This window comes from Zosterops lateralis, assembly GCF_965231275.1.
Source record: "Zosterops lateralis genome assembly, chromosome: 6".
NCBI classification, from domain to species: Eukaryota; Metazoa; Chordata; class Aves; order Passeriformes; family Zosteropidae; genus Zosterops; species Zosterops lateralis.
Genome location: NC_139761.1, coordinates 1,978,561 through 2,047,638, shown reverse-complemented (window position 1 = coordinate 2,047,638; position 69,078 = coordinate 1,978,561). Strand labels below are relative to the sequence as shown.

General features: G+C 43.7%; 4 protein-coding genes across 4 annotated transcripts in view; 3 read left to right on the top strand and 1 right to left on the bottom strand.

Annotated features, from left to right (window-relative positions):
• The window catches only part of DMAC2L (distal membrane arm assembly component 2 like), a 4,925-nt gene extending 1,315 nt beyond the window's left edge, over positions 1-3,610 (bottom strand). The window contains exons 1-2 of the mRNA XM_083864075.1: positions 3,347-3,610; positions 1,486-1,694 (exon numbers count right to left, since the gene is read on the bottom strand). Coding sequence (XP_083720201.1) covers positions 1,486-1,694; positions 3,347-3,438 — 301 coding nt within the window. The 5' untranslated portion in view covers positions 3,439-3,610. The remainder of the gene's footprint in view (positions 1-1,485; positions 1,695-3,346) is intronic.
• Positions 3,611-3,711: 101 nt separating this feature from the next.
• Positions 3,712-15,471, top strand: L2HGDH (L-2-hydroxyglutarate dehydrogenase). The gene is made up of 10 exons (XM_083864074.1): positions 3,712-3,803; positions 5,696-5,811; positions 7,050-7,201; positions 8,703-8,834; positions 9,408-9,570; positions 10,084-10,118; positions 11,070-11,237; positions 12,547-12,704; positions 13,543-13,674; positions 14,387-15,471. Exons 1-10 carry the CDS (start codon positions 3,727-3,729, stop codon positions 14,580-14,582), a joined length of 1,329 nt encoding a protein of 442 aa, XP_083720200.1. The 5' UTR covers positions 3,712-3,726; the 3' UTR covers positions 14,583-15,471.
• Positions 15,472-19,070: 3,599 nt separating this feature from the next.
• On the top strand, positions 19,071-61,151 carry SOS2 (SOS Ras/Rho guanine nucleotide exchange factor 2). The gene is made up of 23 exons (XM_083863794.1): positions 19,071-19,160; positions 31,642-31,767; positions 33,845-33,976; positions 35,323-35,487; positions 36,161-36,364; positions 37,639-37,782; positions 42,976-43,086; positions 43,571-43,669; positions 45,684-45,811; positions 46,111-46,766; positions 47,949-48,030; positions 49,007-49,129; positions 51,367-51,470; positions 52,805-53,024; positions 53,719-53,838; positions 54,103-54,265; positions 54,728-54,845; positions 54,943-55,115; positions 55,377-55,493; positions 57,185-57,446; positions 57,748-57,789; positions 58,654-58,763; positions 59,359-61,151. The coding sequence occupies exons 1-23, from the start codon at positions 19,074-19,076 to the stop codon at positions 59,869-59,871; spliced, it is 3,999 nt and encodes a 1,332-aa protein (XP_083719920.1). The 5' UTR covers positions 19,071-19,073; the 3' UTR covers positions 59,872-61,151.
• Positions 61,152-64,052: 2,901 nt separating this feature from the next.
• On the top strand, positions 64,053-67,830 carry VCPKMT (valosin containing protein lysine methyltransferase). Its single transcript, XM_083864006.1, has 6 exons — positions 64,053-64,279; positions 64,403-64,513; positions 64,946-65,018; positions 65,956-66,075; positions 66,913-67,017; positions 67,611-67,830. Exons 1-6 carry the CDS (start codon positions 64,068-64,070, stop codon positions 67,623-67,625), a joined length of 636 nt encoding a protein of 211 aa, XP_083720132.1. The 5' UTR covers positions 64,053-64,067; the 3' UTR covers positions 67,626-67,830.
• The last annotated feature ends 1,248 nt before the right edge of the window (positions 67,831-69,078 follow it).

The following is a 69,078-nucleotide window of genomic DNA, read 5'->3' as shown; positions in this document are numbered from 1 at the left end:
AACCACCAGCCTGTGCTGCTTGTTCTGTTTTCAGTTTAATAACTGCCCCTAAAAACAGCCAGCAACACATTCCTTTATACAGTAACACACACCTCTGAATCTCCAAAGTGCCTCTGTGGTACTTCAGATTTAGGAAAAACTCAGGATTTGAATCATTTTGGTAAGATTTCAAGAGCTTTGAAATGGGCAAGTAATAAAAAACCTACACAATTTTGGGAAATGAACAATGACTCTGACATTTAAAAGTGCTAATGCCAGAAATTCAGGGTCCCTTGCTATGAAAAAATAAAACAACCTGTTCCCATTTTGGTTTCTGTTATTTAAAGATCACCTAAACCACTTATTTAATCTCTTAAAAATAAGATATTTAAGAAAGTTTTTTATTTATCTTTTTAAAGACATCACAAATGCCTGGAGAATGAGCAGAATAACGACTTCAGAGACACCAAAATCATCCCTTGGTGCAGAAGAATAATAATATTTAGAGTGCTTTTTGTAACAAACTCATTGAAATTTGTGACACCTCCTTAGTGCTGCAGCCACTTCAGGTAAAAGCTGAAGTTCCCAAAGTCTTAGGGACTGATAAATATTTGTAAAGGAGGAGAAAAACCACAAATGATTTATGAGTATCTTGCTAAGGAAGGAGAAAATGGCACCATTTTTCATATTTTTGTGAGAAATGAGCTTTACTTTTTTTTTTTTTAAGTTTAGTTTTAACCATAGCCAGCTGTACACTGATTTATGTGATTTTCTTATAATGTATATATTATTTCTTTATAATGTGTATGTTATTTTTTTACAACAGCAAATGGGGATTTATTGATAGGCAAAGGGTCAGTGGCAAAAATCCTCTTTATATATTTTTTAATGTTATTTGTGTGGTTTCTTTAATGTTACTTATATAGATAGTATAGGCAGTGATATATAGATAGTAATGTTACATAACATTGTACATAAGGTATGCAGTGTTAGAGCATTGGCTACCAAAGCTGACAAGTTACACTGTATCAAAAATAGTTTAAAGTGATTACAAATCACTCATTATAGTTAAAAATTATTACAAATAGTTAGAAGTGTGATGCTTTAGTTAACCACAATGACACAAAGATTCCAACTTGAGAAGGCTGAAAATGACTCCTTTATTTTTGGGATGTGTCTCCCTTTTATACAATTCTACACAGATCAGTTTGGTTGGTGACACAAAGACAAACCTCTTCACTCACATTGGTCAGAGCAGAGGGACAGCAAGGAGAAGTCCCTCCTAGGGAAAAAAATGTAAACAAATTTGCCCTTACAAAAACACATCTCTTGTTTACAAAAAATTCCCTGGGAAAGGAATTTCAGAAACCAAAACATGTCAGGCATGAAACGAGGGCTACAAAAGTGATTACGAATTATATCAAAATTGTCACGATTCATTTGCAAAAGTGAATACATAATATTTTGAGACAATTAAAACCACGAACCATCCCTGTGTGTACATACCCAGGTAGTCAAAGCCCCTGTACATGATGCAGGCGTCGGTGGCGTTGATGGCCTCGATCTTGTACCTGCCCAGGGGCCCCGTGGGGAGCCCGTTGTAGTCCTGCTGCCACTTGGGCGAGCCCTGGAAGCGCACCAGGGCCCCGCAGCGCAGCAGCCACTCCGAGGCCGCGCGGTCGGGACCCACCGCCTGGATCCGCTCGTGGTCCACCCTGTGGGACACAGAGAGAGAGAGAGAGAGCCCTCAGGGGTGTTTGTAACACAGCTACACACACCCAGAGCAGCTAAGAGCTGTCTGTAAAGAGCTTATTCCATTTTCAGTCTCATTACAAGTGTAAAACTTAACACCATTCTGTTGATGCCTTCGGTTTGAGCTTTGGTGTATTTGATGTGTCTGTGGTGGCCAGGGGGGCAGCTCTGAGCTCACAGTCAGTGTCACTCAGCTCTGCACACAGCAGGGACACAAAACAAATCCTTTTCCTGCTGCACACCAAGGACAACTGGGACAAGTGTTCAGGCCCAAGAGCACAACCAAGGCTGGGCTGGAGGGAGAAAACAAGAAGGATGGGACTGCACCACCTGGGCTGGGATTGGACAATTCAACCCCAAGGTGCAAATGGACCCAAACTTATAAAAATGTAAGATTTCGTGACCGTTTGTCCATTTTGTGTCCATTTTGTGACTATTTTGGGTCCACCTTGGGTGTAGCCCTGGCCAGGCTCTTATCCTGTCCAAGGTGTATTTTAAGAGGCCTTTTAATAAATATCTCCTTTATCCTCCAGCTCTGTCCAGTCTCTGTTTCAGGTCTCCCTTCCCAAGGCATCACTATCATCAATCTATTTCTTTGTTACAAAACTTTATAAATGTTTTTCAGCCTATTAGCTTTTGCCACACCTGCTGCTAATACTTCTACCTGCTGCTAATACTTCTACCACCAATCACTGATTTTTTTACCCCATGTAAATTGTAAATTATTTCACCCCATGTCTTGCTACAATCCATCTTTCACAGTTCTAGCTCTCCAAAATACCTGCTCTGTTTGCAAGGCCATCCTTTGAAACTCGTTCCCAGTTCAATTTCTCTCTCAATGTCTTCTCTATTCCTCCATGGCCTTTCCAAGTCTGCACACCTTATCCCAGAGTTTGCAGACAGATGTATGTGAGCTTTCAGTCAGGCTTGGAGAATCCTCTACAAATCCATTTCTCACAGGAGTGTGAAAGGAAATCCCAACCTTCTCCCCCTTTCTCCCTCATTTCTGCATTCTGGCTAGACCTGGATGTGACTCACTGCAGGTGCTCCCCTGCTTTTATTTCATGGGGAAAATAAAGCCAGAGGCTGAAGGAGCAATAATAATGGGTAATAATAATAACATTTCACAGCAAATACCTGGTTTTGTGCACAGTCAGAGAAGGAAGGATATGATTTATTAGAAATGGTTGACGGGTAATTTCTGGATTGTGCAACGCTCAGTCTGGCATGAGGCTTTTTAACTCAAGTGGGAGATGCTTTTTGGCAAAAAAAAAAGAATACAAATACAAGTGGATTTAACTGTTTCCTTCCATGTCTATAAGGAAAGACAACTGAGCTACTGATTGAGTCTGGGGGTGAAATAAGCCCAGGATTTAGGGCTGGGATCCATTTGGGCAGCTTGCCTTGGCCATTGCAGGGAAGGTCACGGCTTTGCAATGGGAACGGACACGGAATAACCCTTAACAACAACCAACACACAGTCTGGGGTGAAAGAGGAGCATTAATGACACAAAACGTTTTCTGCAGCGTAGGGACTCGGCTGTTCTGCTTCACGTACCGCGCAGAGAATTTGAAGGATCTGAAAGTTAATTATTAACCAGCGACTCACTCTTACTTGTTGAACACGGCATTCAGCCATCCCCAGAAGGATCTACAACTGCCCGGCGGCAGCGGCGGCTTCCTCAGGAGCGTTCCCAGCGCCATCATCACCTTCTCGCGGGCGGGAGAGGGGAAAGGAGCTGTTATTTGGAGCAGAGGCAGGAGCAGGAACAGGGGAAGGCCGTGCGGGGCCTTCCCGGCAAGGCCTGAGCGGGGCTGTCGGCCCGGCGGGGAGCCGGCACCGCCCCCGGCACCCAGCGGCACAACCTCGCCCGGCGGAGCGCGGCAGGAGGGGCAGGGGCAGCAGGAGGACAGGAGGAGGGGAGAACAGGAGGAGGAGGAAAGCAGGATGAGGAGGAGAGGAGGAGGTGGCCCGGCGCTCCCCCCGCCCCCAAGATGGCGGCGGCGCTGGCGGCCCGCGCGGGCCCGGGCGGGTTCGGGGCGCTGTGGCGGCTCCAGGCCCGGAGACACAGGTGGGGCCGGAGACACAGCTGGGGCCCCGGAGCGCCCGAACCTCGCCTCGCTCTGTCTGTTCCCCTCGTCTGGTCCCCAGCTGTAACCTTATTCCTGTCCGCTGTCCCTTCCCCTCAGCCCTTCCCCTCTCTCCTTACCCCTGCTCATCCACCTCCCCTCTCTCTTTCTGGGTCGTTTTTCCCTGTCTTTTTCCTTTTCCCCTGTTCCTCTTTCCTATATCCTCTATGTTTGCTATATCACCTTTCCCCATCCCCTTCTCCTCTCTCCCATATCCCCTATATTCTGTATAATCACTTATCCTATATTCTCTATAGCCACTTCCCTATATCCTTTATGTGCTGTCCCAATCCTTTTCCCCTTTACATTATTAATCACTGCCATCTCCTTTTCCTCTCTGCTATATCTCCTGTATTGCCTATAATCACTTCTGTATTCTCTATAATCACTTCCCCTGCATCCTCTATCTGCTGTCCCAATCCTTTTCCCCTTTACATTATCAATCACCCCCATCCCTTTTCCTCTCTGCTGTATCCCCTATATTCTCTATAGTCACTTCTATATTCTCTATAGTCACTTCCACTACATCCCCTATCTAGCTATCCCAGTCCTCTTCCCCTTTACATTATTAATCACCCCATCCCCATTTCCTCTCTGCTATATCCCCCATATTCTCTATAATCGCTTCTATATTCTCTATAGCCACTTTCCCTATATCCTTTATGTTCTTTCCCTATCCTTTCCCCCTTTACATTATTAATCACCGCTACTGCCTTTTCCTCTCTCCTATATCCCCCACATTCTGTATAATCACTTCTCCTATATTCTCTATAGTCACTTCTATATTCTCTATATGGTCACTTCCCCTACATCCTCTATCTGCTATCCCAATCCTTTTTCCCTTTACATTATTAATCACCCCTATCCCCTTTTCCTCTCTGCTATATCTCCTATAATCTCTATAGTCACTTCTATATTCTCTATAGTCACTTCCCCTGTATCCTTTATCTGTTATACCAATCCTTTCCCGCTTTACGCTATTAATCACCCCTATCCCCTTTTCCTCTCTCCTATATCCCCCATATTCTCTATAATCACTTCTGTATTCTCTATAGCCACTTCCCCTATATCCTTTATCTGCTATACCAATCATTTTCCCCTTTACATTATTAATTATCCCTGTCCCCCTTTCCTCTCTCCTATATTCCCTGTATTCTCTATAATCACTTCTGTATTCTCTATAGCCACTTCTGCTATATCCTTTGTGCTATCCCCATCCTTTCCCCCTTTACGTTATTGATCACCCCATCCCCTTTCCCTCTCTCCTGTATCCCCTGTATTCTCTATAATCACTTCTGTATTCTCTATAGCCACTTCCCCTATATCCTTTATGTACTGTCCCCATCCTTTTCCCCTTTACATTATTAATTATCCCTATCCCCTTTTCCTCTCTGCTATATCCCCTGTATTCTCTATAATCACTTCTGTATTCTCTATAACCACTTCCCCTATATCCTTTATGTGCTGTCTCAATCTTTTTCCCCTTTACATTATTAATTACTGCTATCCCTTTTTCCTCTCTCCTATATCCCCTATATTCTGTATAATCATTTCTCCTATATTCTCTATAATCACTTTTGTATTCTCTATAGCCACTTCCCCTATATCCTTTATGTGTTTTCCCCATCCTTTCCCCCTTTACATTATTAATCACCCCCATCCCCTTTCCTCTATCCCGTTTCCCTCTCCCTTTATTCCTTATATCCCCTTCCTTTATATCCCCTCTCCCCGCTATTCCCTACATCCCCTATCCCTACCCTTTCCCCTTTTCCCCTATCCCTGACCCCCTATGCGGTTCCCAGGCCTCACTCAGTGCCGTGTTGTGTCCCCGCAGGTCCTTTGACGTGGCCGTGGTGGGCGCGGGGATCGTGGGGCTGGCGGCGGCCCGGGAGCTCATCCTGCGCCATCCCTCGCTGGCCTTCGCCGTGCTGGAGAAGGAGCAGGAGCCGGGTACGGGCCGGGACAGCCACAGGGACACCGGGGGGAGCTGCCAGAGCCTCGGAGATGGAGATCCGTGTGCGGGGAGCAGCCTTTGGGGGAGTGCCTGCACTTGGTGTTGGGGTGGGTGGTGAATTTCCCATCCTGGATGTGTTTCCAGGCTGGCTTGGAGCAGCCTGGGATAGTGGAATGGAGTGATCTGTAAAGTCCCTTCTTCCGTCCCAAACCATCCTGGGATATCCTGTGATGACTCTCCCCCACCAGGGAATTTCTTCCATCCTTCTCCCGTGTCCTTCAGCAGAGAAACAGAGTTGTCGTCAGTCTGGGCTTCTCTGCTGGGACTTCAGATTGGGGAGTTTTATGTTAAAAAAGCCCAAGTGTTGCTGCTGAGCTGTGTGGGACTCACCACTCCCATGGGAATGTCAGCAGAGAGGAGCAGGAGGGTGAATAACCTGGATAAGGAGTAGTGGAAGGGGACAGGCAGGTCCTGCATGGAGCTGGAGGAATCCCAAGGGATAGACAGCAGTGATTAACTCCAAACAGGACCTGTGAGCCCAAAATCTCTTAAATATCTCAATCAGCCAGGCTGTAAATTGCTCTTGAGATGTTCCATGACTGATAAAAAATGACTTTTCATCCCCAAGACCCACACAAAGTCCTTTACAGCTGGGTGAGTGCCAAGCAGGGATGACCTTTGGGCATCCACACCTTAAGAGGGAGAAGGACCTGACCAAATTACTTCAGTAAAAATGTTTGTGGTGTTTTTTCACCTCTGTTTTATCTGTTTGCAAAGAGGAAATAGCAACCTAATCCACAAATACTCAAAAATCCTCCCAGGCCTGCTGGCATGTCCAAAGGAATTGTGGATGGCACAGATACTGTTAGATGAGGCCTTAAGAGATGCATTTCATTGTAAAAATTGCATTTTTTTAAGACTAATTCTAGCCTGTAAAACATTTTCATTGATTGGCTTGTTCTTGAAGGAAAAACTTTTGGTTTTAAGGGTTTTTTTTCACTGTTGATCCAACACAATGCAGGCTGGGATGGATTATCATTAACCAGGGCTGGCTGTGTCAGTGTTTCTCTAACCTTTTGAGTCCAGGGGAGGAATTAATTTTGCAGTTCTCTCCCTTGATCATCTCTCACTATGCAGATTTAAGGCAGGACCTCAATTAACTCATTTTTCTGACAGCTGAAGTGATTAAGTGGGAACAAATGTGTTCTAACAGTGTATTTTTCTTTCCTTTCAGCCCATCACCAGAGTGGACACAACAGTGGAGTGATCCACAGTGGGATTTACTACACCCCAGGCTCCCTGAAGGCCAAGCTCTGTGTGCAGGGGGCAGCTCTCTGCTACAAATACTGTGACCAGAAGGGAATTCCCTACAAGCAGTGTGGGAAGGTACAGGAATTCCTCATTCCCTGCATTTTACCCTTGGAAACTGAAGCTGTGGAATGTGGGTTACAACACGTGGCATAAGCCTGGTCATGGATTTTCTCCACACTCTCCCAAGTTACACATGATTTTATACAGAAATGGGGATAATGTACATAATCCCCTCCTGCCCCCAAATCATCCCTTCCTGCTGATGAGTCTCAGGTTGAGAGGAGGTTTTTCATGACTCTCCCCACCCATTTTTAATTCAATGTATCTTTGGTGCAAGGTGAGAACCAGGACTGGGCAAAGCATTCCAGGTGTGGTCAGACCCAGTGAAACAGAGTTCTGTATCCATTTCCCAGTTATTCCTAACACTCCATTCAGGTTTTCCAGCTCCTACTGGGCATTGAGCTGCTGTTCCTACAGATCTCTTTATCCTAACCCCGAGGTTTTAGCCCTGAGGGATAAATTTGAATTTCTGTCTGGTCTGTTGCTCCCTGTGCTGCCAGGCTGGGCACAGGGTGGCACTGTGGATCCGTGCAGCAGCACACCAAGGGGACAGCCTGCTCCAAGCTCCTGTCCTGGAGGGATCAGCTGGAGCCTGGGGGACTCTGAATTTGTGTGTTTTGTACCAACAGCAGGCTGGCAGCAGGAGCAGGACACTGCCTGTCCCCCGTGCTGGCACTGCTGGGCCACCTCCAGTCCTGGGGACAGCTCTGGACTCCTCACAGCAAAGCCACATGGAGGGGCTGGAGTGTGTCCCCAGAAGGGAACAGAGCTGGGGGAAGGGTCTGGAGCACCAGGAGAGGCTGAGGGAGCTGGAAAGGGGCTGAGCCTGGAGAAAAGGAGACTCAGGGGGGACCTTGTGGCTCTGCCCAAGTCCTTGACAGGAGGGGACAGCCAGGGGAGACTCTGCTCCCAGGGAACAGGGACAGGAGGAGAGGGAACGGCCTCAGGCTGGGCCAGGGGAGGTTTAGATTGGACATGATGGAAAATTCCTTCCTGGAAAGGTTTGTCCAGCCCTGGTAGAGCTGCCCAGGGTTGGAATCCCCATCCCTGGAGGGATTTAAAAGCTCTGTGGATGTGACACTTGGGGACTTGTGGTCACTGTGAACAGACTCCTTGTTTAAATGTAGTGACACTGGTACAATTCCACTCAGACCATGTCCTTACTCTCTTATCAAGACTGTTTGAGGTTTGTATATCTTGGGTTGAGTTCAGTTTTACATCTAAAAGCATCCCAGTGGTTCTGTAAATTCATATTCTCTTCTTTCACATGCAGACTTGGAGTCTCAGGGTGCTTCTGGCAAATATTGTCAATTGATAGCAACTCAAACTACAGTTTAACATTTATTTTTTAATTCTCTATGATATGTTAGTGCTTCCTCAGCAACAGAATTTTGTGCAATTAATGGCACCAACCATTTCTCACCATTGTTCACTCATCACTACTGCTTGAGCTTGATGCCACACCTGCCCTGGCTCTGTTTTGCTCACTGCTGTGCCTTTTTTTCCTTTCCCAAAGCTGATTGTGGCTGTGGAACAGGATGAAATTCCAAGGCTCAAAGCTCTGTATGAGAGGGGGCTGCAGAACAACGTCCCAGGGCTGAAACTCATTGGAGCCAAGGAAATCCAGGAGAAGGAGCCCTTCTGCAGGGTAAGGCCTTGCCACCCTTCTAATTATCTTGTAGGAGCTGTTTCCTCAGGTGAAAACATTAATTGAACACAAAGATTTATTTTTCTGGCCTTGAGGTTCAAGTTCAGAAGAGGCTTGAAAATTCCTTCCCATCCATAAAATGGATTTGGATCAAACCAATTTCAGTGCAGTTTGGAGTAGTTGTTATTTAGCACTTCTCAGCCTGTTTATTTTCCCAGCAGGAGGAATGTGTGGGGTTCATGGGACACAGATTTGTTATTGATTAGTTTGTCTTTGTTTGAAAGGAAAACCTGGGTGTGAATTCCCTGTGCTGTTTCATTGGCAGCTTGCTCTGGTGTAAATTAGGAGTAGTTGTAGGTACAGACAGAAACTTTCTGGAAAAAAATCTTTTTAAATCTTTTTTTATTTTCCCTGTAAACATTTTGGATCTGCTCCCCAAAACATCCTTGGCATGTTCCAGATCCAGCTGAGCCTGTGGGGAGACAGCAGCACTCCCTTCTCATGGCACAGCAGATATTCCAGATGAAATATTCCAACCTTCTCTCTTCCTCTGTGTCTTTAAAACCTTTCCAGGGACTGATGGCCCTTGATTCTCCCTACACTGGGATTGTGGATTACAAACAAGTGGCCCAGTCCTATGCCAGAGACTTCCAGGAGGCAGGTGGGACAATCTTGACTGATTTTGAAGTCACAAACATGGAGATGGCCAAAGAAAGTTCTCCAGGAAGTGAAGATGGTAAGGCTGGAATTTTTTTTTTTTGTTCAAAACACAATTGTTTTAACTGAAATTTCTGAATTTTTCTGTCTCCTAGGGATGAGAAAAAAGGCAAAATTATCTTAGTGAGAGTATTCAGCAAACTCACTTGGGGTTTTTTTTGCAGGCAGGTCAGCCTTCAGCTGAAACATGTAAAACTGATGGAAGAAAATGAGAGTAAAATGGAGAAATGAAGTTGTTCTCTCCTCTTAACATCAGATTTATCTGAATCTTACATGTTTATTCTTGTGATAGTGATTTTCCTTGTCCTGAAGGGAGGTTGGATTTTGCTGGCACACACACAGAGAAGAATAAAAACCCCATTAATTAATAAATACATTAATGTCCAACAATATTAATTATGACAACAGTAGTTCTTCCATAGCTTGGAAGATATTCCAGAGGAAAATTCCTCCCTGGTAAACAAGCTGCTTGTTCTGTCAGTTCCCTGTTACTTGTTCTAGTAATTCCTTCTCTTGTCTAATTCCATTTCAGGTCTGAAATACCCAGTTGTTGTTAGGAGCAAAAAGGTAAGAGTGAAAAAGAAATTTTAATTCCTTCCAGGAAGCTGCTTCTCTTCTTTTTTTCAGATGGATTAATAATCTCCAAAAAAATAAAAAAATAAAGGTTAAAAAGCTGCTGTTCAGCAACATGATCAGTTTGATAAAACAACTGCAATCAGCTCTTAACAATGAGGATGCTCAAATTAATTAATAATAATAATAATAATGTAAAATAATAAACTATAACTTTCTGCTGCCTAATATTTAACATCCCTTATCTGCTCTATTTGCACAATCTGATGCTTGTGTTTCCAAGAATTCCTTTTATGACTCGTTCATTTGGTGACAAACACCAATTTTCATGTTTACTTTTGGCCTCTGGCATCCATAAAGTGATAAGGAGGCTTTTGAGCATCATTTTATTATCATTTTATCATCAGAACTTCTTCAATAAAACAGGTGCATGACAGGAACTGTGCTTGTAACCCCTTCACCTTCAGGAGTGAATATCTGCAACAAAAACAACCTCAAAACTCTCTGGTAGTTTTAAAATTTAGTTCTGCTGCTTTTTTTTTTTTTTTTTTTTTTTTTTCTCCTATTTTTTTCTCTTTCCTTAAAACGTAACTTCCAAAATCTGTTTAAGATTTTTCCACCAAATACCGGTATTTTTATTCAAAATATTTTTCAGTTGAAGAAAAAAAAAAAAACAAACTATAGTTGCGGAGGCCCTTGAAAAGTATTTAAAAACAGCTACTGTGAGCTAAATAAATAGATAATAGTTTTTAATTTTTTAAAAATTATTTATTTAGATGGCAAAGTGTTTAATATTTAGCAGTGCTAAATATCTGCGCGCCGTCAATTCGTGCAGCCCGTGGGGTCAAAATCATCCAACAGCCTTATGTAACTCACCTAAATAAACACCTGTGGGGTGTTTTTAGTAGATACGTTAAATTTTGATGTGCTTTTTGTTCCCCACAGGGTGAGGAAATCTCCTGTGGGCACATTTTGACCTGTGCAGGGCTTCACTCCGACCGCGTGTCCGAGATCAGCGGCTGCAGCCCCGAGCCCCGCATCGTCCCCTTCCGGGGGGATTACCTGGTCCTCAAACCAGAGAAGTCCTACTTGGTGAAAGGAAACATTTATCCAGTATGTACCCCCTGGTTTGTGTCCCACACTGTGTCCTGAGAGCTGCTGGAAAGGCAGGAAAAAGGGGAAAATTCCGTCTGTCAGACAGCGATGCGCAGACGTGGCTGGAGATGCAGTTGGTTTGTGACAGGGCAGTTTGGGTTTTGTTAATTTATGAGTGAGACATGGAAGTGGGAAATTATTGCCAGTTGGTTTGGTTTGTTTATCATTTTAGTTTTGTTTTTGTTTTTCTTAATAGAGAAAAGATGGAATATCACATTGCCACATATGCAGAAAACTCGAAATTATTTCTGTATGTTTTAAAATTAATCTGTAAGCAGGATTCAAAAGTCAGGGAGTGATGACAGCAAATTATTATTTATTATTTAAATAATTATAACAGTCCTGTTTAATCTCTTTAGTGATAATCTGGACAAAGGGGTTGGCTGTACCCTCAGGAAATTCACAGGTGACACTGGGGGACTTTCCCCACCTCAGTGATTCTGGGATTCTGTGATGAATTATTGATTAATTATTGTGCTAACACCCCACACTCAGATTTAGATGTTTTCCTCTCGACCTTATTTTTGAATTTGCTGGTTTGGTCATAAAAAATAGATGTGGGAGAAAAAGGGACAACCTTTCTACCACCTAATATAGGTAAATAATGGGATGAGGAGGAGCAATCCCAGACAGAAAATGTAATTATAGAACAAGTGGAGAGAATTCCTAGGGCAGCATTTTAGCTAATTCTCTACATTTAAATACTGATTTTCTGAATATGAGTTTAGCTTTGCCTGCTAAATGCTGAATCTTTGGGAAAATTGGAATGCTGGGCATTGCTCATCTCACCTGGGAATCATTCAGGGTCCTGTCTTGGGATGGGAGAGAGGAACAACAGAAGAACGTGCAGATATTTATTATTAATATTAACCAGCCCTGCAAAATTCAGGCTGTTTTGTACACACAGTGAGGGTTCCTGATATTTTATATTCTGTTTTATTGCAGTATAATTGCTGCTGGTGAGTAACATCAGAGTGTCACTGGTTTTGTTGTGGGTTGATTTATATCATGAGAAACCATGTGGACTTTTTTTTCCTCTGTTATTTGTTTTCCTTTTCCCTAAAAAATTCAGCTTCACCTGGCCCTGCTCTGTTCTCCAGTGCTTTAATTAATGACATGCCACGACTGCACAATTAACAAACAGCAAAACCAGCTCAGAGCCAATTCTGAGGCTCTGTGACTCGGAGCTTTATGGCTGTGGTTGGAAATAAAAAGGCAAAATTTGCTGTTTGTAAAGAGCTCTGATCCCTCCTGTGCCCCATTCCAGGTTCCCAACCCTCGGTTCCCTTTCCTGGGGTTCCATTTCACGCCCAGGATGGATGGCAGCATCTGGCTTGGCCCTAATGCAGTGCTGGCCTTTAAGAGAGAGGGCTACAAACTCTTGGACTTCAGCCCTGGAGACTTTTTAGATGCTGTAACCTACAGGTAAGGCCTCTTTTTGTATCTGCTGGGTGCTCTTGTTGAAATAGAAGCCAATTCCTGCCCCAAATCCTGCTTTTCCCACGTTTTTGGGGTGTTTAAAGACAGTTGTGCTGGTGTCTTGGGCCTCCCCAAGACATTTGACTTGGTGTGGTCTCATATTTGAATTTTCTACCAGGACATGTCTCAGCCAGTCTGGGAATGTGGCTGTTCATTGGAAGGTGCTGGTGGAGCCATTCCAGGCTTGGTTTTGGTCCAGTGCACTGTGATAACTTAATCATTAAATACCTGCAGAGGGTGCTGGGAGAGCTGGGAATGTTCCCCTGGAGAGGAGAAGCTCCAGGGAGAGCTCAGAGCCCCTGGCAGGGCCTGAAGGGGCTCCAGGAGAGCTGGAGAGGGACTGGGGACAAGGGATGGAGGGACAGGACACAGGGAATGGCTTCCCACTGCCAGAGGGCAGGGATGGATGGGAGATTGGGAAGGAATTCCTGTCTGGGCTGGAATTCCCAGATTTGCTGTGGCTGCCCCTGGATCCCTGGAAATGTCCAAGGCCAGGCTGGACATTGAGGCTTGGAGCAGCCTGGGACAGTGGGAGGTGTCCCTGCCCAGGAACATTTCCAGGACTGGAATTCAGAGTTAATTCAATGCCACAGCTCCATGAACAAGGTTTGCTGAAGCAGAGAAGGGCAAACATTCATTTCTCCAATACAAAGCATCATGTAATTCCTGATTTTGGGAATGGGAGCTCGTGCCTTGCAGTTGCATTTGCTGCCTCATTCAGCAGCTGCAGCTGGTGCATTTTGAGGCAGATTTTCCCTCCCTGCAGTTGTTTCTCCCCTTGCAGTGGGCTCTGGAAGCTGGTGCTGAGAAATGTGTCCTATGGCCTGGGGGAGCTGTACAGAGCCTTTTCCATCAGTGCCCAGGTGAGGCAGCTGCAGAGGTTCATCCCTGAGGTCACCACCAATGATGTTCTCAGGTAAGAGAAACATCTCCTGTTTGAGGAATCTCGTATTTGAACAGCAGAAAACGTGGCAGGGGTTTAGTCCTTTCTTCTACCAAAATATGATAGCAAAGCTTGGAGCTGCCTCCAGCTTGGGACATCCTGGAGCCTCCAGGATGAGCACAGGGATGGAGCAGCTCTGCTGGGAGGAAAGGCTGAGAATTTTGGGATTGTTCAGCCTGGGGTGACCTCACTGTGGCCTTGCAGTACTTGAAGAGAACACACAGAGTTCGAGAGGGACTATTTACAGGGCCTTGGGAGAATGGCCTCAAACTGCCAGAGGGTGGGTTTAAGTGGGATATTGGGATGGAATTCCTGGCTGGGAGGGTGGGGAGGCACAGGGTGCCCAGAGAAGCTGTGGCTGCCCCTGGATCCCTGGAAGTGTCCAAGGCCAGGTTGGACACTGGGGCTTGGAGCAGCCTGGGACAGGGGAAGGTGTCCCTGCCCATAGAATGGGGTGAGCTCTAAGGTCAGAGGTTGGACTTGATGATCTGGGAGGTCTTTTCCAACCTCAAAGCTCCCATGACTCTCAGATACCCCCACTCTGCCTCCTGAGAGGGGAGACCTCCCAAAAAAACCTTTATCTCCACTCTCTGCCCTCTCCCTGGACTCCTTCCCACGGGAATCCATTTTCTCACTCGCGACAACATTTCCCTGCTGCCGGCTGAGCTCCTCCTTGCTTTTTCAGGGGTCCCTCTGGTGTGAGAGCCCAGGCTCTGGACAGTGAGGGCAATCTGGTGGATGACTTTGTGTTTGATGGAGGCACTGGGGCCGTGGGGAGCAGGATCCTGCACGTCAGGAACGCTCCATCTCCTGCTGCCACCTCCTCCCTGGCCATCGCCGCCGCCATCGCCGACGAGACCCAGCGCCGCTTCCAGCTCTGAGTCCTGCCCAAGGAACGTGGAATTCCTGCCTCTCTCCCAGCTGGGGATGCTCCTGGAGGACACCAGGCAGTGTTCCCAAGCAGCTCTGGGGATGTGGCAGGTTTGGAGCTGAGCAGGAGCAGCCACGGGTGGTGGGATTCTCCAGGTGGATTTTGCATTCCTGTGCTCCGGTGCTTCCTCAGAGGGATGTGAAAAGCCACGGGCACTCTGTGTGTGTGTGTGTGTGTGTGCTCTGATTCCATTTCAGCTGGAGTCTGCAGCCCTCTAGATTACATGGAAGTAAATGGAATAGAAGGATAAGCCCTGCTGATATGGAATTAAAGGCTTTATCAGAGGTTGAGAACAATATTCAGAGCCTTGGACGTGAATGTAGAGCACTTCACAGAAAAATGAGCTTAAAGAGGATTACCAAACCCAAGGCAATTTAGATCTGCAATTCAGATACTCTGTCTGATCACTGTCTCTGTTTTTTTATGGAGCAGAAATGAAAATATGGATATAAACAATCATTTTTCATTTAATTTACAGCTGGGAAATCAGCGCTGATCAGAAACTTCATCAGTGGGTTTGGGTTTCTTCCCACCTTTGAATGCTGATAATGCAGAAGGAGCTGATCTTTGTCCAGCCAGTTGAGCAATCCAGGGAAAAATGGTCTTTGGAACAGGGAATGTGAAAGGAGAGAAGCTCCAGAGACTCTGCCTTGAGTCATGTTTGATATTGCTTCCCTTGGAGCCTGAACAGGGATGAGTCAGGAAAGTTTCCCATTTTCCCTGATGGTCCCAATGCTGGTGACTCCTCTGAACTCCACTGAGACCCAATTTTTATCAGAAATACACCTGGAGGGGTCTGTGTGGAGAGAGATGTGGAATAAATTCAGTGCTGAGCTGAGGATCTGGGAGTGTCCTGCAGAATTTTGTGGCCTCAGGGACAAAGTATTGAGAGTTTTATAGCAGAGGCTCCCAGGGTGTTGGGTAACTCAGGTAATTGTGGGGTGTTTGTGTCAGAAAATTGGACACAAATTTTTCCTTAAGAAGTTTTTTTCTGAGCTCCTCTGATGGGAGTGGGTTACACGGGGGGCAGCTGTGAGGCTGATTTTACTGTACAGATTGAAAACACTTTTTTGAGGGGGAGAAAAATGGCTTAACCTTCCTTTTTTCTTTAAATTTCTATTTTTCCTTATTTTTTCTCCTGGTAAAATCTACTTCACCAGCAAACTGACCGCTGGAAATTCCAATACCAACCCTTCCAGAGCAAAAGTTTTGATCCCTTCAGGCAGAGATTCAGCTCTCCCAAGCCTTGCAGTGCCAGGGGGCTGTGCCAAACTTCCCACAGTGGAACAATCCTGTCCTCCCTCCCTGCCACAAGTGTTGCCTATCAACGGTAAATCCTACAAAAGGATTGCAAAAGCCACTTCCTCCCACACGGGGTGTGGCCCTGACATGTATCAACAGAAGAAAAGAACATTAAAATGCAAAGCAGGCAGAGAGCAGGGGGAGTCCTAAGTCAGCATTTCCCTGTGCTGCCTGCGGTGCTTTTTCCTCTCAGGTGATGATTGTTTTGGGGGTCAAGTTTATTTGAAGGGTAAATTATAAACCTTGATGAAGTATTCTGTGAAAATAGATTTTTTTTTTCAGAGATAAGAGTTTTTACACTTTTGTTATAAAAATTAATTCAGAGATGATGATGTCAGGATTTCAGGCATCAATCTTGCTGCTCACAAAGTGTGAAAATGTTTTAATTTATTTTCCAAATAAGCCTCACTTGGATGATTTCATAAATGTGCTTTTATGATTAAAATAGTCTGGTGGGTTGTTTTTTTTTTTTTTTTTTTAATGCTGTGTATTTCTCCTGACTCAGAGACAAGTTTCACTGGGATTTGTTCATTCTCAGCTGAATTAGGCAGGACATCACTGTGTGTGCAACAGGAATTCCTTCAGGAGGGGGACACATGACCAAACTTGTCTTCCTAAATTGTCTTATCTGTGTTTCTCACACCTCAGAGCCTCTCCTCACTCTGAAGGCTGAGCTGGGCCTGTTGGGACAGGTGGGATGAGAATTCCTGAAACTCTGAATAAATGTTTGGACAAACACAATTTTTTTCCCCCCAAAAGCGTTACAGAATTATACAACCCCAGAGTGGTTTGGAGTGGGAAGGATCTTAAATCTCATCCCATTTCACCCCTTCCACTATCCCAGGCTGCTCCAAACTCTGCCCAGCCTGGCCTTGGGCACTCACAGGGAACAATTCCTTCCCAATATTCCCTCTAAACCAGTGCCCAGCAAGTCCTAAACTCTGGAAGGAGCAGGAACTGTGGGTCTGTGGGATGTGCCACCATTATCCCATTATTCCTTTTTCTTTTTGCACACAGTTTGGGTTTGAGGAACAAGCATTTTCCCACAGAAATAAATATTTTTTGGGAGCCTCCCAGGCTGCTCTGGAGCAGAAGGAGCAGTTTCTGCCTCTGGAAGCATCAGGCTCCTCCAGGAAACCTGTCACAAAGAAGGATCACAATTTTACTGGCAGGAAGGCACTTTTTTTTCCCTCCCTTTGGTTTAATTTATCCATTCCCTCTGTGGGCAAGTCTTAAAATGAGGAGTGGAGGGAATATAAGGTGTGAGATTTGAATATTTTGGTGTCAGGAGGGAAATGAGGGAAAAATTTGGCTGGATTTGGGTGAAGGCAATGGTGGGAATGGTGATCTCTGGAGCAGAGAGGGAAACTCCCTCCAGAAAGGGAGAGAAACTCCTTCCAGGTGTGGAGAGGAACTGCTGGCAGGTAGGAAAACATCTTCCAAAGAGGGAGGAAAACTGTCTCCAGAGATGGAAACAGCCTCCAGATTGGGAAAAGAACATCCTCCAGCTGGGGAGGAAAACTGGCTCCAAGCAGGAAGAAGAAAAGCCTCCAAATAGGGAGAGAAACTCCTTCCAGGTAAAAAAACAGTCTCTAAATAGGGAGGAAAAAACCTCCAAATAGGAAGAAGAGAATTCCCATAAGGATGGGAAGAGCCTCCAGGTAGGAAAAGGCACAGATCTCCAGGTAAGGAGAGTCACATCCTCCAGGTGGGAAGGAAAACTGCCTCCAGGTAGGAAAATCAGTGTAAAACACAGCCCAGAGGGAGGGAAACAGCATCCAGGTAGGAAAAATAAAACAACCTCCAGGGAGGGAGAGGAACAGCCTCAGGCAGGGATGGAAACTGCCTCAAGGAAAGGAGGGAAAGAGCCTTCAGAAAAACTGCTTCCAGGTAGGGAAATACCCTCTGGGGTAGGGAATACCCTCCAGGCAGGGAAATCTCCTCTAGGAAGGGAATTTCCCCCAGGAATTTTATTCCCCAGGTAGGGGAATATCCTCCAGGGAGGGAAATGATCCCGAGGTGGGGAAACATCCCCTAGGCAAGGAAATCTCCTCCAGGTAGGGAAATACCCTCTGGGCAAGGAAATGTCCTGTAGGTAGGGAAATGTCTGGGCAGGGAAATACCTTCTGGGCAAGAAAATATCCCATAGGTAGGGAAGCATCCCCTGGGCAGGACAATATTCTCCAGATAGGGAAATATCCCCAGGTAAGGAATCATCCCCTGGGCAGGTAATATTCCTTAGGTAAGGAAACATGTCCCACGCAGGGAAATATCCTCTGTGCAGAGAATATCCTCTAGGTAAGGAAATCCCCCCTAGTTAAGGAACTATCTCCTGGGCAGGGTAACATCCCCCTGGCAGGAAAATCTCCCCAGGTAAGGAACCTTCCCCTGGCAGGGAATAAACCCAGGTAAGGAAACATCCCCCGGGCAGGGAATATCCTCCTGGTAAAAGGAAACATCCCCGGGCATGGAATCTCCCCAGGCAGGGATCCATCCCTCCATCCCTCCATCCCTCCATCCCTCCATCCCTCCATCCCTCCATCCCTCCATCCCTCCATCCCTCCATCCCTCCATCCCCGGGCAGGGAATATCCCCAGGTAAGGAACCATCCCCCGCGCAGGGAAATCTCCTCCAGGCAAGAGATTCTCCCCTAGGTGAGGAACCATCCCTCGGGCAGGGAATCTCCCCTGTGTAGGGAATCTCCCCAGGTAAGGAACCATCCATCCCCAGGTAAGGAAATATCCCCAGGAACAGAGCCATCCCTGGGCAGGGAAATATCCCCCAGGTAGCGAAATCTCCCCAGGTAAGGAACCATCCATCCCCGGGCGGAGAATCTCCCCCAGGCAAGGAAACATCCCGGGTACAGAGCCGCCGTCCCCGCGCGGTGCCCGCAGTTCCTGGCGCGGCCGGCAGGGGGCGCGCGGGGCGGGCGGCGCAGGCGCACAGGGCGGCGGCCGCGGGCGGCGGCGGCAGCGGGGCCGCAACCAGCGGGGCCCGGCCCGGCCCGTCCCGACCCGACCCCCGCCCGCCCCGAGCGGCCCCGCCGAGCCCCCAGCGAGCCCCGCCGAGCCATGGCGGTGCGGCCGGGCGGGTGAGCAGCCACACCGCGGCGGGCCGGCCCCGATGCGGAGCGGCCGCCATGCAGCCGCCGCCGCAGCCCTACGAGTTCCTGGGCGAGGAGAACGGCCCGAAATGGCGCGGCCTCTTCGTGCCCGCCCTGCGCAAGGTCAGTGCCCTCGGCACCTGCTCGGAGCCTGCCCCGGTACCCCCTGCCCTGCCCCGGGCCCTGCCGCGGCCTCCTGCCCTGCCCCGGTACCCCCCAGCCCTGCCCCGGTACCCCCCAGCCCTGCCCCGGGCCCGCAGCCTGAGGGACGCCCTGAGGGACACGGGGCGCTGCTTGCTCTGTCCCTAAAAGTTCGCTCTCCGCTGTAATTGGGGCTCTGGAGTCCAGGGGTTGATATCCCGCACTGGTTTGGGTTGGATATTACATCTCGTTTGGTGTCAGCTCGCTGCCATGGCAGGGACGCCTTCTGCTGTCCCGGGATGCTGCAAACCCCAGTGTCCAGCCTGGCCTTGGGCACTGCCGGGGATCCGGGGCTGCCACAGCCAATCTGGGCACCCTGGTAAAATTACTTGTGTGCAAGGGAATGGCATCCTTCATCCCTTCCTTCATCTTTCCTTTCATCACTTCCTTTTTCCTTCCCTTCATCTCTTCCTTCATTCCTTCCCTTCATCCTTTCCTTCTTTCCCTTCCTTCATTCCCTTCCTTCATTCCCTTCATCCTTTCCTTCATTCCCTTCCTTCATTCCCTTTCTTCATCCCTTCCTTCATCCTTCTCTTCATCCTTCCTCCTTCATCCCTTCCTTCATCTTTCTTTCCTCCCTTCCTTCATCTTTCTCTTCATCCCTTCCTTCATCCTTCCTCTCATCCTTTCCTTCATTCCCTTCTTTCATCCTTTCCTTCATCCTTCCCTTCCTTCATCCCTTCATTCCTCCCTTCCTTCATCTTTTCCTTCATCCCTTCCTCCATCCCTTTCCTTCATCCCTTTCCTTCATCCCTTTCCTTCATCCTTTCCTTCATTCCTCCCTTCACCTTTCCTTCATTCCCTTCCTAAACCCACTCTATGACACCCCATCCCCCTGCACAACTGAGAGAAACCCCTCTGGAAAAGCACACACAGGAGGTGAATCCGTATTTTTAGGATTTTAGGGAATCTCCAGCCCATCCCCACATCCATAAGACACCCTTAATAATGCAGGGACTGAGTTAATTTGAGACTGGAGGCAGCAGTGCCCTGCTCTGTGTCCTTTGCAAAGGTCCAATCTTACAAGGGAATCCTGTAAGGTGGAAAATGAAAAGCACTTTTTTATGTATTGCCTCCATTCCAGCTGGGAGATGGACAAGCACATCCTTACAAAATAATTCACTTAAAATAAATAAAACACTTTTTTTTTTTTTTTTTCTGCTGCTGCTAATTCTGACCATAATTACCTGCTGATCTCCATCTCTGGTGCTGCCACACAAATCCTTTAGACAGGTTTGTCTCTTTTCCCCAGGAATGGATGTAGTGATGCTGTTGGATAATGATTCTCCGTTATTTTATTTTTATTTTAAATAGAATAAAAGACTTGCATTTGTTTGGGGTGCCTGTCTAAGTAGTTTTGTGGCTGGCACAGAAACCACTAATTGCCTGTCTGAAGAATCCTGGATTTTCTGCTCTTTGCTCTAAAATCTCCTTCTCACAAGAAGCTGCTTTTCAGTGTCTTAGAGAATCCCAGGCTGTTCTTTTCCTGGAAAAAAAAATAATAATCTGACCTGAAGCAGCCCCTTAACACCACCCAGCATCTGCCCAAACAGCTGTAAAAAGATTCCCTTAAAATTCACATCCTAAAATACAGATACTCCCAAAGCTGCTGGATTCGTGCTGCTTTATCCTTTATTTGTGCCTTTGCTTTTGGTGAAAAAAGCAGGAATTTCAACTTCCCAAAGCAGAAGAAACAGGGTTGTGATTCCAGTGACTCCCTGTAAAAATGTGGATTTGCTTATAGCCAGTTTTTGTTGGTTTTTTTTTTCTCCTTGGGAAAGTTCCTTGTGTGCAGGACCCACCCTGGAGCTGAGGCAATCAGGGCTGTAATGTGAATTTCTGCTCAGTATCACTGAGTCAGCCCCAAATTGGATCATTGTCAGGCTGCTGGGGAAGCTTTAACACATCTAAAACATACTCTGCAAAATAAGCACTGGGGAGATCTTAAAATGAGCAGGAGATTATCCAAAATAATTATTCCATATTTCTAGGGGAGCTGAAGAACTTGGCACTGAATTCAGAGTGTGAAAACCTCAATTTTTCTCTTAATTCCCCAATTAATTAAACATCATCACTGCTGTTTGCAGGTGGTTTGTGATTTTATCTTGAAGAAGTTTAAAAATCCACTTGTTGCCAGCTGAGAGATGTGATTTTTCCAAACAGGTTGCTTTGTGATGAAAACTTTAAAGAAAGTTTAGTAATTTTTTAGTTGAACACCTGAAACAGAGGAGAAACACCTGAAATAGAGGGAGTTTTTTAACTCTTAAACTGTGTTTTTAATATCCTGGGCATTATTTCCCATTCCTGAAAGCTTTTCCTTTAAATGAGCACTTCCTGAAGGGGACAGAAACAGAAAGCACAGGCAGAAATAGAAGATAGATTTTGGTTCTCTTTGTGAATTGAGAAAAATACTTCAATCTAAAATGTACAGAGATTTGTGGGGCTGGATAAGGAGCCCATGCAGTTCACTAACAATAAAGAATATTTCTTTATTCCTTGGATTTTAAGGCCAGAACATGCTTTGTTATGCACTCAGCAAGTTTAAGGCAACTTCTTTTTTCCCAACCACTTTTAAACTTTTGCTTTACTTTCATTTTATGCAGTGGACACTTAAAAATGGTAAAACACATCAGTTCTTACTGTAATACATGAAAAAAAGATGATAATTTGTCTTTTGAACAATATTTTATATGCATTTATACTTTTTAAGATTTGTAGGGAGTGCCAAATTTTACCTTAGAATGGGAGTCTTCAGGAAAAACTCAAAACTAGGTGAAAAAACATTAGAATTTATATATTTATATGCCCACATTCCTTACCTGGGAACCTTGTAAGTTGAAAAATTAAAAACAATTTTCATGTATTGCCTCTGTTCCAGCTGGGAGATGGACAAGCTGGGAATGGATGCAAAATAATTCACTTAAAATAAATAAAACGCTTTCTTTTCTGCTGCTGCTGTGCTGGAAATCTAACAAGGAGTGAGAGTAATTCAATATAAAAGTCCTTTCAAAGTGAATAAATAGAAGAAAAGAATATTTTTTATGTGATCACTGAGATTTAGTGACTCGAGCTGCTCTTTGGAGCAGGTAAATCACCTCAGACAGATCCTGATAAAGGCTTTGAACCTGAGAGCTGATTTTTAATGATTTAGGGATCCCAGTTTCTCATTGAATAAATGATAAATGTGGGAGCTGCTGCAGCAGAAATCCCAGAGGGTTTGCAGTGCTGGGTGGGAATGATGTTACTGGGGACTTTCCTTGGGACTGGGATTATTTCTCCTGTGCTGCTGGAGGGTTTTGCTCTCCCCAATTTTTATTTCTCCACCTGTTTGGTGTTTGGGTTTGCTTTTTTTTTTTTTTTTTTTTTTTTTTTTGGCCTTTGCTGGGGTGTAAGAGACGTCAAATGGCAAAACTCCTTTTTCTGAAGCTGCATTTTGGTTTTGGGACAACCTTTCCCGGCACAGATCCAGTGCCAGAGCTTGTCCTTGCTGAATTCCTGATGGAACTTCCCAGGGGTCAATTATTTTGCAGATTGAGGACTGGGATTCCAGTCCTGGATGAATTATTGAATGGGATTCCAGTTCTGTGTGAATTATTTTGAAGGTTTCTACTGGGATTTCAATCCTGTATAAACCATTTTGCAGCTTAATGCTGGGATTTCAGTCCTGTATGAATTATTGAATGGGATTCCAGTCCTGTGAGAATTATTTTGTAGGTTCATACTGGAATTCCATTCCTGTGAGAATTATTTTGAAGGTTGATGCTGGGATTTCAATCCTGTGGGAATTATTGAATGGAATTCCAGTCCTGTATGAATTATTTTGCAGGTTCCTACTGGGATTTCAATCCTATATAAACCATTTTGCAGCTTAATGCTGGGATTCCAGTCCTGTGTGAATTCTTTTGCAGGTTGATATTGGGATTCCAGTCCTGTATGAATTATTAAATGGGATTCCAGTCCTGTGAGAATTATTTTGTAGGTTCATACTGGAATTCCATTCCTGTGAGAATTATTTTGCAGGTTCATACTGGGATTTCAATCCTATATAAACCATTTTGCAGCTTGATGCTGGGATTTCAGTCCTGTATGAATTTTAAAATGGAATTCCAGTCCTGTGAGAACTATTTTGAAGGTTCATAGTGGAATTCCAGTCCTATGTGAATTATTTTGCAGGTTCCTACTGGGATTTCAAGCCTATATAAACCATTTTGCAGCTTAATGCTGGGATTCCAGTCGTGTATGAATTTTTAAATGAGATTCCAGTCCTGTGGGAATTATTTTCCAGATTGAAACTGGGATTCCAATCCTGTGTGAGTTATTTTGTAGGTTGATGCTGGGATTCCAATCCTGTGGGAATTATCGAATGGAATTCCAGTCCTATGAGAATTATTTTGCAGGTTCATACTGGGATTTCAATCCTGCATAAATAATTTTGCAGCTTGATGCTGGGATTTCAGTCCTGTATGGATTATTAAATGAGATTCCAGTCCTGTAGGAATTATTTTGCAGGTTGATACTGGGATTCCAATCCTTCATGAATTAATTGAATGGGATTCCACTCCTGAGGGAATTTCAGAGTGTGTCACTCCCTCCAGCCCACTGGAGGTCCCAGTTTTGATATCCTGGATGCTGCATAAAAGGTTTTTGGGAGTTGTAGTTGAAAAATTCATTTGTACCAAATACCTTCCATTGCGACTTGGAATAAACTTCTGTTCCAGGTATTTGGAACAGGTTTTTAAAATAAAATAAAAATAAACCAGGTGGCCCCATAGAATTAGTGTGTATTTTTGAAAATAGTGAGGAATATGTTGTTAGATTTATAGACATGGATTTATTCATCTTAAAATATTCTTGTGTGCCCTGAGCTTATATTTTATAAGGGCCTGGAGTGCCAGGACACAGGGAAGGGAGTGGAACTGGATGAGTTTTAAATCCCTTCCAACCCAAACCATTCCAGGATTCCATAATTATCATTTGTTTTCTTGCAAATCCACCTGCAAATCCGAAATGTATTTGTATAAAACAAGAGCTGTGTGTTCTTTGCTCTTTGATTTTTCTAACCTAAGCTCAGGAGCATCTCCTGGGGATTCCTGGTTTGGGTTTTCCCTCCATGATCCACAAGCAGAGCCTGTGAAACAGTGAAACCCCAGGGCTCTGCAGGGATAATCCTGGCACTGGGCACTATTTGCATTTTCTAAAACAATTCCACCATTGCTCTGGACCACTCATCAAATTTCTAGAGCATGACTAAAGGGTTTATTCTTAGCAAACGTTGCACAGACAGATATAAAAGACCATTTTGAGGATTTTTTTTTTTTTTGAAGTTTACATTAGTTCAGTGTTTCTGTATTTTGAAACCTGTGGGAGTTTCTGTGTTGTGATGTGTGAGGTTGCAGGGTTGGGGTTGAGGTCAAGAGGTGCAGGAGTGTCCAGCTTTATTTTTTTCATTTTAAGATCAGGCTCTCTGTGAGTTACAATAATTTAATATATTTTAGCCTCATTATAATGGTTTATTATTTAAAACACTCTAATTTCATTAGCATCTATTATTATTTAATGCATTATAATTCCAACAGGAAAATTGCTGGTTAAGAAGCTTTAAAATAACAGTTACATTTAGGTTTGAAATCTCTTAGGTCATTTAGCTTCTCATAAATTTATTTATTTGAGCTCAAAAACCTGAATCTTTGCAACTTTAATTGCTCTAAACATGAATTTGAGTGACCTGGTCTAGTGGAAGGTGATTTAGGATGTGATGGGCTTTAAAATCCCTTCCAACCCAAACCAGTCTGAGATTCTATGGATGCATCAGCCTGTATCCTTTAACTTAAATCTTATTATTTTCATGCTTTGTTTTGTTTGCACAAAGTTCCTGACACAGGAACCTGTGGTTGGCAAACTGTAACAGGAGGGTTTTTCAGGCCCTGGTGTGAGATGAGGGTGGATAAATGGGAACGCTGTGATTTCCCTTGGCAGCTCCAGCACAGGGAACATTTCCCCACCTGTGCTGTTCAGGTGGAAATGGGAATTGGTGTTTGCCTTGGCTTGGGGAACAGGCACAGGAATTAAAACCCTCCAGAGGTTTGGGTGCTGTGATTCACCTCATTGTGGTGCCTTTACCCCTCAGCACTGGGCTCCAATCCCAATCCCAATCGCAATCTGTGCTTTTCCCATCCTCTCATCACCTCCTGCAATGTCTCCTCCTGGGTTTTCACCTCCCTCTTTGCCCTTATCTAATCTCCTCCAGAGGAGCTGTGCAGTCTGTTGTTTGCTGTTTTAATGACCTCACTGATTTCCCTCTGAGCCAGGAGTGCTTCCCCAGGGTTACTCAGTGCCTTTCCTGCCTCCATGGCCTCTCTTCTCCCTGGTTTTTTAATATCATCTCAGTTGGGTCATGGAGAAATCGCTCTGAGGGTCTTCACTGTCGCCACATTATAGGAATTGTTCCCTGGGGAGGTCCTGGCACAGAGAAGCTGTGGCTGCTCCTGGATCCCTGGAGGTGCCCAAGGTCAGCTTGGATGGGGTTTGGAACAACCTGGGACAGTGGGAGGTGTCCCAGAGGAGTGGAATGAGATGGGATTTAAGGTCCCTTCTGACCCAAACCATCCTGGGATTCAAATTCCTGGTTTGAATAATCCCATTTTCCTCGCTGAACCATTTTCCTTGGGATGTAAAAAGTGGAGAGAGGGAGCCCATGAGGCATCTCTCAGCTCCAGGTAGAAGAGTTTTGGGAGAATTTGGTCCCTTCCAACGCAGACCATCCTGAGATTCAAATTCCGAGTTTGAATAATTCAGTTTTCCTCACTGAACCATTTTCCTTGGGATGTAGAAAGTGAGGAGAGGGAGCCCATGAGTGCTGAATTCTGAGCCTCTCTCAGCTCCATGTGGAAGAGTTTTGGGACAATTTGGTCCCTTCCAACCCAAACCATCCCGGGATTCAAATTCCTGGTTTGAATATTCCAGTTTTCCTTGCTGAACCATTTTCCTTGGGATGTAGAAAGTGAGGAGAGGGAGCCCATGAGTGCTGAATTCAGAGTCTCTCTCAGCTCCATGTGGAAGAGTTTTGGGACAATTTGGTCCCTTCCAACGCAAACCATCCTGAGATTCAAAATCCGAGTTTGAATAATTCAGTTTTCCTCACTGAACCATTTTCCTTGGGATGTAAAAAGTGGGAAGAAGGAGCCCATGAGTGCTGAATTCTGAGCATCTCTCAGCTCCGTGTGGAAGAGTTTTGGGAGAATTTGGTCCCTTCCAACCCAAACCATCCTGAGATTCAAATTCCAAGTTTGAATAATTCAATTTTCCTCATTAAACCATTTTCCTTGGGATGTAAAAAATGGGAAGAGGGAGCCCATGAGTGCTGAATTCAGAGTCTCTCTCAGCTCCAGGTAGAAGAGTTTTGGGAGAATTTGGTCTCTTCCAACCCAGACCATCCTGAGATTCAAAATCCAGGTTTGAATAATCCCATTTTCCTCGCTGAACCATTTTCCTTGGGATGTAAAAAGTGGGAAGAAGGAGCCCATGAGTGCTGAATTCTGAGCCTCTCCCAGCTCCATGTGGAAGAATTTTGGGAGAATTAGGAGTTCTCAGCATTAATTCAGATGAGGGCACAGCTGACCATGGTGTTTCCCTCCCCTGTCACAGGGCAGAGCCTCCCTCAGGGTTTATCTCAATTTAAAGAAACCATTTGATGTGCATGGATAAAATCCAAACACTTCATTTTTCTGTCAGGTTTTGAAGATTAAAATGTGTATATATAGTTTGTGTACATGTAAACAAACCCACATTTTAGCTGCTTCATGACTCCGTAAAAGAGGAAACAACAATTAACTGGAGAAAGAAGAATTTGTGTCTATTTGTGTCATTATTAATTTTTTTTTCTTTTTTTTTTCTTCTGGGCACCAAGGAGCCTTCCCAGGAGATTTCAGGACAGTCTTTGATGCTGTTTCAGAGTCAAATCCTGTCTGTACCACCCATCATTCCTCCCTTCAACTAAAATATATTGCAGAAGATTATTTAAATAGCTAAAGATGGGGAAAAAAAAATTTACATTTTCACTGAAGTGGTGGTGTAAGATGATTTTTTAAATACCCCTGTACAGTCAGTTGAGGGATAATTTTATTTGGCTAACCATGCTTCAAGGGGGTTTTTTTGCAGTAAAAAAAGCCAAATGCTGTATGTAGATAAAAATTCTGTTTTACTTGAGAGATTTTTTCATGCTGTTCCTCTCTCAGTCTGATTGAAGAAAGACAGGCCAGCCAAAAATAAAATAAGAAATCAGTGTGGTTATTTTTTTTAAAGTTGACAGTGCATTTTTATTGGGGATTTCTCTCCAGGTATTTAAATCTTTGTGGTTCTTTCTAAAGAATAATGCTGGAAAACTGGGAATATCAGTGCAGTTCTTTTTGAGTGAATAAGAGCAAGAGAAGCCTTTAAGTTGTTCCATTTGGTTCCCTCCTTCCTCTGGAGCATCATCCAGAGGAGGGATTAAAAATGAAAATTTTTAAATAAAATTGTGTTTCTCATGGTCAGGGTTATCTTTAGGAGGAAGAAATTAAAACTCAGACTTTTAAAATTAGAAACTTCTCGTTCTGAAATCTCAGGTAACACCAGAATTCCATTTTCTCAAAATGTTGTTTTGAATATGAGTAGAAAAGTGGGAGATTTTTTTACTAAATATTTCAGGACTATGAATCCATATTTTTGTGGTGGAATGTGCACCTCATGGATTTGGGAATTTTCTGTTCTTGGGGGCTTTTTAAATGAAAAATCTCTTACTGGAGCTTTCTGGATGTGTTTTTACTATCAAAATAATCTATTAAGGAAAAAAATTATTTAGGTGTTGTAGCCAAGCTGTTGGTTTGTCTCAGAAAAGGCTAAAAAGAAGTTTTTTGCAGTTTTGACTCTATTTTTTTTTTCCCCTCAGCTTTTGGTCATTTCAAATAGAACCTTTGGATAATTTGTTTTATACTCTGGATTTCCCCAAGTCTAAGATCCAGAATTCCTGGGCTTCAAAATTAACCCTGCCATTATATTGGTTAAAAAAAAAAAAAAATCAGTTTTTTTTCTAGTTTTAATACCATTTCTATCCATGAAAAGTTTTCATCCTCATATTTTCTGAACAGACTCCTTGCTCTGAGGATTAATAACATCTCACTGAGAAGGAATTTTTGAGAATATTCATCAAATGCACTTTGGAAAGGTGGGAGAAGAGGGAAAATTGAGGAGCAAGAGAAGGAGCAGTTTAGGAATTTCAACATAAAATAAAAGGCCTTAAGGCCAAGTTTAAATGCCACTCTTGCACCTGTTATTTAATTTCTTTACATTGGGACAACTTAGATTAAACCTGTGTGAATGACACTGTAAAAATTAGTTAATTCTGCTAATCCTAATCTCCTTTTAATGACATCAGACATTCTGCTGATTCAGAGATAAAACAATAAAAAAATCTGTTTTCTGTGCTCCCTTCTGCTCAGAAATCTCACTGTTCAGTGCAACACCTTGAGGGTTTTTGAAGGGTGTTTTGACCCTGAAAATAAACAATTAGCAGACCAAATTCAGCCTTGTGTAGCTCTGGTGAGTTTATTCCATGCCAGTTGATATAAATTGTGCTCAGATATTTCAGCCTCAAGCAGAGATGAGTGAATGTCCCTTCTGTGAGTTCCATCCCCAGTAATTTTTCCTGATTTTTTTTTTCCATACATTGAGTGCTCCTAGCAGTCTCTCCTTGCTTTTCCAGTCCTCCCAGCCAGGCTTTAGGGAGTTCTGTAAAGAATAAATGTTTTGTCCTTGCTCCAGTGGCATCTGATTTGATCAGCTGCTGCACAGCTTTCCTTACAGCGTTTTTGTTTTGCTCTGAAAAAAAAACAACAAAACACTGTCTCGAAATGAAATTGGGTTGTTTTTTTTTTTGTTTTTTTTTTCTTAGCAATTTATGTCCAAATAATTCTGTGAAAGGCAGGGAGTGCAGAGACACCTCTGGGACCTCTCAGATGCTGCAGACTCATTTCAAGTGGCAGCAGATCTTCCAGATCCTTTGGGGAGAATTGTGTCCACCAGGACATGCTGGGCTTTGCTGTTGGCTTTGCTCCTTTTGGAGGAAAATTGACTCCAGGACTTAGAGATGATTTAGGGGATGGAACAGTTGTGAGGAAAGGCTGGGAGTGTTGGGAGAGGAGGATCCAGGGGGAGCTCAGAGCCTCTTTCAGGGGCTAAAGGGGCTCCAGGAGAGCTGGAGAGGGACTGGGGACAAGGGATGGAGGGACAGGACACAGGGAATGGCTTCAAACTGGGAAAGGGGAGATTGGGAAGGAATTCCTGGCTGGGATGGAATTCCTAGATTTGCTGTGGCTGCCCCTGGATCCCTGGCAGTGCCCAAGGGCAGGCTGGAGCAGCCTGGGATAGTGGAAAGTGTCCCTGCCCATGGCAGTTGTTACAAGTCCTTTCCAAGGCAGGCTATTCCAGAATTCCATGATTTCTGTTCCTAAAATGAAGCAGAGATTCCCTGTCAGTGTCAAAGGAGGGCTCTGTGCTCCTCTGCTGCTCCTGGACATCCGTGTGCTCCCAGGAAAGTTTAGGAGAATGTGGCAGGAGGTGTTCAGACCTTGGAGCTGAATCAGGTACAAATGAAATAATTTTTTGTGCAGTGAAATCTGAAATAAGTGGAGGGAGGAGAAGAGCTGCAGTCTGATCAAGGAATGGGAGTTCCCATCTTCTCCTGGTCTTCCTCCTCTTCTCACTGTTCCTGTTCTTGTCAGTTCTCTGGAGCATCATTAAGGGTTCAGTGCAGGGACACAGAATTTCCCTGGATTTCCTTGCTGGGTCCTGCTCTGCTGTCGTGGAGCTCTCGGAGGGACTCGTGGCAGGACCTTAACCCGGCACTTCCTGCTTTGCCATTGTTTGGGGAATTCAACTCTCATGTTCAGGAAAAGCACAAAAATGCCCTGGCTATTGTTGAGAACCTGCTGCCTTAAGTAGGAGTTTTCAAGGAGTGGGGTTGGTTTTCTTGAGGATTCTTTCTTTCTTGTGTCCATGTCAGGAATCAGTTGTGTAAAGCAGAGATTCGTGTTGGAGGCGCAGAAAGCAAAATTACCTTTACAGGACTATAAAATAACTTTATAACAAGACTGAGCAGCTGGATTCAAACTCAGACAGGGCAGGGTTAGGTGAGAATTCCTGGCTGTGAGGGTGGGGAGGCACAGGGTGCCCAGATTTGCTGTGGCTGCCCCTGGATCCCTGGAATTGTCCCAGGCCAGGCTGGATGGGCTTGGATCAACCTGGGATAGGGAAAGGTGTCCCTGCCATGGCAGGAGTGGAACAGGTTCATCTTTAAGGTCCTTTCCAACCCAAACCATTCTGGGATTCTCCTTAATTTGGAGGAGGCTCTCAGGACCCCCCAGTTTTTGGGAACTGCTCCATGGGCTTTGGAAGGGGCTGTATTTCAGAATTCAGCCCAAAGATGTTTGTGTGTTATCCCAAGAAACTGCCTCCCCATTTGTCCTGTGAACAGCAATGTGAGTATGTCAGATGATGAATTTTTTTGAGGTGATTTACATGGAATTTGTGTGGGGAGAGGAGGGAATTTCCCTGGATTGTATTCCTTACGAATCTTTTGGCTGTAGTTTGAGATCTAGTGAGCACTTTCCTGATTGAGAGGCTGCCAGGGAAAACTGAGTATGGAGACCAACCCCTGAGTGGTATTTTTTTAATTATTCTTTTTAAGGCAGGGTGGTTTGGTGGGGGGGATTTTTAGTAGAAGAAAAGCCCTTCTGACCCAGGATGAGTTATTGTACCCCTCTCTGTATGGGCACATGCTGAGGCTGACTGTTTTGGTTGTCTGCTCCAGTTTAGCCTGAGAAACCAAAGCTGGGATTAATCTCCTTAAAGTGAGATAAAAGGAAATTATCCTGCCTTGCCTTGGAGAGAGGTGGGAGTCAGCTTTTCCTTGCTTTTCCCTGGTGGGTCTGTGCTGCTCCTGTGTTCATCACCCAGGCAGGGTGAGCTGCTGCTGCAGGTACTGAGTGACTCCATCACTTATCAACTCATTAGGGTTGGTAACGTCACTGCAATTACTCATTCAGGCCATGAGTAATTCAGAGTTACCCACAGGGATGGTTTCACTTCAGTGCTGGCAGGAATCTGCCTTGGCTTGACACTCCTTCCCATCACAATGGCAAAAAACACGGAGTTTGTAATTGCACAGAGGTGCCAACTTGGCAGGAATTGGAATTTTACCACCTTAACTCCAGAGGAAAAGTTGTGAGAAATATTAAAAGCGTGTGAATTTGCAGAGCTGCAATCCAGAGTTATTCTGTTTTTACTGAGATTCATTTTTAGGCACAGCTTTCCATGAAAAAAAAATTAAAAAAAATAAAATCCTAATTCTTTGAATTCCTTTGGGCAGGTGCAGCAGCAGGTTCACCCCAACCTGTCAGCAAAGGAAGATTCCCTCTATTACATTGAGGAGCTGATCCTGCAGCTGCTGAACAAACTGTGCATCGCCCAGCCACGGACTGTGCAGGATGTGGAGGTAGGACTGGAGGCTGCAGAAACAAGGAATCACTGAAATTAATTGGGATGTTTTGGGAAATGCAGGTTGGAATGCACAGAGTTTCCTAACAGGACTTTGTGGCTGTCCCTGGAAGGTTGGATGGGGTTTGGAGCAACCTGGGATAGTGGAAAGTGTCCCATGGCAGAGATTGCAACTGGATGATCCATAAGGTCCCTTGCAACCCAAACTATTCTGGGATACTCTGATTTTATAAGCAAATTTAACTGGAAACTCATTTTCTTACCCAGTGCTTCAGGATAGAAATTGTGGAAATGCAAAATGCTTCAGAGGGTTTTCTGCCGTCAAATGCACAATGGATTTAAAAATTTTCCTACTTTTTTGACATCAATATGCAAGAAAAAAAATTGAAATATTTCAATGAAAGGTTACTGTTGTCAGGCCTGGATTGTGCAGCTGAGGGAACAGAGTTGGATGTTCCTGGGACTTTATTGGACTCACTGAGGCTCTTGTATTATTGCAGCTGTCAGCTTTGGTGTCATCATTGCAAAATGAGGGTTTAATGGAGTCTGGAGGGAGAAAATGCTTCAGTGTGGCTGGGACCTGATAGAGCTTTGTAGGGCTCTAGTAATTAATTAATTTTAGGTCCAGGATTTTTTGCCTCATCCAAAATGATGTCTCTGTATGGGATTCTCTGTGTCTGTTGTGGAAATTAAAAGAATATATATATGTGTGTGTGTGTATATATATATATATATATATATATGTTATATTAAAAATATGCTATATATAATATATATTATATATTATATATATTATATTACATCATATTATAGTATATAATATATAATGTATACTATATAATATTATATACAATTATATATAATATAATTATATATAATAATATATCATTATATGTTATTATTATATATATTATATTATATATAATTATATATATATGAATAAATATATAAATTGTATGCATGTCAAAATTATTGTATGTGTATATTAATATATATTATATATGTGTGTCATGGAAATGAAAGAAATTTTTATATATAGGTGAATATGTATAATTATATATAACATTTTTTATATATAATATATGTGTATATTTATGTACATATACATATAAAATATATATATTTATATTTGTTATATATATATAAGCAAAATAATTACCCATAGGGTTTTAGATTCTTATTAGATGCCCTTTCTTCAACATTAATTATTAATTTATCTCTTTTTTTAAAAAATATTGTTGCATGAAGATTCTTGCATCACTAAATAAAAGCAAAATTTAATAGTTCCTTAGTTTAAGTCCCTTCCAGCCCACACCAGTTTGGAATTCCAGGATTCTAAGCTGAAGAATGGCTGAATGCCATTTTAGCTCTTTTTTTTTTTCCTGGTAGGATCCCAGGGAAGGGTCATTTGGGGGTTGCTCTCCACCCTGTGTTTACCTGAGAGCTGATCAGAAAGTTGGGCATTAAATGACCACTTGCAGGGATTTAAAAGCTGCCTCTAAGAAAATTTGCCTCTCTGAAGACCTTGGGCCTCCTGTCAGGTCTTGGGATATGTGCAAAAATCTCTTCAGCAAAGAGACACAAATATTTCACCATTTTTTTTTTCCAGTTCATCCTTCAGCTTTTCATTCCTGATGTAGGGCGAGGTACACTCTCTTCTCAAATAGGAACAAAAACTTGGGGGTTTTTTTGTAGGCTGTAAATTGTTTAATATTTCCTGATGGTGTTTATATTTTGGGCTCCTGGTCTCACAGAATCCCAGAATAATCTGGGTTGGAAAAGATCTTAAAGACCATCCATATCCAACTCCCTCCCATGGCAGGAACACCTTCCACTGGAAATGGAGACTGAAATCTTCTTGCTGCTCCTGAAAAGATGAGAGATTTTAGGAGATTTGAAGGAATTCTTGGTTCAGGGAATTCAGGGAAGAGAGATTGTTGAGAATTGCTGAAAAGAGAGAAGCCAAGCTGAGTAAGGAGAGAACAATTAGTAAAACGTGTTGCAAACTCTGAGGAGGAGGATAATTATCTGTCCTGGAGGGGGGAAGTAATTATCTAATTTGGTGTGTTGGGCAGGAACGGGTCCAGAAGACGTTTCCTCACCCCATAGACAAGTGGGCCATCGCTGATGCTCAGTCAGCCATCGAGAAAAGGAAGAGAAGGAACCCCCTCCTGCTGCCTGTGGACAAAATCCATCCTTTGCTGAAGGTACCTCTCACCTTTACTGTCCCCCCAGCAGTATTTCTTCAATTGGGATGATATTAAAGAAGTTTCTCCTCTTGGCAGAGCGAGTAAAGAATGGCCATAAAGCTGAATTTAGTGTAATGTGTAATAAAAGTAAATCCTTGAATTCATCACATTCAAGACCTCAGTGTTACTATTACTATCTATTACTCTGCTTTGAAATAGAATTAGTTAGGTTTTAAAATAAACAAAACTCAAATACCTTGCCTACTTCAGCAGTGCTGCTTCGATGCCTTTATTTGTTTCAAAATGCTGCAGAAGCCAAAATAGAAGAAGAAGGAACAAGTAGATCCTGTTCCTTGTGTATTGTCAACCAGAATGTGTCAGTGTCCTTCCAGTCACTGCTGAATGTCACTGCTGCCTCGGGTTTAACAATCAGGAGATCTGCAAAGGTGTTTCCAGCTGCTGAGGAAACTCTATTGGAGCATAAGCAGAAATTAAAGCACTTTTTCAGGTCTTCTTACTGTGTTCACATGCACAGCATCTCAATTCCTGAGGATTCATGAGAGGGGGAGAGGTGTCAAGAGAGAAAACAGCATTAAATAAGATCTTCCTAAACACCACTGGTGTTCTTTGGTGAAATTTGGTTTACAAGTGTGGAAATAGGCCCAGAATCTGATTTTTAGAGGATGCACCAACACATAACAAATCTGCCTTATTCAAATGCACAAACTCACCTGCATTTATTGCCAGGTAAAAAGCTGAATGGTGCAAGCTGTGCAGGACTTGGAGCGTGTTCCCAGAGATAATGTGCTCCATTCATCCTGTTTTTGGTCTCTTCAGACTTCCATTGTTAAAGTTCCATTATTTTATGGAGTGCAGAGTGCTCAGTTGGAGTGTCAGGGGATGGAAGAGATGATCTTTAAGGTCCCTTCCCACCCAAACTCATTCTATGATTCCTTGAAAGTGAAACCTGCTCTGTTCTCAAGAGTCCACATTATACCCAGAGTCCTGCAATGAGCACAGACAGAGATGGGAATTTTACAGGAGCAATTCCACTGAAGTCCCTTCCTGAAATGAATTCTATTTTTAGGACTGTCATTTTTAGAGGAGGATTATTTCAAGTTCTGTAGCTTTTCCTCTATTAAAATACTGCAAAATAACACAAGTATTTACAAGTATTTACAAGCATCTCCTTCCAGGCAGATGCTCCAATTTCCATTTGATGCCCTCAGCCCTGGGTGTTCCATTACTGTAAATTATCACCACAGAGAAAATCCATTTCAGTCAAAAATTTAGTATGTTTATTGTCATTCTAGATGAATTTCTGGAATAAATACCATTTGCTTTCTCTTGTTTTCACTTTGCAGGAGGTCTTGGGCTACAAGGTGGATTACCACGTCTCTCTCTATATCGTGGCTGTCCTGGAATACATCTCAGCTGACATTTTAAAGCTGGCTGGAAATTATGTTTTCAATATCCGACACTTTGAGATCTCCCAGCAGGACATTAAAGTATCAATGTGTGCTGATAAGGTAAAGGCTTGGGATTGAAACAGAATTTAGAGGTGATTTGTTAAATTTTTCTTTGATCTGAAAGGTGTGTTCAAAGGAGGATCAGAGGGAGAGCCTGGTTTTACTCAAAGCTTCTCTAGATCTGTCACAGCAAAAATTTAAGTCAAAGGCAAAGCTGCTCTCCTTGTTCTGTCAAAAAGTTCTGTCACAGCAGAACTTTAAGTTAAGCCTGGGTAAGTTTGGGACCAGCAGGAGCCTTTACCAGCAGTGTAAGGACAGAAAATGATGTTGTCCTTTATTTCTCTGATGTCACTTTGTCGTGGCAGTTCTCCTTCATAACACAGAAAAGACCTTTAGTTTTTCATGCCCATTAAAATGAGAAACATTTTTGTTGGGTTTTATCTCCAGCAGGAGGTTTTGTCCAAGGCTTATGCAAGATGCCTTGTTTTCCAAGTTGATTCTGCATGAATTGTAACTTGTTTTCTAGGTCGTGCTCACTTCCAAGGGGGAAAATGGCTTTGGCAAGTGCTGCAGCCTCCTGCTGCCAAAATTGAAATATTACTCCCTTGTGAAAGTGAATACAGCAAGGATTGTATTAAAAACTCCCAGGATTTCTCTGAACACATTGAAATAGCTGAGCTGGAGCCAAGTGTGAAAAGGTGGCCGGGTGTAATTCTCTGGGTTTCTTTGGCAGGTGTTGATGGATATGTTTGATCAGGATGAGATTGGGTTGGTTTCTCTGTGTGAGGACGAGCCCTCCTCTTCTGGGGAGCTCAACTACTACGACCTGGTGAGAAATGAGATTGCAGAAGAAAGGCAGTACCTGAGGGAGCTGAACCTCATCATCAAAGTATTTCGGGAAGCTTTTCTGTCCAACAGGAGGCTCTTCACACCTCATGTGAGTCCTTTATTGATGAGCAATGCTAATTGCCCCATTAGCAGTCAGAACTTACCCATTTTGCATTAACTGGAGGTGAAATCAGATTTGATTTATTGCATGTCAGCGAATAATGAGCTTTGTCTGTCTGTGAAATCCAGTGGGAGAATTGCCATCAATGGCAATGGGAGTGGAGCTTAATGGACACAATTCCCTGTCAGATCCCAGCAGTAGCTGCATTATTTTGGTCATTTGGGGTAATAGTTTCACTTTTGCTTAGCACAAAAATTAAATCATCTACCTGCATGTGCAGTGAATGCTTGAAATGACATTTACAGGCTGCTCCTTATTTGTAGAAATTCCAATTAAAACAGCCCTTGGCTGTGGATTCTCTAACTGTGAAGGGAGTCACTGTTTGATAAACTATTGAAATATTTGATTGAAATTGTCTGTGTAGCAAATTCTGTTCTCAGGAGGGATTGGTGGATCCTTCCTGTGGACAGGGAGAAGGGGACAAGGGCAGCAGGGATTTTTAGAATTGGGATTTTTAGGTTTTAGATACCAGCAGGTTAAAAAGAGGCAGCAGGAGCCATTCCCATCCCAGCTGGGTGTGGAGATTCCTCAGGAGCTGATGGAACTGTGCAGATGTGGGGGTAGAATTCCAGAGAAGATGATGGGAGGAGAAGGGAGCCATGTTTGGGAGCCGAGGAATATTCTTTTGGGAAATTTCAGGATTTCATGTTCCCACAAGAGGGTTGTCGTGGTCTGGGCACTGGCAGGAGCTCAGTGGGACGTTGGGGCAGAGAAACTTCTGAGGAGGGAATTCAGAGGGGGAATCCAGGGCACTGGAAGGGTGGGGAGTGTGGGGAATTGAAAATCTACAATTAGAATTTGGGAAGGAAGCTGCCAATTCCTGCTCCATTCCCAGCCCAGGGGAGCTGCTGCAGTTGCCCCTGTGGTTTAGGGGATCTGAGCTTGGAGCTGCTGTGAATTCCTCCTGGAAATCACCTCAAGATTGGACCAGAGGGAGCAGTGACAACAGGAAAGGGAAATGCCTGTCCAGATCCCAGCCTGTCCTGGGGGCACAGCAGCTCCTGGGAAGGATTCTGTGGAAATTGGGCAAGGCTGGATGTGCTCAGGGGAGCCTGGAGGGCTGGGAAGACCACAGAGGTTTTTTTTCCCTTGCTTTTTGTTCCTCCTCTCCATTTACCTCCTGATTGAGACAAAACCCACTCCCAATATTTACAATAAATAACTGATCCCAGGCAGGACTCAGGCATGGTTTGTATTTACAGGACATTGATGTGATATTCAGCAACATCTCAGACATCCACGAGCTGACAGTGAAGCTTTTGGGATTGATTGAGGACACTGTGGAAATGACAGATGAGAGCAGCCCTCACCCTCTGGCTGGCAGCTGCTTTGAGGACCTTGCAGAGGTTTGGTGTTTCATTTGCTTCATTTAGAGTTTTTTTGTTTTTGTTTTTGTTTTTTTTTTTTTTTAATTTTTTTCTTCACTAAACAACTCAAAACAAGGTTTTAATTCAAATGCATTGTTTGACATGTGGAATGAGCAATATCTTCACAGAGCAGGGACACCAGGAAGGAATGAAGCAGCAGTTTATGGCTCAGGATTGTAGCAAAAGTGCTGCTGAAACCCACTGAGCTCTAAAATAGATATTGAAGAGTAGAAATAAGGGAAAACACTGCACTGGGATTGGGTGTGGCTCATACTCTGGAACATTATTAATTATTTTCTCAGTTTGATTTGAACGGACACTGAAATACTGGAAGGAATTTTGTAAACTTCTGAAATAATCCATATTTTAAAACTGCTCTGAAATACGGAAGGGAGTCACAAAGCTGAAGGGGGATAGAGCTCAGTTTAGTCAGAATTCCTGAAAATAGGTCAGAATTCTTGAAAATAGGTGCAAAAATGACTCTGGAATTCAGCTGGGAGATGCACAGGGAAAAAAAAGCAGGATCTGAGAGGCAAGAGGACAATTCAGCTTAGATTAAACAACACAATTTTCATTGTCTGGTGAAAACTCTTGGAGTGGATGACCAAGGTAGGGATGGTTTAAATAGAATCTGCTTTTCTTTGGGATGTGTATTAATTCCAGTTTTTAGCCCTAAAATGTGACAGCAATCATATAAATCCCACTGTTAGAGAAGAAATTAATTGTTCTGAGCTGACAGAAAATGTATTAAGTGAACCACATGGTGAATGGCAAGTTTTCTGTTTTATCTTAAAATGATGATGTTTATTTTAAAAAATAACAATAAAACGTCCATTTCACTTTTATGTATCTTCCATTTTTAAGATCTGAGGGTTGCATGAGCACCCCAGTAGCACCTGGAGAATTATTGCATTTTTCTGGCTGTAAAAAATAGTGATTTTTGGGCACTCAATTAGGAATAGACCATAAAGTTTTCTTGGCATTGCTTCAATAAACCACTCATGTAGGGAAAGTTCAGTTGACCAAGTCTTAGCAGTTCTTGAAACATAATTGCTTTATAATGATAAGGAGAAGTGTTTGATCAATGGATTAAAGTAGTTATAATATTGAAAGTGATTTTAAAAAACCCTTAAATTTGAAATAGGGAAAAAAAAATTTCTGATTTTATTGCAAAAGCTGCTCTGAGTCATCCTGTGCTTTAATGGAAAAAAATCCTTTTCAATGAGTGAAAATCTCATCTGATTTTTTCATTCACTGAAAAAAACTTGTGGAGGAAATGAAGTCCAGATTATTCTTCCAAGCTTTTTATGAAGGTAATATATTTGAATTTATTAATTCAGTTAATATGGGGCAAGACCTGCTTAATAACTGAGCTGCTGATTTGATCATCTCAGGGGGTGAGATCATCTTGCTGTCAGTATTTGCAAAATAAGTAATTTGCAAAAAAAGGAATCATCCAAGAGAGATATGAAAGTGTTTATTTGCTCTGCTTATCTCACTGCCAGGGTTGTTCATTTAGTGTTTCCATTAAAAAGGTCCTTCAGCTTCTTGGGAAGGATAATTAAAACCAAACAAGCCTTGCAAGCTGGAATCTTTCTGCTTTGTCTATTTTTTTTTTTTTTTTTTTTTTTTTCTGCATCAGGTCCCTGGAAGGTTTAAAAACATAAATATTGCTGTGGTTTTGAGATAAGGAAGTGTGGGGGAAAATAAAACATTCATTTTCATGTATGAGGAAAAAATAAAATATTTTTGGAGGAAATTCAGACACTTGACACGCCAGAGTGGGAGGTGGATGGTTGAGAACCTCAGAACAGGTTTTGTGCCTGCTTTGAGGGGATTGTCAGTAAATTGGGAATTTATTTTCTGCTGTTTGTGTTTCCATGAGAGGAGTTTTAAGTGCCCACAGAGGAACAAAGATGGGAAGCAATGCCCAGACCAGGGAGTGAGATGGGCAAACACCAATCCAGGGCCAAATCCTGCACTGAGATCTTTTATATGGACATCAGGGTGATGCTTCCATGGAATCCTAGAATGGATTGGGTTGGAAAAGACCATAAATCTCATCCCTTTCCCACCCCTTCCACTGTCCCAGGATGCTCCAAGCCCTGTCCAGGCTGGTCTTGGACACTTCCAGGGATCCAGGGGCAGCCACAGCTTCTCTGGGAATTCTATTCCAGGGCCTCCCCACCCTCCCAGCCAAGAATTCCCAGTATCCCGTCCAGCCCTACCCTCCTTCAGCCAAAATCATCAATTTCAATATTCCACAATTCCATATATTTCAATCACTTTTGCACCATTGCAAGCATAAAACCCTTTGTTAAAATAATTAATCTCTTAGGGAAGATCCCTAATGCAGTTCATTTTAATCTCATGTTCATAAAACAAACCCAAAACATAAAAACACTGATTAAAGTCTAAGTGGAAGAAACTAAACCCACTTGTAAATGCAGTGAAAATTTCAAAAACTTCCAGGAGACAGCACAGAGTCAGGAAATGTTGGCCTGGCTCCTGCAGTGGATTTGTACTGTGGATCCCACTGGGACTTGAGGCTTCAAACAAACCTTTTGTGGGGTTGGTATTCCCAAATCCAGCAGCCTGGCAAGCTCTGGGGTGAAAAGAGGGATGTGCTGATCCCAGCAGTGACTCAGGAATGAATCAGCCCTGGGAGTGTGCAGGGATTGGCATCAGCCTGACAGGCCCTGGCACAGCCCAGCTGGGAGCCAGGGATGATTCCTCTGGGATTCCTGCAGCCAGGAATGATTCCTGTGGGGTTCCTGCACTCAGAAATTATTCCTGTGGGATTTTTGTGCAGGCAGGAATGATTCCTGTGGGATCCCTGCACTCAGGAATGATTCCTCTGGGATTCCTGCAGCCAGGAATGATTCCTGTGGGGTTCCTGCACTCAGAAATTATTCCTGTGGGATTTTTGTGCAGGCAGGAATGATTCCTGTGGGATCCCTGTGCAGCCAGGAATGATTCCAGTGGGATTTTTGTGCAGCCAGAAATGATTCCTGTGGGATTCCTGCAGACAGAAATGATTCCTGAAGGATTTTTGTGCAGCCAGGAATGATTCCTGTGGGATTCCTGCAGCCAGTATTTATTCCTGTACAGCCAGAAATTATTCCTGTGGGATTCCTGCACTCAGAGATCATTCCTGTGGGATTTTTGTGCAGCCAGAAATGATTCCTGTGGGATTCCTGCAGCCAAAAATGATTTCTGTGGGATTCCTGCAGCCAGGGATGATTCCTGTGGGATTCCTGCAGCCAGGAATGATTCCTGTGGGATTCCTGCAGCCAGGAATGATTCCTGTGAGATTCCTGCAGCCAGAATTTATTCCTGTGCAGCCAGAATTTATTCCTGTGGGATCTCTGTGCAGCCAGAAATGATTCCTGTGGGATTCCTGCAGCCAGAAATTATTTCTGTGGGATTCCTGCAGCCAGGAATGATTCCTCTGGGATTCCTGCACTCAGAAATTATTCCTGTGGGAATTCTTGTGCAGTGAAGAATGATTCCTGTGAGATTCCTGCAGCCAGGGATGATTCCTGTGGGATTCCTGCAGCCAGGAATGATTCCTGTGGGGTTCCTGCACTCAGAGATTATTCCTGTGGGATTTTTGTGCAGCCAGAAATGATTCCTGTGGGATCCCTGTGCAGCCAGGAATGATTCCTGTGGGATTCCTGCAGCCAGGAATGATTCCTCTGGGATTCCTGCAGCCAGAAATGATTCCTGCAGGAATTCCTGTACAGCCAGGAATGATTCCTGTGGGATTCCTGTGCAGCCAGAAATTATTCCTGTGGGATCCCTGTGCAGCCAGAAATTATTCTTGCAGGAATTCCTCTGCAGGCAGGAATGATTCCTGTGGGATTCTTTTGCAGCCAGGAATGATTCCTGTGGGATCCCTGCAGTCAGGAATGATTCCTGTGGGAATTCCTGTGCAGTCAAGAATGATTCCTGTGAGATTCCTGCAGCCAGAAATGATTCCTGTGGGATTCCTGTAGCCAGGATTGATCCCTGTGCAGCCAAGAATGATTCCTGTGGGGTTCCTGTGCAGCCGGAAATTATTCCACTGGGATTCCTGCAGTCAGAAATTATTCCTGTGAGATCCCTGCAGCCAGAAATGATTCCTGTGGAATTCCAGCAGCCAGGAATGATTCCTGCAGTAATTCCTATGCAGTCAAGAGTGATTCCTGTGAGATTCCTGCAGCCAGAAATGATTCCTGTGGGATTCCTGCAGCCAGAAATGATTCCTGTGGGATTCCTGCAGCCAGGAATGATTCCTGTGAGATTCCTGCAGCCAGAATTTATTCCTGTGCAGCCAGAATTTATTCCTGTGGGATCTCTGTGCAGCCAGAAATGATTCCTGTGGGATTCCTGCAGCCAGAAATTATTTCTGTGGGATTCCTGCAGCCAGGAATGATTCCTCTGGGATTCCTGTACTCAGAAATTATTCCTGTGGGAATTCTTGTGCAGTGAAGAATGATTCCTGTGAGATTCCTGCAGCCAGGAATGATTCCTGCAGGAATTCCTATGCAGTCAAGAATGATTCCTGTGGGATTTCTGCAGCCACAAATGATTCCTGTGGGATTCCTGCAGCCAAAAATGATTCCTGTGGGATTCCTGCAGCCAGAAATGATTCCTGTGGGATCCCTGCAGCCAGAAATGATTCCTGTGGGATTCCAGCAGGTTTCCATCCTGTCCTTGCTGTAGCTGATCCTGTGGAATCACAGCTGGATACTCCAAACATAATTTTTGCATTAAACCCTTGATGTCACTTGAAGACTTCCCCCTTAGACTGGTTGCTTTGTCCCAGATGAGATATTTTCCCTGGAAAAGTGTCCCAAGTTTCCACATTGTCCATCTTTATGGAAAGAGAGGAGGTCAAATTGCCATTCCATGTGAAATAGAGTAAAAAATCAAAAAGTTTTCTTGGTCCCACTGCTTCAGTACAACAAAGTTTGTGTTGACCATGGGGAGGTTGAGGAATGCCAAGAAAATTGTGGGCATTTAAAAGCTGGAAGTGAAAGAATATTGTGGTTTACTCAGTATTTATTTTGCCAAATCAATATTTTCTTGAAAAGTTCCATCAGCTTATTAAAGGAAATGATTGTACCAGCTGGGACAGAAATAGCTTGGATCCTTCACTTCTGTGTGTTATTCTGTGTTTTTATTTAGGAACAAGCCTTTGATCCGTATGAAACCTTGTCCCAGGATATTCTCTCTCCACAATTTCATGAGCATTTTAATAATTTAATGGCCAAACCTGCTGTGGCTCTCCACTTCCAGGTGAGTGAGTGCAGATGAGAAATACTGAATGGCTTTAGTTCTCATATTTCAGAAGTTTGAATTCTATCAATAATTTTTTTACTTCCAGCTAAGGAAGAAATCCTCAAGGTCCTGCCCTTTCTCCAGTGTGAGATACTTTGTCATTTTGTGTGAGAATTTTCTGTAAAAACAAGGCACAGTTCTGACCCATCCCTGAGTGTTTTGCAGGTTTTTTTTCTCCTCACACCTTGCACGAGAACAGAGGGTTTTTCACCACTGGTTGGAAAAATCTCTCCTCATCTTACAACCTGAATTATTGCCTTAGTCAGCTACTGGGAATGGAAAATATTTCTCATTTTTTAAGTGCTAAAACTGTGATTCTCAGTTTCTGAGGGTGAATCTGATATTGATTTCTGAGACCTCCATATTTCTGTGGGATATTGGACACCAGTGAATATTCTGAGTATTTTAATGTAAATAATCCTGGTTTTTATTTTCTTTCCAGTCCACAGCTGAAGGATTTAAAGAAGCTGTCCAGTATGTCCTGCCTCGCCTCATGCTGATCCCAGTCTATCACTGCTTGCACTATTTTGAGTTGCTGCAGGTAAATGGAGCCACACTCTTATTTCTGACTGAAAATAATTATTAATGTAGAGAATCTGAGCTTTTAGAGACAGGTGGTTACATTTTACTTGCTCCCTCTGAAAACTAAAATTATTTGACACTGAAAAGTAAAAAAAAAAAAAATCTTACAAAGCACCTGTTGCTCTCATATGAGTATTTGAACTACATTTTATAAAACAAACTTTGATTGAACTTGAGTTCTAATATAGTTAAGACACAAATCTGATCTCTTCTTTCTATGAGTTCTGAATTTTTTGTCCATTCACAAAAAAATAAGCAGAATTCTCACTCTCAGCTCACACTCCAGCTGCAGCTCAGTTTATTATTTCAGAATAATCCATTCTTAATATTCAACCATTTGTCCTGAGTCCTGGCTGGAATTAGCTGAGGATAATGTAAAAAAGATTCTGTTTGCCCCATTGTGTGGGGAAAGTTTGTAATGCTTTAAGGGCAAATGAATTATTAACTAACAGGGATGAACTTAAATTAAATGGGTAAAACACCCCGTGGCTGTAGCTGACATTTGGAAATAGCAGCAGAAATTACTCTTTGAGGTTCTCACTGGAAAATCTGATGCTGTACAGGTGAGTTGTAGGCATTTCCTTTGTGTTTTAAAGGATTTATTTGTATGAAGGAGGAAAACAGAATTTATCTATAATCCAACCTAAATATTTTTAGGAATTATGTTAATACCAGGTCTGTAATTAATATTTAGCACAAACTCTTTTGTTTTTTTTCTTATTCCTACTTAATTTCATTGTTTTCCTCATGTCTGTTGTGATTTTTTTTGCATATCCTGATTTAAATAAGTAAAAATAAGGGATGATTTCTTTCGACCCACCTCCTATGAATGGATTACCAATATTTTGCAGGAAAGTTTAAATCCCAGAGTGGTTTGGGTTGGAAGGGACCTTAAAGATCATCTGGTTCCAACCCCTGCCATGGGCAGGGACAGCTTCCAATACACCTAAATATGTGTGATTTCAGTAAATTTTCAACTGTTAAGCACTTCTAGTGATGGTCAGTTTAAAAAACAGTTCTGGAAAGCTTAAAAAAACCCCAAACAACCTTAATTTTCTACAACTTCCTGACAGGAGGGTGGGGACAGGAGGGTCAAGGGAACAAGGGACAGCACAAGAGGAAATGGCCTCAAGCTCTGCCAGGGGAGATTTAAATTGGATATCAGGGAAATTTTCTTCATCAGAAGAGTCTCTTTGAAAATAATGGGAGTTCCCTTTCCATAATCATCACCTGCATGGGGATAATTCTCTGGAACTTGTGAAAATCTTTCAGGTTGAAAGGCCAGAATTGGGTCCTTGACCTGCCTTTTGCTGGACATCAGGCTAATTAATGAGCCATTGTGTCTTAGAGCTGGGAAAGTGCATCAGGATGAAATTTAAGGATGAAATCACATACTGCCGCAGCTCTGGGGGGAATCTGAACCTCAGACTGGTTCTACAAGTGTAGAATATATTGTGGTTTTCCCCTTTTGTCCTATTTTGATAAATAAAGCCTGGCAAAATCATTTTGTCACGTTTTGATTTATTTTGAAGGATGATGCAGCAGGGTGCTGCATGAAAGATGATCATTTTAGCAGTGAAAACATTTAAATTTGACCTTTATCCACAGTGTATGGGATTTCTGAGTAGAATCTGACACTTGGCTGTCTCACAACCTTGTGAGCACAGCACAGGAATCTGAAATCTCACCCTGGAGAAATGGTTATTGATAACAGGCAAAATAATACCTGACAATTAACATTAAAGGGTAAAGGGTGATTTTTCTAAACTTCATGAATAGCCACTGATTTTTCCTGAACCTCTGACAAATATTTTTAGTTTCATACTTTCACATCTGCTTTTGAGTGGGGCTCTCTAAAAAGTCACTGACTCGAAATCACCGATTCCACCGAGTGCTGCTGATAACACCAAGTTCTTTCAGCCTTCTAGAAACGAGGCAGAGCTGAAAGGAAATAAATGTTTGTTCTGTCCCAGCAATTGCAGGATTGCAGTGAGGATGAAGAGGACAGGGAGTGCCTGAAACAAGCCATCACAGCCCTCCTGAACCTGCAGTGCAGCATGGAACGCATTTACAGCAAGCACTCGCCGCGGCGCCGGCCTGGGTAAGCACCCCCAGGAAATAAATCACTTTTTCCTGCTAAAAAATCTCATTTTTTCCTTTTCAAGGCGTGTCTTGTTGCCAGTTTTCTTTGTAGATGGAGCAGCAGCCCAAAACCTTTACGCCCCACTTGTAAAGATAATGTGAATATTTTACTCCTTCTCAGCCAAAGTGATGCATGTGGCTTGTTTGGAACTCAATTAGGAAAAAAAATAAAATCCTGATTTTTAAGCAATTAATTCAGTTGATTATTTTGGGATGGCAAATCTGGAATGTACCAACTTTTTCTGTTCTCCCTTCCAGGGAACCTGTCTGTCGCTTCTACCACCGCCAAATCAGGAGCAAACACTTGGCCATCAAGAAAATGAACGAAATCCAGAAGAACATCGACGGCTGGGAAGGCAAAGACATCGGCCAATGCTGCAACGAGTTCATCATGGAAGGAGGGTTGACCAAAATCGGGGCCAAACACGAGCGCCACATCTTCCTCTTCGACGGGCTGATGATCAGCTGCAAAGCCAACCACGGGCAGTCGCGCCTGCCCGGCTACAGCAGCGCCGAGTACAGGCTCAAGGAGAAGATCGTGATGAGGAAGATGCAGGTGGTGGATAAAGAGGACACGGCAGAGTACAGGCACGCCTTCGAGCTGGTGTCCAAGGACGACAGCAGCGTGGTGTTCGCCGCCAAGTCGGCCGAGGAGAAGAGCACCTGGATGGCGGCGCTGGTGTCGCTGCAGTACCGCAGCACCCTGGACAGGATGCTGGACTCAGTGCTGCTGCAGGAGGAGAATGAGCAGCCCCTGAGGCTGCCCAGCCCCAGCGTTTATCGTTTCGTGGTGGAGGACTCCGAGGAGAACATTGTTTTTGAGGATAACTTGCAGAGCAGGAACGGCATTCCCATCATCAAAGGGGGCACGGTGGTGAAGCTCATCGAGAGGTTGACCTACCATATGTATGCAGGTATGCTGAGCTTGGTTTTGTGCTTACATGAGTGAGAAAGTGAGAAAGAAGGACACTCAAATGTCAGAAAAAGAAGGACTTTATTTAAACCCTGAATCTAAAAATAGAGTTTAGACTTTGACCAGCGATTGGGTGGACAAGGGTGACACCTCTCCAACCCCACTGGTCAAACCAGCAGTCCATCAGTTTGTCCTTTCCCCTGGAAGGAATGTGTTATTTACCAAACATCACTCTTTATTTTTGTTACAAGCGTGAGAAAACTCCAGTGGAAATGAGAAACAATCAGAAAGCTGAAAAATCAGGGCAACAAGAAAGTTCATCTTCAAACTTTTATGTTTAGTTTTTTCTTTTATCTTTTTTCTGCTTGTAATGAGTAGGGAGTAAAAATATGTTCTTAAATCACCTGGCTTTGCAAGCAAAGCTGTAAGAAAATTTTGGATGTGCAAACCTTTCATCCCCTAAAAAAATACATTTCCATGTTTCATCATGGCCAAAGCGATGGAGCTGTTACAGGCTGAGGCTCTGGGAAGGAAGAAAAGAGTTGAAGGTTATATTTATTATAAATATATATAATATTTATAATTTCTATAATATTTTATAAAATCTATAATATTTATTATATATTATAGAGATATGATATATGAAAATAATAATTTTATATTATTTATATTTACAGTAAATATAATAAATATATTATTTGTTACATTCAGCCTGCTGCTCTGTGCAGTATCTGGGTTGTAGTGGATGCAAATCACAATCAGCATTTTTCAGCCTTTCAGTGTCTAAAAGGCACAGAAGTGAAAGCTTGAAAGAGTTCCATGAAGTGCTGAGGTTGAGGAAAATGTTGGGTCTCAGTTTTGGGGTGCAAGGGGAATCTGGTGCTGTTGGGACTGCTGTGCAATTTTTGTTAAATTTCCCCAATACACAGCTGGTCAGGGAGAGTCATTCCTCAGGTTTTAAGAGAATGTTGGATGTGCAGTTCAGTATTTTTCAGAAAAATGCACCAAAGGACTGAATGAAAATTTCCCAAGCACTGTCATTTCTGGTGTTTTCAAATACAATGCTTACCTTTACAACCTCAGTGTCTTTTCTGCCCCTTAAACTTTTTCTTTGTATTTTATTTCTAATATTTTGAAACTGGCTCAAACCCACTGATGTCATTTCTTTATTCAATCCTTCCAGATCCCAATTTTGTCCGGACTTTCCTGACCACCTACCGCTCCTTCTGCAAGCCCCAGGAGCTGCTGAGTTTGCTGATAGAAAGGTGAGGAGGGATCCTCCTTTCTGAGGCCATGGAAGAGGTTTGGATTCATAGAATATAATCCCACAATGGTTTGAGAAAGGGCTTTAAAATCCATCCAGTGCCACTCCTTGCCATGGACAGGGACATCTTCCACTGTCCCAGGCTGCTCCAAGCCCTGTCCAACCTGCCTTGGACATTTCCAGGGATGGAGCAGTCGCAGTTTCTCCAGGAATTTTATTCCAAGGCCTCCCCACCCTCACAGCCAGGAATTTCTTCATCAAATCCCGTCTAACCCTCCTCTCCTTCAGTTAGAAGCCTTTCCCCTTGTCCTGTTACTCCAGTTCCTGATGAGTTTTGTTTATCCAGAATCATAGAACATCCCAAGTTGGAAGGGACTCACAAAAATCAGAGATTCCAACTGCTCCTTTCCTGCTCAGGATCCCAGTGTCAAGTTTCAGTGTTTTAGTGAAATTTTTAAACCAGTAATTTTAAAACAATGATCCAGGTTTTCAGTGCAAGCTTCTTTTTCCCAGTTTAAATGAGTTACCTGAATGAAGTGTGAGCTGGAGCACCTGGTGTGCCTGGGCTGTGGGTGGTGATGTTGGGAACTGCTGAACTGGCTCATGAGAGAGCTGAGTGCAGCCAAATCTCGATGGAAATCAGGACAGAAATGTTCCAGGCAGTTTGTTTGAAGGCACAGACTTGGGGCAAACAGCATTTTAATGCAATGTGGTAAAGCTGCTCTTAAGCTCTCATCTAATCTTCCCTTAATCAAGCCAGCAGGTCCTTAAAAACCTTCTATCCCAGTCTAGACATGGTGTGATGAGCAGAGAAGCAGCGAATTAACAGGGTGTGGAGCTGGGGGAGGAGGGAATTCCGGGCAAACTGGATGGCAGGGGAGCACCTGACTATAAATACATCTCTATAAACTGCAGCACAAGAGGAGGTTTGTGTTTTTGCTGTGGTTGCCATGAGCTGTGTGGTGTTTTCCCCCCAGGTTTGAGATCCCTGAGCCCGAGCCCACGGAGGCAGACAGGTTGGCCATCGAGAAGGGGGAGCAGCCCATCAGCGCCGACCTGAAACGCTTCCGCAAGGAATACGTGCAGCCCGTGCAGCTCAGGTGTGTGTGTGTGTGTGTGTGTGTGCACTGCCAGCCTGGAGGGCACTGCACACATCCCTGCTGGAGATCAGCCTCCTCTCCCAAATGGTGTCCTGGAGCTGGCCCAGCTGGGATCCCCACCCACAGCCACGGCGCCTTGTGGGTGAGGGATGTGGAGCTCAGAGCGGGGCTGGCCACGCTTTCAATGCGTTCCTTGTTCCCAGGCCCTGGGAAGATAATTCCTCTGTTCCCAGTTTTCCAGCCCTGCTGGTGTTGGACTCCCTTTCCCAGCCCTGTGGATGTGTTTGCTCACAGACAGGGAGACTCTTGTCTGTGCTGCACATTGCAGTGGGCTGCAGGGAATCTTCAAGGTCTTGCTGACCAAGCTAATTTAGGGAACAATTAAGCATTTCTAGCATGAATGAGAGTAATTGTTGTTCTGATTGGGGATTGAGACAGGAGGAGACACAGATCACAACCAGTGTTTGCTTGAGCAACTTTTTATTCATTACACTGATGAGTAACATCAAGATGTTCCCATTAATGGCACATTAATATTACTATCTGCTAATACTAATTAATGCTGTTAATTACACAGAACTCTCAATTACTCTGCTACCACACATTCCTGTTGACTCAAAGGGTCACACTGATGTGCCAGTGACTCCCAAGGTGTTCAGAAAGTCACTCAGGGGTCCCATTTTTATCACACACCTGTGTGCATATATATATAAAAGATTAAAAAGATAAACATGGGGGTAACCCTGTAGTTTTCCTCGACACAAAGCTGCCACCACCTTCTTGAACGTGATCCAAGTCACACAATCTCAGTGTAACCTTGATACTCCTGCCTGCTGCTGGCCTTGCACAGCTTATCAGGCCCTTGGTGTTCCCACTTTATCAGCTCCTGTGGGTTCAGCAGGACCAGAAGTCTCCACAGTTATCAGTTCCTGGGAGAGCTGCCTCTCAGCTCGTGCTTTCCCTGGCTTTTTTCTGTTTGCTGGGAGCTGTTTCTGTGTATTTCCAGTAGCTTGAAGCTGTCTTAGAGCTGAAAATGAATGAGTTTGAGCTGCTGGGTTGATAAACTCAGCACTCTGTGCACTCCAGTGTTGTTAAAAACATTGACCTCTGCTTCAGAGGCTGGAATTTGGGAAGAAGGCGGAGAATCAAAGGTGTTTATCCCTTCCTTCCCTGCTTCCCTCCACTCCAAATCTGATAGAAAATGCTGTGGCCAGGCATGGAAAGGGCTTGGACACAAATAAATGAATGTGGGGTGATGGGAACAAGGAGCTGCTCAACTGGAAGTGCAGTCAGCAGATCCAGGCAGTGTTTGCACCACGGGATCTCAAGGGCAGAGATGGATCAGATAAAATCCTGTTACAGAAAACTTGGATCAAAACTTTGCCTCTTGGAAGGTGTCATTGCTTTCCAGCCTGAATGATCTGTTGGGATAAACCTTATTTTTTACCTTGTACACTGGGAAGAGGAGAGTTAAGGGATTTTCCATGTGGATAACCTTCATTTGTCCTCAGTGTAAGGCTGATTTTTACTCAGCTGATAAATTGCTGGATAAAACAAAGTGTTGAAGGTGTGAGCTCAGCTTGTTTACCTGGAGAAGAGACAAAGCAGGTTTTTATTCTGATTTATCCCGAGTGCAGAAGGCTGAAAAGCAGCTGGAGTTCACTTTTAGAGGATGATTTTTCAGTGATTTGCCTAAGAAAGAGTAGAGAAAAATCAAGAGGAAGTTTAGTGTTATCCTTAAAGGATGTAGAGGATCTAATCAGGCCTTTTGAGTCATTAAAAATTGTATAAGTAGGGCAGTAACAACAACTTTGAAGCTGAAATTTGTGTGTGGGAAAGAAAGAATAATAAATTTGCTTCTTAACAAGTGGGAGATCCTAATTAGCTTTTTCTTTAAAAAAAAAAACACACCAAGAAAAAAAGGAAATTACAAGTAAAATTAGTAATACCAATTTTATCTGATTTTGCTAAGTTTCTTCCTCTTCTGAAACCATCTCAACCCTGGCATTTTTAATATTCAATTTTAAAATAGCACCAAGCTAAAACTCCTCTTTAAAACCTGTAAATTTGGTTTTAAACACCTGCCAAAAAAAGTGGTTTTGCTCTGCTCCTTTGTCCATGTGTATTTTGAGAGTCACCAACTACATGAATCTGTAAGTTGAGTTTTGTAGTTTTCTGTGATTCATTTATGGAAATCCTTAAAAAGAAACTTAATATTTCTTTTCCTCTTTCCTCAGAATATTGAATGTTTTCCGCCACTGGGTCGAGCACCATTTTTATGATTTTGAGAGGGATCTGGAGCTGCTGGAGAGGCTGGAGACCTTCATTTCCAGTGTCAGAGGTGCAGTAAGGAGGGTCTTGTTCCCTTCCCACATTTTGGTACAACTTCCCAGTCTGATCCTGGTGGATTTTAGGCCTGAGAATACCTTGAAACACATGAGTAATTTTAATGCCTTTAATAGAGCTGTTTATGAGGCTCCCCTTTATATGAGGAAGCTTTGGCCTGGAGCCTAAACAGCTCCTAAAAATGATTTCAAGCATTAAGATAGTGATATTTAAAATATATTTCCTTCTGGACAGTGTAGTCATCCTTGCCTGAGTGCATAATTCAGGCTGTCACCTTCCCCTTCTCCATAGAGAATTCCTTCCCTTTTGCTTACTGAGTTTTTTCCTTCCTGATTTTTCCCATTTATATGAAGTTCCAACTGAAAATTATTATCCTTTTAGAAGAGAATATTTGGCCCATTTGGTATCTCTTCTTTATGAACTGGATTTTTTTGGCAGCCTCTGTGGAAGGCAGCAGTGTTGGCATGTTTAATCCTTATCCTGGCAATTCCAGGTTTTCATTTTCACACTGCCAGGCCTTACATTGGGCAACATAATTCTGAGACAGTTAAAAGCCCCTGGACACAGGGTCACTTTTTTTCCACACCAAAAACTGTCAGAGGATGTGGTTAAATAGAACTGGTTTCACATGTGTTTATTTGTCAGCTGATACAGGTCCAAGAACCCAGAAGAAAAAAAAATTAGAGAAATACAAACCTGATTAATTTACATGCAGAAACGCAGAATTCAAATTTCTAGGGAGTTAGTTTCAGTAAATTATCAAAAGTAATTTAAAATCAGTGGTTCCCAGAATGATTTGGGTTGAAGGGAGCTTAAAGCCCATCCAGTCCCAGCCCTGCCATGGGCAGGGACACCTTCCACTGTCCCAGGTTGATCCAATCCTCATCCAGCCCGGCCTTGGACACTTCCAGGGATCCAGGGGCAGCCACAGCAAATCTGGGTACCCAAAGGCTCTCCACTCTCCCAGCCAGGAATTCCCAGTTCCCAATATCCCATCTAACCCTGCCCTCACTGTCTGAATCCATTTCCCCCTGTCCTGTCACTCCATCCCTTGTCCAAAGTCCCTCCAGCCTGAGCTCCAGTTTCCAAATTTATTTATTTGCAAACTCAAAATATTCCCTCCCCAGAGAATGTTCTATTACATTGACATTTATGAAAGAACATGAATTTATTAAAAACCAACACTTGTCACAAGATTAATGCACTTTTCCCCTCTCTTGGACTTTGAGTTTAATTCCCCCCTCTACCAGTTTAAAACTTTACCTACAACAGCATTAAAAAACTCACGTGTGGTTTGGGGTTTTTTTTTAAATGATTTTTCTTCTCCAGGCAAATCCATGAAGAAGTGGGTGGAATCCATTGCTAAAATCATCAAGAGGAAGAAAGCCCAGGCAGATGGGGTCAGCCACAACATCACCTTTGAGAGCCCCCCACCTCCCCTGGAGTGGCACCTGTGGCGCGTGGGGCACAGCGAGGCGCTGGACCTGATGACGCTGCACCCCATCGAGATCGCCCGGCAGCTCACCCTGCTCGAGTCCGACCTCTACAGGCAGGGCCTCAGCTCTCAAACCTCGTTTTTTTGCATTATTTCACCCCCAAAAAATTAATAAGCACACCTTGCTTTGGCATTATTTGACCCCCCCAAAAAAGTGCTCCTGGTTCACGCCATCAGTCAAAAACCGATTGTTTTCTGGAAGTCGCAACTCGCGGGTCCCAGAGTTTACAGGAGGAGGTTTCCTTGCTGTCTGCTCCATGTTAAAATGTGCACAGGAGTGGAAAAAAAGAGGTTTTATCTCCACGTCAGACCTGTGACAACAGAAATGCAGAGTGGATAATTCAAGAGTCTTAGAAAATTCAGATTATAAAATCCCATTCCTGCTTCAGTGACGGGAGGTTTTGTGTTGAAACCGACCAGTTGCTGCAAGTGCTTCACCTTCCTATTTTCACTTTTTAACTTTTCTGAAGTTGTTTTCTTGCCCTTTCAGAAAATGAAACTCACTCCTTTGTAATTTTCTTATCTGAAAATGCTTCTTCAGAATTACCCAATTTCAGTTAAGATAATGTATTTCCTTCCTACTCAAGTACTCGTCAAAGAGTTGTGTGTTCTGTAGTAGATTACGTGGGACCGGATTTGTGAAATATCAGGTCGTGATTAAAGGGAGAAATAATTTTTCAATGCAAACAGAGAAATTACAGTTTTTATTTGTACTGAATGTTTTTGCCTCCTGTTTTGTCATTCCCAGGGCTGTGCAGCCTTCTGAGCTCGTTGGCAGCGTGTGGACAAAGGAAGATAAGGAAATTAACTCCCCAAACCTCTTGAAAATGATTCGTCACACTACAAACCTCACTCTGTGGTTTGAAAAGTGAGTGCAGGGCAGTGACACGAGCCACTTTCACCCTGGACCTGCTTGGGGTTTGTTGGTTCATTCTGCCAAATCCTCCCTTGACTTTCCAACTGGAGCACATGTAAGATGTGATTGCATAAATTCATACTTGAGATTGTGGAGAGAGAGCCAAAAGCTGCATGCTGGATGGGTTTTCATGGGAAAAAAAAATCGATTTAATAAGTCACAAAGTGTCAGGTTTTATTTCTCCAATTTGTTTCTGAAATCCCATCTTTTGATCAGGTGCATTGTGGAGACTGAGAACTTTGAGGAGCGAGTGGCTGTGCTGAGCAGGATCATAGAAATCCTGCAGGTTTTCCAAGACCTCAATAATTTCAATGGTGTTCTGGAGATTGTCAGTGCTGTGAACTCTGTCTCAGTGTACAGGCTGGATCACACATTTGAGGTGAGTTTAGGGCTTGGAAAAAGGAAATTAAATCAGAATCCAGACCTGGGTAACACACAGTTTTGGAGTGAAATCCATTGTTGGCAGCAAAGCCTTCCTGGAGCAAAACAGAAAAAGAGGAATATGAATAAAATGGTTTGAGTTTTGTATGGCTCTGAAAGGCAGCATAAGGCTTTGAAGTTAGAATCAAATGTTTGTTAGAATCAATGAATTTTTATTAAAGACTAAATTTCAAGTTAAAATAATGATCTGTTTTCTGGAATCTCAGGATCCACACGACTGGATTGTTGGGTGCTGCAATCCAGAGCAAACCATTGACACAAGAGGTTCTTTGAAACCTTCATTTCAATTCCCAAATTCTGCTCAGAGAGCCAGGGAATTGCCTTGTATTTGCTAACCATGATGATGTTGAGAAGATTCCCAATCCTATTTTTTTTTTTTTTTTTCATTTTGACAACTCAGGCACTGCAGGAAAGGAAAAAAAGAGTTCTGGATGAAGCAGTAGAATTAAGCCAAGATCATTTTAAGAAGTATTTAGCTAAGCTCAAGTCAATCAACCCCCCCTGTGTGCCTTTTTTTGGTAAGTGACATTAATTTTCTTTGTGTTGTGTCACTCTGAAGTTGAATTTGCTGCAGATGTTTGGTTAAAACCTCCTTTTTTTTTTTCTTTAAATCAGGAATATACCTAACAAATATCTTGAAGACAGAAGAAGGGAATCCTGACTTCCTTAAAAGACAAGGGAAAGAATTAATTAACTTCAGTAAGAGGAGAAAAGTGGCTGAAATCACAGGAGAAATTCAGCAGTATCAAAACCAGCCCTACTGCTTACGGGTCGAGCCAGAAATCCGGGTGAGCTGCCATTAAATCTCTCTTGGGGGATTGGAGAGGAGGAAAAATGCCAAATAATCTTCTAGCACTGGACCTAATTTTGCATGAATTGTGATTATCCAAAGAGGGGGGAGCAGTGGCTGGTAGACAACAAAGAACCACACAAAGGAACAGCCAAAAGTGGTGAAAAATTAGATTTTGAATCACTGAATTAGGAGTATTTAATTAAATTTTTTTCTCTATGCTTATTTTTTAAATATTATTGATGCTTGTTTCATTCAGAAATTCTTTGAAAATCTCAATCCCATGGGGAAGATACCAGAAAAAGAGTTTACAGATTATCTGTTCAACAAGTCCTTGGAGATTGAACCTCGGAATTGCAAGCAACCACCTCGATTTGTGAGTTTTTCCCTGAAATTTTGTGGATTTAGAGAATACCCTGAGCTGGAAGGGAACCACAGGGGTCATCAAGTCCAATTCCTGGATTATTTAATTAAAATTAAATAGCTAAAATTCCCTGACCACTATGAAAATAATTTGTGGTTAACTGAATAAGCCAGATATATTTTATATTTTATCATGAGCTGATTTGCCAACTAAACTTGATTTAAAAAGACTTCTACTCCTGATGTTTGTCACTACTAAAATATATTACCTTTGTCTTACTTTAAAACTCACTTTTCACCCCAAAACCTGAAATACTGCTGCTAAATTTGTATCTCTTACGATATAATCATATGATAAAATATGGAGTAATATTTTTCATTTCACAATATCAAGAAATATTGATATTAATTAAAATACTATTTTTTATACATAATATGTTCAGATTTCTATTTTTCTTTTGTCTAAGTATTTGATGTAGTTGCAAAAACTGCAGACTTTACCAGGTGCAGTCCTTTTTGCTGAAGAAAATACAGTTCAATTTAAAGGAGTAGCAATTTTGGGTTTAAAAAAACCCAGCTTATGGAGCTCAGAGTTCTTTTTAAGCAGGAAAATCACAATTTAGAGCACTTGTTTTTTATATGTTGTAATTGCCTGAGGAACTGGAGCCATGTCTAATTTTTTGGGAGAGCTATAAATCATTTTTGCCATCTCTTGTTAGAGGAATAAGTGAGATGATGTTACAAATGTGGCAAGAAAAATTGCTGTTGCAAAAATGCTTCTTAGAGTAATTTTATTAAAATAATTTCTAAAAATAGGAGTCCAGTCAGCCGGGCAGGATTTCTTTACAGCTCATGATTTCCAAAGAGAGAATCTTCCTGGAATTTCAGGAAAATCCAGTTGTGGGTGCTGTAAGGTGCTGGACACCCTTGAAGGATGGGGACATAATTCGCTTTGCAAGGCTCAGCTTTGATCTGTGCTGGATCACACCCAAGCCTAACCAGGCTGGCTTTGTCCCCACAGTGACCTGGCTGTAGGAATTTTGTCCTGGGTAAACTGGAGGATATGGACAATGTGTTTCCAAATGTGTCCTGGGTGTGTGGAGGGGCCTGGTGACCCTTTGTGGTTTTGCTGTTTCTGTGGTCTTGCTCTGGGGCTCTTCTGCAGCTTGAAGAATTTACTTGAAATAAATTTATATTTCCCAAGGTTGCGACTTGTTTTTCCTAGTGTTTTGTCCTGGTTGGCAGCAGAACCTGGACTCTTCATTCCTCACACTTATGGGGAAAAAAAAATGATTTCTTCAGCTGCATCCACAGCTTCCAGCAAACTCCTGCTGTGTAAATAACGCTGCACCTCACATCAGCTCTGCTGCTCTGTGAGAAATACTTTTAAAATACCTCAGAGAGCCTTGGGAATGCTGCAGTGGGGAATGGCAGCAGTATTGGGAATGCTGCAGTGTAGAATGGCAACAGGGTTTGGGAATGTTGCAGTGTTTGGGAATGTTGCAGTGTTTGGGAATGTTGTGGTGTGGAATGTTGCAGTGTTTGGTAATATTGCAGTGTGGAATGTTGCAGTGTTTGGGAATGTTGCAGTGTGGAATATGGCAGTATTTGAGAATGTTGCAGTGTTTGTATGGGAATGTTGCAGTGTTTTGGGCACCTCGCAGTGCGTAACCTTGCAGTGCTGACATCTCCCCTTGTCTCCAGCCCAGGAAAACAACATATCCCCTGAAATCCCCCGGGATCAGGCCCAACACGGGCAGGCACGGCTCCACCTCTGGCACCCTGAGGAGCCACCCCCTGCCCCTGGAAAAGGAGCCCAGCAAGATCAGCTTCAGCAGGATCACCGAGTCCGAGCACGAATCCGCCGCGTCGGCTCCGACCTCCCCCAACACGCCGTCAACGCCGCCGGTGTCGGCGTCCTCCGAGTTCAGCGTCTTCTTGGACATTGACCTCAACAGTTCTTATGGTACATGCATTTAATAACCTTATTGCTGTCCCTCAGGCTGCCCAGATGTGCTGGGGGTGTGTTCCAGCCTGGAAGAAAATCAATTGCAAAATTGGAAGGAATTAAATTCATTCCCAGCGTGATTTAAGTTCTCCGGTTCGGGAATGTTTTACACTGGAAATTTTCATTCACATTTGCAGTGGATAAACTTGGGGGTTTTTTTCTGATCTCTCAGGTTATTCAGGCATTTGTTGTGTGCTGCAGTGCAGTGGTTCTGCCTGGAAATTGTTTAATGGATTTTTTTTTTTTTTTTATTTCCCAGGTAACAACAGCATCTTCGCTCCTGTGAACTTGCCTCAGTCGAGTGAGTATTGGGACTCTGTTAAATCTTTAACTCTGCCTTCCCCGGGTTCAGGAGAGTTCAGTGGGGGTTAAAATCTGAAATCTGGGATGAGAATGTGGGCTGCATTCAGAAAGGTTCCTTGTAGATCAGATGTCCAGGAAAGAATGTAAAGCCTGAAACTTAAGCTGCTGGTTTAGTTTGGGTTGGGTTTTTATCTCTAGACTCCCACATGATTTTCCTTCTATTTTGAATGTCCTTGCTGATTGTTTTGTTTGACTAAAGCTACAAATAAAGGAACTTGATAATTTCCTAATTCCACTTAGTGAAAATAACTGCTCTGTTGCTGGGAAGGAAGAGACACTTTTTCTGTCACACCTGTGAGGGATATCCTGCATTCACCTGTGTTTTCAGCTGTTCTTTTTATTTATTCCACAAACCTTTTTTTAAATATTATTAATTTAAATTCCAGCTGGGGAGCACAGGTCAGATGCAGACACAGAGCTCAGTCACTCCTAAAAGGAAAAGCAAAGGTGTGACAGAAATCACCAATACAAGTCACAGGTTTTGTTGTTTCTTAATTTGAGGATTTTTTTTCTCCCTCTGTAAAACCTCACTTTGAGTTTCCTGGATTTATTTTCCTGTCCCTCAGCATTGCCTGCTGACTGTTGATGCCTTTCTTTGATAGTGGACATAGGAGAACACTTAGTGAGGCCTAGATCTGATTAAAGCAATGAATTAAAGGATTTCTTACTGCTGAAGTTCCTGGTTCATGTTGCTGTGGAGCACAAAGGTTTTATTTGAGTTGCTTTCAGCTTGGCTTGATATTCCAGAATATGTTCCTGAAATACTGCACAAGGAGTAAAATATCTGCTTTTCCCTCTCCAGAGACTTTCTTCAGCTCCTGGGGGAGTTTCCCTAAACTGAGTGATGAGCCTCAGAACCCTCCTCCACTTCCTCCACGAAAAAAGATGGATCAGGATGCTTCCAATGCTAAGGTATTACTGTCCTGGATTGAATAACTTTGGTGATACATTGGGGAATATCTGTAATCCTTTAGCTTGGAAAAGACCTTTAAGATTGTCAAGTTCAGCCATTGATCCAAACACGGCTCTGTCAGCCTAAAAGACTTTGAGATGCAGAGCTCCAGCTTCACTTTTTTAAAGTTTTGGATTCTCAAACTCTGCTAGGGATTTCAGGAACATAGTGTTCATATTCCCATCAGCAGTACAGCTGCTCTGTTTCTGACAGCACCACTAGCAGAGGTCAGGAGAATTCCTCATCTGTCTGAATATTGCTCTTTATCCAAACATCTGGACAAGGGAAATGCCTTTAAACTGAAGGAGAGTAGGTTTAGATGGGATGTTGGGAATTTGAGAGTTTTCTTGGCTGTGAGGGTGGGGAGGCCCTGGCACAGGGTGCCCAGAGAAGCTGAGAAGTGTCCAAGGCCAGCTTGGACAGGGCTTGGAGCACCGTGATACAGTGGAAGGTGTCCCTGCCCATGGCAGGGGGAGGAATGGGACGGGATATCCATTCTGGAGATCCTGCGCTCTCCATTTCTTACACCTCCCTTTTCTCCGTGTGACACCACAGGGAAATCCCAAGCCGGACGACGATCCTCCAGCCATCCCACCTCGGCAGCCGCCGCCTCCAAAGATCCAACCCCGCGTTCCTGCTTACAGCACCACCCCCTTGGAGCAACCCCTGCACAGCCCTCCTCCTCCTCCCCCCCGGGACCCCGTCCCCGACACGCCGCCCCCGGTGCCGCTGCGGCCGCCCGAGCACTTCATCAACTGCCCGCTGAGCCTGCAGCCGCCGCCGCTGGGCCGCTTCCCCCGGGACCCCGAGTGGCTGCGGGAGGGGGGCTCCGGCCCCAGCTCCCCGGGGACCCCTCCCAGCACCCCCAGCCCGCGGGTGCTGCGCCGCTGCTGCGTCCTCAGCGCCAGCCACAACAACCTGGCGCAGCCGGCCGTGCCCCCGGTGCCGCCCCGGCACAACTCCAGCCCTCAGCTGCCCAAACTGCCGCCAAAGACTTACAAAAGGGAGCTCTCCCACCCTCCTTTGCACAGACTGTCTTTGTTAGAGAATGCAGAAACTCCTCAATGACCTTAGCCATAGTAGTCATTGACACTGGAATTACTATTTGTAAAGTTCCTTTTTTTTTTTTTTTTTTTTAATTTATTCAGGAGAAAAAAAAGAAAAGGCAGCATATTTTTTAGTATTTTCACCAATTACGCTCTTAAAGTGCTGCTGATCAAAAAAAAAAAAAGGTTTAAATTGGAAAAAAAATTCAGACTACACACATTCCAACCTGTGTGGTTGGACAGCATTACCCTCAGGTGAGCAGCAGCATTGCCTTGTTCACATCCTCAGTGCCGACCGTTCTGCCAGGACACAAACTAGACCTTTTGCACTGTAAGCTACACTAAGTGAATTTAAACTGACATCATTTAATTGCACTGAGCCAAAAAAAAAAGAAAAAAGGTGCGTCTGTGGAATTTTTTTTTCAAATTTGAGCACTAGTGGCCTTTTTTTTTTAATTAAGGAAACCCAGAACTGGGGATGATCAAACAACACGAGGATATGGAGCGTCACAGATTTGAAAACCTCTGACCACTTGCCTTGAGGTTCCCGAGTGACAGCTCCTGTTCTGGAATATTCTCATGCCATGTCTTAATTGCCATTGATTTGCTGCTGAAGACAAAGAAAAAAAAAAATAGGTTGGAATCTAAATACCAAAATATTTGGTTGGTCTTGGTTCTTTGGAAAAAGGATGAAGGAGGAGTACCCATCTTGGGTATCGGGGAGGATCCTGAGTACTTCACGTGCATCCTGTTCAGATGTGCCTTTTTTTGTTTTGATAGGCAAAGGTGTCTTAAGCTAAAGAGTTTGTCTGTTGTTGTAGAGAACAAAGCTATGCGCCTGTACAATTGTTTATATTGTATATTTACAGATATGCTAATGACATGTATAAATTGAAGTCGACTTCGAGGCCTATAACACAGTCTGCTACTCCCGGGATTGGATCCAGCCAGCAGCGTTTCCTCTGGCTCGGGAACAGTCCTGCCTTCCAGACCTAATAACCTCCTTTAGATCTACACTTAACTCGTGAATCCACTTTGGAAATTGGTAGCATTTAAACCAGCAAACACTTAAAGCTTTATTAAACTTTTTAAACTGATAAGTGAATGGAACTTTTCTTTGCCAGTCGAACCGCCGTGTTTGAGCTGGTGTGAGAGTGAGTCTGTTTTACTGGTAGTTCTGTAGCAGCATTTATAAAGTGGCCTTCACAAGCCACATTTTATTTACTGGTTTGTGGCCTTTTACTGTGCTTTGTATCAGAGTTCTTAACAAGATTAATAAATCACCCCAGTCTTAATTTTTAAGAGCTTGAGCAGTCCGTGTTCCTCGCAAGGACAAGGTTGGGAATTGCATTTTTGACAATACAAAATGCCCCAATTTTCCAGGCTTCCAAATCACACTCCAGCTTCTCATCACTCTGCCTAAGCTGCTCCCATTGTCATGGGCATTCCATTTGGAAAATCCTCTTTTTTGGAAAGGAGATATGACTGAGGAGGGATGTTAATTAGAAATACCCTGAGCTGGAAGGGATCCATCAGGATCATCAAATCCAACTCCTGGCTCTGTGCAGGATCATCATCAATTTTCTTTTGGGAAGGTGTATTTATCCATCTGTCTCTTGAACAGCCTTGTCCCCGCTGTGCTCCTTCCATGAGAAGAAGAGAGGATTGGAATCCATTCACACAAGGAGCAAAACACACTTTTTATAGGAGAGCTGCTTCATTTTGCTAAAAAAAGATTCAAGAAGTTCCCAAATTGGACATACACTAACTGGGAGTGCAGGTAGGAAATGGAGGATGACCTGGGAAAGTTGAATTCTTTTTTAAGTTATTTTCATGAGCTCTTTTGAAGTCCTCACCAGCAGCAATTGCTAAACAAGGAATAATATTTTTTCAGACTTTTATGTGTTGTTGAAGAGGAAAAAAATTCTCTCCCACATTTTAGAATATACAGATGTCAGCTTTATGCCTTCCTGTACAAGTGCTTATGCCAAAACCATTTTTGAATATTCCACAGTAAAATACATCATAACATGGCCATGGAAAGTGGTGAAAGGCAGTGAGATTCCCACCAGCATGGTTCAAGAGAGCAATAAATAACTTTTCAGTTACTTCCTAATTAGAGGGGTAGGTAAAAAGAACAACAAAAAAACTGCTGGAGGGGGGGAAAATGTGAAATTTGGGTTTGAAGTTGGCTTGTGTGGGAAAAGGCAATTCCCTCAGAAAACTTCCCAAGGAAGAGGAGCCTCCCCTCAAGGGGAATCTGCTGACCACCCATTGGTCTAAAAGAAATGGAGAAATAAAGTAATAAAAAAGCTTTCTTCCACATATCCAAGGGAGGAAAAAAACCATAAAACCTTTGCATTTTCAAGGTGTCAAGGCAGAATCAACTCGTATTCAGTTGCATAAAACCCTTTTTGTGAGTTTATTAAAACTGTTTTGTAGGTTTGTAGGTTAAGACCTTTTCTGTAGATTTACTAAATTTTTTTTCATAGGTTCATGAGGACCTTTTTCATAGGGTTATTGACCTTTTTCATAGGTTTATTGACCTTTTTCATAGGTTTATTGACCTTTTCACAGGTTTATGAAGACGTTTTTGTACATTAAGACCCTTTTAAAGTTCATTAAATCCCTTGTGTGTTGTATTAAGACCTTTTTTATAGACTTACTAAGACTTTTGCAGGTTTATTAACACTTTTTTGTAAGTTTGTAAGTTTTAACACTTTTTATCTCAAGAGGACACGAAAGAACGATACTTTATCATCATATTGAAGGAGCGAAAGAAGGGCAGTTTATTATGATTTGGGGTTTAAATAGGATTTGGAATGTGAACAAGGACTGGGGGACGAGAAGAACACCCCTCTGACCCCAGCAGTCAAACACACACACAAAAAAAAAAAAAAATAATAATAATAAATCTACTTTTGTTTACGTTACACGCATAAGAAACTCCAGTAGAAATACATAAACAAGATCAGAAGGCTGAAAGTCAGGACGACACTTTTTAATAAGTTTATTAAGACTTTTTTTGTGGGTTTATTAAGACCTTTTTTGTAGGTTCATTAAGACCTTTTTCGTAAGTTTATTAAGACCCTTTTTGTAGGTTTGTTAAGACCTTTATTGTAAGTTTATTAAGACTTTTTTTGTAGGTTTATTAAGACCTTTTTTTGTACGTTTATTAAGATTTTTTTGTAGGTTTATTAAGACTTTTTTGTAGGTTTATTAAGACCTTTTTTGTAAGTTTATTAAGACCCTTTTTGTAGCTTTGTTAAGACCTTTTTCATAAGTTTATTAAGACCTTTTTTGTAGGTTTAAGACCTTTTTTGTAGGTTTGTTAAGACCTTTTCCGTACGTTTGTTAAGACCTTTTTTTGTACGTTTATTAAGATTTTTTGTAGGTTTATTAAGACTTTTTTGTAGGTTTATTGAGACCTTTTTTGTAGGTTTATTAAGACTTTTTTGTAGGTTTGTTAAGACCTTTTTTGTAAGTTTATTAAGACCCTTTTTGTGGGTTTATTAAGACCTTTTTCGTAAGTCTATTAAGACCCTTTTTGTAGGTTTATTAAGACTTTTTTCGTAGGTTTGTTAAGACCTTTTTCATAAGTTTATTAAGACCTTTTTTGTAGGTTTATTGAGACCTTTTTTGTAGGTTTAAGACCTTTTTTGTAGGTTTGTTAAGACCTTTTCCGTACGTTTGTTAAGACCTTTTTTGTAAGTTTATTAAGACTTTTTCGTAGGTTTATTAAGACCCTTTTTGTAGGTTTGTTGAGACCTTTTTTGTAGCTTTATTAAGACCTTTTTTGTAGGTTTATTAAGACCCTTTTTGTAGGTTTGTTAAGACCTTTTTTGTAGGTTTATTAAGACCCTTTTTGTATGTTTGTTAAGACCTTTATTAAGTTGCGTGAGGGCTGTTTTTGTAACAAAACCCTTCTGAGGGCTGGGGCTGGCCCCGCTCAGGAGGGATGAGGGAAGGGGCTCCTGAGGGGGCTCCGCTCTCCCTGCCCTGCCGGAATCCTGCAATACTTTCATCTGGAAACCGCTGGGCAACGCTGGAATCGTTATGACTAGACGGAATCCTGGACTAAATTCGGCTGGAAAAGCCTCTTTATACACAAAAAACAGCTTTTCCCGCCGCGCTGGGCGGGCGGGCAGCGCCGTCCCCTCAGGGCCCGCCCGCCATTTCCTCTCGGGGGCGGGAAGAGGACGGGAACGAGGCGGGGCCATGGCGGGGTTTGTGCGGGAGCTGGAGCGGCGCGCCGGGCCCGCGCTGCGCCTGGAGCAGCGGGCGGCGGGCGGCGTGGGCTCTGTGGTTTGGGACGCCGCCCTGGTGCTCGCCAAGTTCCTGGAGACCGGAGCTTGTCCCCTGGCCCGCCGCCACGTCCTGGAGCTGGGCGCGGGCACTGGAGCCGTCGGCATCATGGCAGCCACGCTGGGGTGAGGGGAGCGCTGTTTTCTCCCTCACACCCTTCTTTAAACCCTTTTTTCTGTTCTGTGCGGATCCCTTGCCACGGCGTTATTCTCTAACCGTGTTTGTGTGTGTTTGTGTGTGTGTTACAGGGCGAACGTGACGGTCACAGACCTGGAGGAGCTGCAGGAGCTGTTGATGGTTAATATTGAGAATAACAAGCACCTGGTCACAGGGTCAGTCCGAGCCAAGGTACTGAAATGGTTTGTATGAGCCTTTATTTCGTGCCCTCTGGTCAGATTTAATGGGGTTTCTGGGTTCAGATTGGAAAAGAAATGGGATGTTGGGAGTTGGGAATTCCTGGCTGGGAGGGTGTCCAGATTTGTTGTGGCTGTCCCTGGATCTCTGGAAGTGTCCAAGGACTGGGCTTGGAGCACCCTGGGATAGTGGAAAGTGTCCCCGTCCACGGCAGGGGTTGGATTTGGGATGGGCTTTAAAGTCCCTTCCAACCCAAACTATTTTAGGATTCTGTGATTCTACACTGCCTTTGTTAAATTGCTAAATAACTTCAAAACATCACTGTGAGGGGAAAACTTAACATGACAACACCATAGTTAACTTTATCCTTTAGTGTTATTACTAAAGCTTCTTTTCACTTTTTGTTGGTTTTTTTTTTCCTTGTTTGTTTTTTGTAGGGGTGAAGATGTAACAGAATTTCAGCCTCCCCCTGATTATATACTCATGGCTGATTGCATTTACTATGAGGAGGTAAATAAGGACTTTGCTAAACCCTTACAGAAAGGTTTCTTGGGAAGGGGATGGGATCAGTGTGTTTAATATGAGAACTGTTCAGATAAATATTGTTCTCATGTCATGGTCCCTCTGGTTTATAGGAATAGGTAGAACAAGACTGGAAGAGGCATTTTTAATAGATGTAAGACCAGAGACTATTTTTATGTTAAAAAACCCAAATTGAATGTTTGTGCATCCCCACCTTTTTCTATTTCATTTTTTTTTAGCATTGGGAAGGGTGAAGCAAAATGGGAACTGCTGAAATCATTGGTAAATGAAATTTAAAGGTGCTACGTCTGCTGTTTGGGTTCTGCTCACGCCTTCCTTGTGAAGGCAAGAGGAGAAATCCTGCTCTAGCTGAGTGGTTGTTGTAGTCTGCCCTGTGCCCTCAGCTGGAGCTGTGTAGGATGTGCATGAAGAGCTGAGGGAAGCTGCAGGAAAAGGAAAATAACCTGAAAAACCCCATGTCCCAGTGCCCTTCCAATGGCTTTACCAGCCCCTGGCATTGAGTCCCTGCCTGCTGGTCCCATTTCCCTCCATTGTGGTCTGGATCTGAGCCATCCTCCAGGAGTAATTGAGAAAACTCTCACTTTTGGAACACACTGAGGAATAGTCATTGTTGTGTGCCTCGAGGAAGTGCCCACTCAGCAGTGTGGGATGTTTCTGGCTTGGGTTCCAGTGCAGTTTTCTTGGTCAGTGTGGGAAACTCTTCTCCTGTGAGTCCCCCTTTCTCCTCTGCTTCCCAGCCTTCCCCCCATGCTCTTCTTGTCCCACTTAAAGTCCTAAAAATAACTCCTTGCAGAGCAAAACTGGGAGCTTCTCTCTTGGGTGAAGACTTTAGCTGGAGGGTATCATAACCAGTAAAATGAACTTGAAATCCACGTGGGGAATGTTTCACCTTTTTTTTGGGCAGTCCTTGGAGCCTTTGCTGAAGACCCTGAAGGACCTGACAGGCCCTGACACGTGTGTCCTGTGCTGCTATGAACAGAGGACTATGGGGAAGAACCCTGAAATTGAGAGAAAATACTTTGAAGTGAGTGAGTTTTAAGCCCATTTTCTTTTTAGGCTGTCCCATTGAAAGCAAGAGGGAAAACACAAAGTTTTGCTTGGGAGCTCAAAACTCTCTCCTGAGTGACAGAGGTGCTTCTGAAAAAATTCCTTCTCTCTAATGAGAGCCCATTAATAGGTGTTTTAAGCAGGATTATGTATAATAACTATAATATTGCAAAAAAAAGGGGAAAGGGTGAGACTTGCAGGGGGTTGGTAGGTGTTAATCAGAGCACCTGTTTGATAATTGGTGCCTCACACTCCTGTGGGGCCCTGGCAGTGAGGAGGGCAGTGCTCATCCACAATAAACACAACAGGTGTTGGTGTTTCTGGCTGATTTTGGGGTTTTTTGTGATTTATTTCCTTCCTTGCCAGGTTCAGCCCAATCTGAGCATGTCCCAGAGTCAGTGTTGGGGGATTTTAGGGTTTTTTTCCTCTCCTCTCCTTTTCAGTTGAGAAGGTTGGCAGACAGGCAGGTGTGTGGTTTGGCTTAGCATTTCAGGGATTGAAGCAGAATCATGGATTCACAGAATTATTAAGGTGGAAAAGTCCTCTGAGATCATCAAGTCCAACCTTCTCCCAAGCACTGCCAAGGTCACCACTTAACCCAATTTCCCCCCAAATGCCACATCCACACATTTTTTAAATCCCTCCAGGAGTGTTTTACCACAAGCTTCAATAGATTTTCCTGGAGTATCGCAGGTGTCTGTAGCTTTGAGTTAGTGCTGGAGCAGTTTAAATGAGGGCGAAGTGCTGCATGGGGTGGGGCGGAATACCTGGAATGGTTGTGGAAGCCTTTGTGGAACTGTTCTCTGTGGAACAGCTGCTCCAGAGGGACTTTGAGCTGGAAACAATTCCCCTGGACAAGCATGACGAGGAGTATCGGAGTGAGGACATCCACATCCTCAACATCCACAGGAAGAGCACGGTAGGTGCACGGGATCCCAGGGTGTTCTGGCTTCTTGGGAAGGGACCTCAGAGCTCATCTCATTCCACCCCCTGCCATGGGCAGGGACATCTTCACTGCAATGGTCCAATGGCACCAACACAGCAGCTGCTGCCAGGAATTCCCAGAGCTGTTCTTTCCTTGGCACAGTGTGAGAGCTCCATACTGACTGTGAAATTAGGGACCCTGTGGAGCCACAGCCTGGATCCCTGCTGGACAAAGAAGCTGCTTTGTTCCCAAACCTGGTGCTCCAGGTGTCAGCCTTCCTCTTGAGCTTCACACTTCTCCTGCTTCCTTGTGCTGGTGGGATGGGACCTCCAAATTGGAGTTTGGAGGCACCAGAGTAATAAAAATAAAACGCCTGGTGCTGCTTTTGGCACCCTCTCCTCAAAACCAGGCTCTAGATCTGATACTCAGCAGCTGCCAGGATGGCTTTGATCATTTTGGGGTTAATGGATGAAGCGTGAAGAAAATATTTTGCATATTGTGCTGACACAACATGCAGGCTCAGCTCTCAAACGAAACCAGGCCGCTTAAAAAAAAAATCTGTCATCTTTGTGAAAATCTCTCGACAGAATTCCCCACCGTGAGGCCTTTGAGCACAGGATCTCTCCCCTGGCAGAGGCGTGGAGAAGAGGGGATGGGATAACCCCACGGAGGGACTGACTGTTGTCTGCGGTGTGGTTGTGACTCATCTGCACCCAACAGCTTCTCGCTGGCGGACTCGGCAGAGGTGTCTGACAGCGGTGGGCTGCTCTGCGGCCCGGGGAGCCGGGGATGGAGCCGGGGCGGCCCCGGGGGTGTGTGCCGGGGCGGCCGCTGCGGGAACGGCGCCGAAACCTCCGGGAGGGGAAAGCTCTGGGAGCGGCTCAAACCGGCCGGTCAATAAAACTTTGGCACGGGAGATGGGTTTTACATGGTGGGTTCTTCATTCATCCTGTGTCATTCCCTCTTCGGAGGCTCATTCCAGGAGCTGGCGTGGTGGTGGTTCCTGCACAGACAAAACACAAAATCGTTTTGCCTTCTATTTTCACCTGTGCTTTTCTGGTATAAAGATCTGCAGTGCCCATGTTTGACACCTTGAGCTTGTCGGTGTTTCTGCCCCTTGGTGGCTTAGAGGAGGAGTTTTGCAGGAATTCTCACTTTTCTGTGCTGGAAGCAGCTGTGGAAGTTGGGTCTGTGACAGAGGCACGAGTTACTCTGTGAGTTTTCTCTAAAAAAAATGGTGGATTGGGAAGAGCTTTGTTTGAAGGCTCCCAGGAGTTTTGTGCACCTGCTCTGAGTTCAGTCTCCCTTTATCTCCAGTAAGAGAATTCCTTACACATTTCCCACATCCTCCAGCACTGTCCTGGCTTGCCGAGAGCTGCGGTGATGATTAGCCAAGGCGAGAACTTAATTTGTCAAACCACACGTGTTATTTGTTACCTCGTTATGAGAAGAGCTTCATTACCCTGTGGCCTGCAGGAAGGGATTTACTGCAATATTTACACCAGCGTGGCTTCCCAGGTGGAAGCTCTTATTCCAGAAAAATGAGGGAAAGATCCCCAAATCTCAGCAGTGGTGGGGATGGTGTCCCAAAGTGCAAAGGGATGGTGTCACACTGGGATACTCTGCTTGGTGCTGGGGGTGATGCAGAGAGGAGCAGCCTTTCCCAGGGGTTTGGAGCTGATGGAACAAGCTGTGTTTCATCTACAGGACGTGTGGTACCAGCACTTCCTTTTGCACAGGGCTCGGATCTCTTCAGAAGATAAAGGGAGGAAGTGGTGCTTTTTCTTCCCTGCTGGCTGCTGCTCTGCTGTGCCCTCAGCTTTGGGCCCACGTTGCTCAGGGTTGTGACTGTCCCTGGGTGACAGGGACCTCGTGGGAGGGGGCTGGGTGGTGTCACCACCTGCGTCACCTCCTGTCACCAGCTGCACCCGGGGAGGGGGATGTAAAACCCAAGTGCTGCTGCTGCTGCTCCGCAGCTGTGGGGAGGAAACCGCCGCTAACCAGGGCAGCAGGGAGGGGCCGCCTCTCCCCAGAGCCACCACGTGAAACAGCTGC

Excerpts from the sequence above, each read along its gene's own strand:
- L2HGDH (XM_083864074.1), top strand. The coding sequence starts at position 3,727 with ATGGCGGCGGCGCTGGCGGCCCGCGCGGGCCCGGGCGGGTTCGGGGCG. Across the intron at positions 11,238-12,546 it reads TGAAAGGAAACATTTATCCA|GTTCCCAACCCTCGGTTCCC; the intron begins GTATGTACCCCC and ends GCCCCATTCCAG. Across the intron at positions 12,705-13,542 it reads TTAGATGCTGTAACCTACAG|TGGGCTCTGGAAGCTGGTGC; the intron begins GTAAGGCCTCTT and ends CTCCCCTTGCAG.
- SOS2 (XM_083863794.1), top strand. The coding sequence starts at position 19,074 with ATGCAGCCGCCGCCGCAGCCCTACGAGTTCCTGGGCGAGGAGAACGGC. Across the intron at positions 31,768-33,844 it reads GGACTGTGCAGGATGTGGAG|GAACGGGTCCAGAAGACGTT; the intron begins GTAGGACTGGAG and ends TGTGTTGGGCAG. Across the intron at positions 58,764-59,358 it reads AGGATGCTTCCAATGCTAAG|GGAAATCCCAAGCCGGACGA; the intron begins GTATTACTGTCC and ends GTGACACCACAG.
- VCPKMT (XM_083864006.1), top strand. The coding sequence starts at position 64,068 with ATGGCGGGGTTTGTGCGGGAGCTGGAGCGGCGCGCCGGGCCCGCGCTG. Across the intron at positions 64,514-64,945 it reads CGAGCCAAGGTACTGAAATG|GGGTGAAGATGTAACAGAAT; the intron begins GTTTGTATGAGC and ends TGTTTTTTGTAG. Across the intron at positions 66,076-66,912 it reads TTGAGAGAAAATACTTTGAA|CTGCTCCAGAGGGACTTTGA; the intron begins GTGAGTGAGTTT and ends TCTGTGGAACAG.